This window comes from Phaethon lepturus, unplaced genomic scaffold (genome assembly GCF_000687285.1).
Source record: "Phaethon lepturus isolate BGI_N335 unplaced genomic scaffold, ASM68728v1 scaffold9326, whole genome shotgun sequence".
Lineage (NCBI taxonomy): Eukaryota > Metazoa > Chordata > Aves > Phaethontiformes > Phaethontidae > Phaethon > Phaethon lepturus.
In genome coordinates this window covers 2,367-68,375 of record NW_010544121.1, presented here as the reverse complement: position 1 = coordinate 68,375, position 66,009 = coordinate 2,367, and the positions used below count along the sequence as shown (strand labels likewise).

Sequence of the window (66,009 nt, the reverse complement as noted above, 5' to 3'; positions counted from 1 at the left end):
CTCCAATTCCGGTGAACACCGGACGAGCTGGCACATGCAAGGTTCTATGTTGAAGGAAGGGGCTCTCTGGCCAGCACAAACTAGCCCTCCGCATCAAGCAAACATTTCACAGCTCTAAGAAGCCATCTCCAAAGACAGATGTACCATTCAGTGTGCACACAGGCAGCAGAACTTAAGCTTAAATTTCATATTCACCTGAACATACGACTGAAATTGAAGACAATCCTTACTTTCCACAAGGCAGAAAAACTGCTAAAAACCCAATTGTAAGTACTAACCTCTAAACACTGCCTAAACCAAGTTTCGTTTCAGAATTGCCTGGCGTTCGGGGATCCAGTTAGCGGGGGAGAGCATTGCTTGGTGAAAGGCGAAGCAAGCACCGAAGCAAGCACCGCCTGCAGCCAACGCCAGCCTTTGCGTTTTGAACTTAATGAACCCACTGAACCCCGCGGGCTCTTCAGGTGCCGTATCTCAAAATAAGTAGCTGCAACTACTACACACTTGGATCTCTGCATTTTTTCTCCCTCTAATAAGTTGAGTGGAAAGTTAAATGCAGTAATTGCAATCTCCGAAGCAACAGTATGGAACTTGCTAAATGTTTGAAAGTGAGGATGAGTAGGAATGAAAAGATGAATGCAAAATATAGTTTACCATTTTAACATTTGTCACCTAGTACAATAAAAAAAAGGTGTCCATGACTAAAGGCAGAGACTAAGAAGTTGTAATGCACCACACCTCTAACCACCTTGCACATTGTTTGCATTAGCAGAGTATTTCCTACAACTATATCCTACCAAATTAAATGCAGATTTAGGAGAGCTAGAAAAAGTATTTTGGTTTGGTTTCACACATTCTCTGCTCCCAAATTGAAACTTGACTTTAAAACACACCAGAAAAAAACACATCTGTTTTACCCCCAGGCCTAAATCCTTGCACCATTCATCTTTGATGTGTTTATGAACTCAAGATGATCACTGGATAAAGGATAAAAAAAAAAAGTCTCAGACCGCATTCTCCAGTTTCTCCTAAAAAGAACAAATTAAATACTGTAGATTACTCACCCAGGATTAAGCAGACATTCACTTTTTTGCATGCAAGTAACATGCCAAAACCAAAATAATATTCACAGAATGGATTTGATGGATGGTGTTATGAAGGTTCCTTACAAATGTAACTGGAAATATCTTTTCATTAATGCAATCAGACTTTAACATGTCACAGCTTCCAACTAAGTTCTAAACATAAGGTATTTACTAAACTAAATGTTCACCCCCCCCCCCAACAGTAGTTATAAATACATCAGTGTAAAGAGATGTGTCTCCAGCACAGCTTCTCTTTTAGCACTTTCTTTTACAAGGACAGTTCAGATTTTCCAAGGAGAAATTAATACTCTTGCAAGGAATATAACATTTCCAAACATCTCTGGGTACTCATTTCTAAGTTCTGGGCACTAACTCCTAAAAGTAGTGGTTTATCTCCCAAGACACAGAATGTTCATTCTATGAATTTCTGTCCAATTCCTTTTACTTAAGCTTTACAGCTCTTTCAAAGTGATAAAAGCAAATCCCATTTGTCATTTTCTGACATAACTTTGCATGTAAGTTTCCTAAAAAAAAAAAAAAAACAAACAACCAAAAACTTGTTTGAAAACATCCCGTAACAACCCGACAGAATCAGAAGCCACCTGAAAAAGGAACCCCCCCGAGTATTTACCAACCAGATGAACTTCCAAGATGATCTTAAGAGTTGGACTGTTTCCAGCTTTATAGAGAATCACAGAATGGTTTAGGTTGGAAGGGACCTTAAAGATCATCTAGTTCCAACCCCGTTGCCATGGGAAGAGACATCTTCCACGAGACCAGGTTGCTCAAAGGCCCATCCAACGTGGCCTTCAACACTTCCAGGGATGGGGCATCCACAGCTCCTCTGGGCAGCCTGTTCCAGTGCCTCATCACCCTCACAGTGAAGAGTTTCATCCTTACACCTCATCTAAATCCACCCTCTTTTAGTTCAAAGCTGTATTACCCCTTGCCCTACCTACCACTACATGCCCTTGTGAAAAGTCCCTCTCCAGCTTTCTTGTAGGCTCCCTTGAGGCTGCAACAGTGTCTCCCCAGAGCCTTGTCTTCCCCAGGCTGACCAACCTCAACTCTCTCAGCCTGTCCTCACAGGAGAGGTGTTCCATCCCTCTGGTCATTTTTGTGACCCTCTCCAACATGTCCATGTCTTTCCTGTGCTGAGGGCTCCAGAGCTGGACGCAGGACTCCAGGTAGGGCGTCACCAGAGCAGAGCAGAGGGGCAGAATCACCTCCCTTGACCTGCTGGCCACGCTGCTTTGGGTGCAGCCCAGGATAGGGTTGGCCGCCTGGGCTGCCAGTGCACATTGACAGATCACGTTGAGCTTCTCATCCACCACCACCCCTAAGTCCTTCTCCTCAGGGCTGCTCTCAGTCCTTTCTTGGCCAGCCTGTATTTGTGTTTGGGATTGTCCTAAACCACATGCAGGACCTTGCACTTGACCTTGTTGAACTTAATGAGATTCACACAGGCCCACCTCTCAAGCCCATCAAGGTCAAAGGCGAGGTCCTTACAATACCAAACACTATTCCAACATTGCCTCGACTTCCCAACAACTCACCTTGAATTCCTAAAGTCTAGGAAAGCAGAAAAACAAAGTAACAGTCATTGCCAAAACAGACTTGACACAACAAGTGTGAAAAAATTATTTCCAACACCAGTGTTTCCATTAGTTGCCACAAGTCTTCAGAACGCATCTTCCTACTACACAGTGTTTTTTCCTCCTTTATTACGAAGGGCAACTACTTTCACAGAAAGATTGCCAAACTGATGAAGAATGGCGGGGCGTTTTTTGCTCCCCCCCTTTTTTTTTTCCTCCCTTTATAGAAGCCCATCCCCACGATTTGAATCCTTATCAGTCTTTGGTAAGTTTGAAAAGCAGGTGCTGATGCAATCATTAGTTGATGTTAATTCACAGTTGCTAACCACAGTAACAGCACAGCAAAGCTTTTTTCCTTGTAAATTCCTAGTCAAGCTGCATATGGGCAAATAAGGACAGCCAAGGACAGAATTTGGAAGTACTCATCAATGGTGAAAGAAATTCTCAATCATCCAAATCGGTCTTTAAATCCAGGCGTCACAGCGAAGGAGAGCTTTAAGGTTTCTGAAGCAGGGAAAATAATGTATTTGAGGGAACATGACCTTTCAGATGTAAAAAGAGCAAAGCACAGAAGCACTGATTAAGCATGCAACGAAGTGAATGATGGTAACAAGAGATGACCTCAAGCAGTGAGCTAAACACGAAAAGGAGGTGCAGTCATGCCAAAATGAAAAAGCTACTTGTTTTTTATCGGAGAAGCTGCTAGGTGGGCGATATAAGACTGCACAAGCAAAGCACAGCTAAGTCAGATCCGTACAGTTAACAGTCCAGACAGACACGAGCAGGACGAGATCAGATCGGCACACTAAGAGAAAGGGATTAAAGACATGTGAAACCCCAGGTGGAGTTTCAGCTAAAGAAACTGCACGCTTACCTGGATTATACTGCAAGAGTCCAGTGACTCGAGTACTTTCTTGTGGTTTTGTCAACTTGCCTTCATTCTCAGAGCATCCCATGCAGTTGCTCGCCTGCATCAGGCACCAGTAGAGCTAACTCTCTCTTTTAGAGCTAAAAACTAGCTATAAAGAGCTAAAAGCAACATGCCTTCAACAGACAATTCTGAAATCTAAAATTTGCTTTTTAGCCCAACAAAACCCAAATTAGTTGACAGATTAAAAACTGCTTGGCACTGTAGCTTTTTTACCAAATAGACCTGACACCTAATGTTAGGCAGCACTGTTTTTTGCTTCACCTTCCAGAAGTAAAAATTACCCACCAGAGTGCGGTTCAAGCCTGCAACTAATCTCAAGTTCCTACTGATTTTAATTTCCACTCTGAACCTTTGAAGTGCCAAAGAAAAATGACTAGTTTTCTGAGGCTAATTTTACTTTTTGTTTAAGATTTAAGCCAGTGATTATGGCTGACAGTGTAAGAAGGCTCACAGATGAAGTGGTTGACTTAACTCCACTTCATACATCATGCCAAGAAGCTACCTAGCAGCAAAGAAGCTAGCCTGTGTCAAAAAGAATTGACATCTTAACCTATTTTGACTGTACAGTTGTTTTTTGACCCCTTCACCTAAATAGCAACAGCAGCTCACATAAGGGGCATGAAAAGTAAGGATACTCGGGCCAAGTCCTGCAAAGGTTTGCATGCAGGCTCAAATAAGCACATGAAGATCCATTCTATTAAGAGGAGACTTTCACCATCATTAGCCTCTCACACAAACCTTTTGAGAAGATCAGGAACACACCACTTACATTTGCATCCATTTCTTTATTCCCTATTCCATTTAACATGTTAATGAGGATCAGTTAAAACAATTTTATTTTATTTTATTTTGCTCAAGGTTATCAGAGAGCAGATTTGAGAACTGACACAGAATACTTGGTCTGTTACAGAAAAAGAGTCATAAAAATGAAGAGAGAAGAATCAAGCTAAATTTGACATGTCAGAAAGACCTGAGGTGGAAGCGACACTCCCCACTCGGTGTTCTACAGAAATATCTCTATGTTAGTTATCGGGTGGTAACATAATTAAGAGAACATGATTTTAAAACAAATGTTAAAATTGACAAGTTATGGCATATAGTTAAATACATGAACAAATTTCAGTAGACATCTCAGACTTCCCACACTACAAATACACAGCCAAAAAGCATAGTTTTTTTTTCTCCAGGCTGCTGAAATCTGAACAGTATTTTTACTAAAAACCTGATTAGAATTCAGAAGCCACTGGATGCATGAATGGAAAGTAGCGCTAATTTAGAGGAAGGAGGTCTTGATTTACATTTTGTTGTAGCTGGGCAAGCTACAGTCCTTCTCTTTGAAGAACCTATGTGCACGCTTCACTTCTATACAATAGAAGCATAAACCCTTTTATTTCAGGGAGACTATCCACATGATGTGAAAAAACTACACATGTAAGTGTTCATAGAACTGGAGCCTATGGACTTCTGGAAATTGCAGATCATGAGGAAAGCATGCAGAGGTTATGCTGTACAAGCAGATACAACAAAACAGTTCAAAAACGTACAGACTCAAAGATCTACAGGTTGTTCATAAATACACCAATTCCACAGTAACACTACGTATTCAGACAGGTTATTACCATGCAGTATCAATAACATGGAGTATTTCATTCTCCTTTCCCACCCAGCTAAACAGCTTCATAAATAAGTTAAAAAAAAAAAATCAGTGAAAGTTTTGACATGAGAACATTAATGTTCGAGAAATTTCTATCCAAAACACTGTACTACAGTAAAATTTTATAGGACTAGCCTCAGATCTTTAAGAAACGTCAAGAAATAAGCTGACTAAAAAGTCAAGTTTAATCTGAATTTTTAGACTTTAAATGAATGATCTCCCATAGCCGGAATAAGGCTCATTCCAGCTGAACTTGGGATGGATTTGCCCTAGGAGCCTTAAATGTTGTTTGTATTCTTCTGCCTCACACAGAGAAAGCCACCGGGAGACTTCTGGCTTATTGTGACCAAGAGCCACGTTCACTATGAAACAAACAGAAATCCATCACTAAGAGACACCTCGTAAATCCTATTTGGTTATCTTCTTATACAGAACACTTGCATCTTCTTGATAAATCCTTCTCAAGAAAATATAAAGCATATCACGCTGTTTTAGCAATCCTTTATTGAAGATAACAAGTTGGTTATGTTCACTGTATTGTATGAAACATCACAATATCATACTGGGAAGGTACTATCAGTACAGGGTTGGACCAGAGCGGACAGTCTGAACAATAAACCATTTTGCATTCTTCATTCCCTATTTTTTAACAACCCCCAAAAAAACCAGTAAAGGGACAAATACCTGTTAACATCATCATTTAGAACACTTTAACTTACAAGGCTAAAATCTAATGAATAAATAAAATATACTGTGGCAATAATCCTCTCTAGACCAAAAAAAAAAAAAAAAATCAGATACACAGTGAATCAAAATGATTGGGAAAGTTGGCCTTCGGCACCAGTATGAAAGAGCATGTGGTTTTTACAGACTCACCATGGGGATAAAGTTACAGAAAAATACCATGAATTCCATTTCACACAAAACCAGTTGATGACTGTCATTAGCTTAAAACTACACAAAGGGCAATTACATCCTCGCTGAAACACAGTTTAAACAAATAGGAAAATGTTTACAAGGCATCCACAGCATGTAAATCATGTACAGATGGATACATTCATTGTTTCCCCTCCCCAATAGCTTTTATTTTAGATAAATACTTTACTCTTCCCCATTTTCAGCATTTACTGGACTCATTACATGCACAACTCAAAGTCAGAAAAAAAGTCAAGGTTATTGCAAAAATAGAATTAAACTAAGAATCTTCAAGTACCTTACATGACAGCCACTCTGTACCATGCCCATTGCTTATAAAATGAAAGGTCATCGAACCCATGAAAATATCTCTAATATTTTCTTAATTTAAAATAGATAATTTTAAGTGTATTTATAGTAATCTCAAAGTGATAATTTGAACTTTGAAAATAATGCAAACAATTAAAAATTATACCCATATTACACAAGACTTCTGTCTGTATCTTAAGCTGAAAAAAATCAAAAAACTATAGAAAACCACATATAGAACAAAAAAATAATCACAATTTACATTATAATAAAGGCAAATTTTCAGCATTTTTTAAAAAACCTGCAGCTGTGAGAGATGTCAAAGCAAGTCACTACTAACTATAAATTCATCAGTTTGGTTTTAAAAGATTTTCTCTAGCAAGAGTTTAAGGGTGTGTTGTACACATGCGTAAAATTCTTACTGTTTTTAGATGCCTAGAATCTTCATATATTATTGCCAAATACACTTATCTTCAAGCAAGCAGTAGGCAATGTATCACAATTTGGACACCGCAGGGAAACCTAACGGTCTGGTAATACAGGTAAAACTGGAAAATTAAAAAAAACCCAAACGCATCTGATAGCATATTGCCCAATTGAAATTACTTCCAAGCCACAGAGCTGCAGAGCCTTCCAACTCGGTAAAGTGAAATAAGTAGCGTCTGAAACAATTACTTGTACTCTCTCATGCTCGTGTGTTGCACATTTCATTTAGCCATAGTGTATCTTCAGAGTACACTTACAATCCCATGCACCTCAGGTACATATACCCATCTGCTGAGAGAACCATTCCTTCCTTCCTTTTTAGGGTCAAAGTTCATTACAGATGTAATCAGTATGCCTGAGGCTGGTAAAAATACTGTAGTACAGGCAATGCTAAGAGTGGCAATATCAGAAAACACAAAAATGAACAAATGATGGAAAAATCTAATATCTTTCTGCCCATTTCAAAGAATGTTGGAAATCCACCAGAATTTTTCCCTCGTATTGAAGAAAAGAGATTTAAAAGTTTTTTTTCCCCCTTTCAGAATCAAAAGCATTTTAGTAGATTTGTAAGGCTACCACGGATCTTCTAGATCTCCAGCACCCTACAGGAAAAGAAGAGGAGAAACATTACTACTCACCAATACAAATGAAAACATTTTGTTGCACTTTGGATTTCAGTGGCATAATTAACTAGAATACTAGCATAAGACACATGACATTCTCCTTTTCTTCCATACCTGCTCACTTCAACACACAAACATTCCCTGTTCTTCTACCTTCATGAGGCAATTGACTTTTATAAAACATGAACCCAGTACAGCTCTTATAGCATAAAAACTTACGTATTATCTAAAATTGTACCAAATTATGGATATCAATAGATACTACATCTATGGACTACAAAAAGATTTCTATGAAATACTACGGAACTCAGTTCTTCAGGTATTCCTGATCCACAAGAAATTCCCACAGGTTCTTTGTCATTAATGCAGTGATATTTGTACCTGTTTTGAATGATGACATTTTTGTGCGAATGTTACATTTATGAACTGAGCACTGACACAACAATCCCATATTTAACTTTACACATTGGTTGCCACCACTGTAAATTCCCAGTATTATCACTGATCTAACCCAAATGCATGTATGACACGTGTCATACGCCAAAAGACACACAAAAAGATTTGGTAGAAGGTAAACTTAGGTAGAATAGCCAGTTTATTAATTTATATAGCTGATCTTTAACCTGAACCTGGAAATGTTGGATAAATAGAGGATTAATGATGAACGTGCTAAACTCAAAATTACTCAGTTATAGAGGCTAATGAACATCGTGAGTTAATATCAGAAGCTATGAAAAGTTTCAAGTCATGTCAGAATGACAGCATTTCAAAAGAAGTTTATTACTTGCTTAAAAGAGTCAATATGCATACAGATATTATTCCACAGCATATTCTTTATTTTCACTTAAACACAGATTCTCAGAACTTGACACTAGGTACTAAATCTAAGTACATTTTCACTTCTGAGTATATGTTATGCTACAACCTGGGAAGTAATAATACAGTCATCTAGAAAATAGATATTTACGATGAACAGTGGATACAATCTAAATTGGAAAAATCAAACACATTTCATGAAGATTGACAACCTAAAATGTAATCGCTTTTGTAATTTAATTGTAATAGAAACTATACACAATTCAAATACAAACATGCGGTATATGATGCTGCGGGGAAAAAAAAGACTGAAGAATTCGTAACATTCAATTAGTTTGTGCAAAAGACAATTAAGATGTGAATTACTTTACAATTAGTAAACACATACCATGAAAATTATTATTTAAGAATGTACTTAAAAGAAAAAGGTTTAAAATTTATTTTTGCATTAGCATGTTAGATTCCTATTGTTGGTGTCATAGGATTTTAAAAAAAAAATTCTAAATCTCAAATGGGAAGTTAACCACTTGCTACACAACATAAGATGCAGTTACTGTAATATACCAGAGTAGTTGAACTTCTAAGGAAAAAAAAGCTTTGTATAAACAATCTGTACAAATTACTGAAGTAAAACCAAACAGACTTCTAGGATAGATGTGACAAATGTTGCGATATAAACAAAGGAAAGTACGCCAAGTGAAGCAAAGCGTTAAATCCGCTATGCAAAACATTACGTCTGTTTATCGCTCGTCTCATTCATCCCTGAGTCTTCACTTGAGCTCTGTATTTCAGCAAGGTGGTTCCCAGATTCTGTGTGGGCGTCTGGTGCGGGGTCACTGGGTCCAGCATGAGTATCTGAAGTAGATGCTGCAGCTGATTCAGCAGTGCACTCTTCTCCCTGCATCTTAGCTAGCCTGTAACTAGACAGCATCTCTTCCAGAAGGTGGCGGTAGTTCCCCCTATGATTAATTCTCATTTGCCTGAGCGCTTCCACCAATTTTCCCTGCGTTCCACTTTCCTCGGCTTCGCCAGGGTCCTTTTTTTAAGATTCAAGACCCCAAAAAAATCAGCAGTTAAACTAGGATATTTTCTAATGACATGTAAAAAAAAAAACAAACAATCTTTCCCATTGAGAAAACATCAGCTTTGCTCTATTCGAATATAAAACACCTTATTAGCAACATACAGCTGAGATAAACACGGATGATATTGTTCTATTTTATACAACACAATACTTTAAGAAATGATACCTATTAAAACAGCATTTTTAATAATTTCAATTTATTTTGAGCCAGACAGTGTCAACATGGTACCTCCTCCCAATCAACTCCATCTTGATTCAAACTGACTTTTGAGGAATATACCTGATATTTCCCCACAACTGTTGGCAGTGAAAAATCTGAAAGTTTAAGCTACTTTAGCCATCAGGTCAATATTTTTAATTGTGAATTTCTGCACAGCCAATAGCAACACAGGTCTGTGAAAAACTTAGTGAACAGAACAGATAACTACTGCTAGCAATTTAGTTGAAGCATCACATCAAAATAAATGCTCGAAGTGTTGCAGAAAGCCATCCCTCTACATTAAAGACTGATTTTTGCATGCATGATGCTGCCATGAAAGAAAGAAGCAGCTACCCATCAGCACTGGTGGTGGTTGAATGATGTAAGACATCATTTTTGAGACATGTGTGTCTCAAAATGCCTAGAAAAATTAAAATCTAACAACCTACAGCACAAAACCTGTGATTAAGGAATGGAGGTCTCCTCTGCAAACCACCTATTTGGCTACAAGCTTTCAGCTGAAAAAAAGCTGTGGCTTGTTTGGGGTCGTGTGTGCATGTGTGTGCGTGTTTTTCCTCCATCTGTTACAGTCTCTGATACTAGATACTTGAACTTTCAAGTGCTAAAGCAGTACTGTTGCTTTAAAGGAACAGTACATTTTGAATTATTAATACCTAGCAAGTTACGAAGCTAGACAAATGGAACTATCTCTGAAACCTGGCAGATTTTGCAATACATTAGAGGCAAAATCCAGACTGCCTTTTTCTCACGCTGACCTCATTTCATTGTCATCTAGTCTAAAAGCTTCATAAACTACAAGTATTGCAGTCACTCATTTACAAGCTTAATAGCAGCATTAAGATGATATCATGTGTTCAGTAAGATTTTGGATGCTGTAATGTTGCTGGAATACAAGCCCCAAGACTGATTAGCACAGTCTAAGTTAAAAACGGGACAATTTTACCACAAAAATGAATGTTACTGCATATAATGCTATCCCCTCTAAGCTTAATTTGTTGCATAGAGACATACTTCCACTGTGGTTTGCCGGTCTTAGTTTGAAATGTTTTAACTCCCATGTAACTGCATTTTCATATTTAGATAGCTCTTCAAAAGCCCAGCGAGAAGCAAGGTAAAGGAGGTAGCTTTAATGTATGACATGGAACTGTTTTAATGCCTCATGAGCACAAAGTCAGTGAAAACTCAGGGCATCAAGATGAGGTTACAAGTTTATCCTGTTTCTTAGGTTTTGACAAAAAAATACCATTTATGTATTTATCTAGCTAATATTAAATAAGGCAGCATAGCTGAAGGATTCTAGTTGAAGTTCAGAGAACCTCTAAATTCCATAGTTCCTCCATCCAATCAGTTTTGCTATGAGGTTGACATTAGCAAACATACACCCTGCATCTCCACATTTCACAATATTCAGATCTTTAAAAATTCTTTTGGCAGAGTGAAGTGAATATTTTTGCTCCCATGCAACACTGCAGAGTAAAAGCAATAAGCAATATAATAGCAGCCTTGAGGCTTCTAAACAATTCAAATGCTAGTGGGAATCGAAGTAACGGTGCTGTTAGTGTTTGATATTCACACTTGCATCCTGCTTTGCACCCTGTTTGATGCTGGGCTACTTTGCGCTTCCCTCGTCTCCCTCAGTGCTAGCAGACAAGAAGCCTCACAGACAACAGTAGGACAGAAATTGCCTCTTTTATATACACTGTATATACACACTATAACACAGATTTCTCTCTAACGGTGTGGCTAGAACAGGTCCCTGAAAACTATGATTATTGTGCAAGTTACCATTTGTCTTCCTTCATGTTCTAATTCAACTTAGTGCTTACTGACCATAAAAACAAGAATAAATTTTTGCTAACTAAATTTAACATGAACATTTGAAAACTTTTTTTTTTTTACACAAGTTCTGCTCTGTTAAATTATGTATACAAAAAGGGCTGCTACGTATTAGGGACAGGACTTATAATGCTTAAGGGTGTAAGAATTTTGACCGTCTACATTTTTTAAGTAATATCTAGCAGCCCTTAATGGCATATGATTTGATTTGGCAAAGTGCCAGAATGCAGTATTAGTAAAAGGAAGAGAGAAATATGATCCATTTCAAACAAGATACTCAAACACAGGTTTAAAGAAACGTCACTGAAACTATTAACACAGCCACTGTAATTTTAGCATTGTTCCTTTTGTTTAAAGATACATATACACCCAAGTAGCCTAACTGGATAGTAGCCTCCTAGTCTTGCGAGCATGTAAAAAAAATGGTCACAGTAGAGTCATTAGAGAAAGAATAATACTTTAACATGTTAACCAGAATAACTCCTCAGTGGTATTGTAACATTACAGCGGTAACAATTATTTAGCTATGAAGAAGTTCTTTGAAATTCCCTTCCAAGACCTGAAAGCAATCAATATGTAACAGATTTTTATGATTTCACTTGCACTTGCAAGGGTACAAGCCACCACATTTATAGCAGAAATCCCTCTGCTGAAACACTGGCAAAGTAGCTCTTTGTGAGCCCTGTGCAGGGCTTTCTCTAGCCCTAGATTTATGAAATACTTGTACTTTGCTGAGATGCCTAAAAGAAAAAAAAAAACAGCCTTATGGCTGCTATACCCTACAGCCATACTAGAGATCTCTGAACACTGCTGTAGCAAGGATTCTTTCAGTTTTCAGTCTCTCACTCTACACAGAATTTGCTTATTTAGGCTATATGTTAAAGTGTCTTAGAAAATGCACATGTGAAGAATTGGAGGAAGGTATTCTACAATCACTAGCTTGGACAACAAAAAAAAAATTCTAAGCACAACACTGCCTGAAATCTTTACAGCACTGCCTAAAACCAAAGCTAATCTAGAGAAAGATACCACCTTGGTTTTGATTTCTATACTTTAAGAACCTATTTGCAAAGCTATTATGATCCCGTTCACAGTAACTCAGGGTATCTAGTTTAAACTGTTGAATGCTGAAAAGTATAGTGTTTAGAAGGAAGTCGTATTCTCAATTGCAAAAGTTAATATGGCTGATTTGGGTTGTTGGTTCTGTGGGATTTGTTTTTGTGGGTTTTTAGAAAATTTTGCTCATGTGCATTAGTATTTTAGCAATTAATTACATTATTATTTTGTCAAGGTAAAAAATGGTTCTAGCCTTACATAAAATCACCAGATCAAGATGACTGCCACAGGCAGACTTTCCAGTTAGCAACAAAAGTATTCTGCACTACGCCCATGCTCTGACAGACACATGTACCCTTATCCACACACAAGAAAAGATCCTCACGTGCAAGTCAGTGCACCTTTGTGCTCTGCAGACTCAGCATCTGTGTCTGCAGCTCATATTTTTTAGTATGAGGATGCACTCTTGTTTCATACTAGTTTATAACAGAGGCATTACTAGTTAGATTTCCGTCTCACTTGGATGTCATCATTGGGATGTACTGCATGTTTCCCTCCTACCTTTGCTTCCTGTTTAAATGTGAAATGTGCAGCAACATTATCAGAGTGTGTAGACATTGTCTGATGTTGAGTAACTAAACAGCTTCCTTCCCTTTTACCCCCTGCCATGCACTACAGTATTCAGTTCAAAAGACTAAGATCACCACATATATACCTGGAATCGACTAAGTAGCAAGGAATTCCTGTTTTCATCACCTCAGAGATAAGGCCCACTAAACTCATCCACTTCACGACAGTAAGATAACAATTCCCACTTGCTGGGAAACTGCAAACAGGAATTGCATCCTTCACCCAGTGGCACGTCCTCCCCAATCTGCTCTGGGTCAGAATCACTTAGGATGGAAAGAAGAAAAGATACTGACTGAAATGGCATCTGACCACAAGATCAAACTAAAATTTATTCCAGTGTATTTAACACACACCATCCAAATCATTATCGAGATTTGCACTAAATACCAACAGAAAGCAGAGTTTACAAAGTAGACTGGAGTCTACTGCTGACATGTCATATTAAAGAAGCCAAACTAAAAGGACTCAAAACAACTATCCGTGGATTCTAATGGCAATAAAGGTCAAAGCTAATAAAGGTAATAGGGTTAAAGCTATATTCTTTGATGAGTAACTTGCATATTTAGTTCAGTTACCTCATTTTATTAAATTATTATAGATTATAAACAAAAATTTCCTGGAAGTAGCCCATACACCAAAGGATGCTGTACTGTATGTTAGGACTTTCAGCAAGCTTGCATGGCTATCCGAAAGTCAATCTGGACTTAGAAAGCATGCATCATAAATGCAACTATGGCATATGATATTTCTAGAAAGTTACCATTAGAGAAGCTTTTTTTTTGTAAAAAACCCAGCAATTTGTAAAACCTATGCCATAATCTTGAAACAAACCACTTGCACAAATAACTTTACCCCAAAAGCAGGAACAGAACTATGGCTAAATATGAAAAGTAGTAGCAGGCTGATAGAGCTGCAGAGTTTGCTGAAGGACTAAAGAAGCTGAAAAGAGGAAAAATTTTGTCTAGCTTTTTTGGGGTACTGGTAAACAATTTGTTGTAAGTTAAATGAAAGATACATACTCTATTACTTTCAAACTAAAAAAAAGGAACAAAACCTAAAAAATAAAAAGTTAAGGTACAAATAGGGAAGAAATATCTAACAGAATACTGGCCCCTTCCACCTATACAAGCTTTCTAACTTAAAACAATAAACCAAATATGGGTAGCCAAGAGAAGATGACTGTGAAAAACCCAGAAAAACCCAGTAATAGTTGTGGTGAGACTGCATAGTCACTATCTCAAGGCACACAACTGATCATTTAGAAGTCTTTAAAACAAAAGTTGACATCTTCTCAACACCATTCACGGTAATGACTACCCAACTGAGGACCTTGTAGCCCTCTCAGAAGAAGAAAAAATACAACAAACCATTTAGTAAAAGATGAATGGTACCTTCACAGATTAGTTCACATAAACAGTACAGGAAACGACATGTGTACAAAAAGTGTTGCTTATCAGTTCTTCAGTCTTCCAAAGTTTTTTTAAAACAAATTTAATCGCAACTGGTATGAACACCAGATATTACTCTTTATACTAAGAACCACCTAATAATCAGGTTAAAAGTTACAGTAAATCATATTTCAACATGCTATTTAAAACTCAGCTTACTAGGAACTGGGCAGACCAATGCAAGCCATTTTAGAAGTCAGAACTGAAGTAGACAAAAATCACACCTTCCTTAGACCATTGCATGTAGGATATTTAAAGATAGTGTAAACTCTAAAATTGCAGTCAATATTAGTCTCGTTATCTTTTATATTCAGTGTACCAAGGTCTTCCACACTTGCAGAAGACAGTAAGAAGTGTCTGCCCCCTCTTCTACTAGATTTCTGGACAGTAGACATAGTAGCTAGTTAAGTAACAAATATGCTGACCATAATTTTTGACAACAACAATTTAGAAAAAACCCTGCACTGTTGCCTCACAGGTTTGACTGAAAAAACAGCAGTCAATTAAATGTTTAAAAAGTCTTTCAGAATTGGGTGTCAGCTTGCTGTCTTTCTGAGGATGAAGTTCTATATCAGATCTATCCAAAACAAGGTCAAAATGAACTGTATGCTACAATACATCTTTTGTGTTTATAGTATTTTATTGGTAGTGATGTACACTTTTGCTTAACGTATGACACTACTTTGATGTTCTCATTAACAAAGAGGTGTAACAATCAAAATAGGAACTTACCCCCTCGCTCTCTCTGTGTGGATTCAGCCTACTATACACAGCTTCAATAATATTACGCCTAAAAAGAGAAGTTTTAGAATAATTAAGCACAACAAAGGACTTCAAAACACCTAGAAGTTAAAAAGTTTGAGCACAGTAATAATTTGAAAGTGTTTAAGATATTTTGCCTTTAACCTGCCTCTTAAAGATGAAGCCCACTCTCAAGTGTCTTTACTCACTTTCAAGGTGATGTTTGGGGATTTAGCAGTCTTTACAAATCCTGGATTTACTAAGCAAGGCAAACATTTTCTTACCTTACCCTCCCCATGGTCTACCCCTTTACAACTTTAGAAGTTCCAACTGTATTTTGCCAAGAGTAACATTTAAATCTACATTTTGCTTACTGTAACAAAATGCTTTGAGTTTGCTGGTTTTCTCGCCTTATTTCTGCATATGGAATTTGAAGACAATTGCAGGTTTCCCCATTTTTATTATATATACACACATTACTACTCGCCTACGAACTTTTCAAGCGTGGTGCCCAGAGTATACAACCTCCTAGATGCATTTTCTATGGACTACTCACACTGTAGAAATTAAAGCCAACGCTACTAGACTTTTTTCTGGAAGTGCCATATAAGGCCACACCTTCACAGGCAGGCAAAAATAAGTACAGAAAACTTCTCAAAAAAACCCAAACCCAAAGTATAACCAGACTTCTGAGAGGAAAAAGGTTATGTCCCTACATCTTTGAATCATAGTAAGAACTAGGAAACATTCAGACAAGTATAATAAATATGATCAAAGTTATTGACAGCTTCAACAAAGAAGAACTGCTATATGAACTAAGACTCTCAAGTCTGGAAGCAGCCAAGATGTATAAAAATGACGTCTTACAGAATACACATAACTGACTATTGACTCTTCCAAACAAAGAGCACAAGGGCATCAAATGAAGACAGCAGCAAATGTCTCAAAAAGACACAGTGATGGCTCTTGACGCAACAGAAATTTCTGCCCCAGAAAACTGATGATGCTAAAAGTTTGATGAGGCTCCTTCTGAACTGTTTACCTTGACTTAGAATTTCTCTTCCATCACTAAGTAAATAAACTACCTCAAGATCAGGAAGCACCTCAGCTGTATGAAGCTGAAAGCCAAAATAATAATGATGGGGAAGTATTTTAAATGTTTTCCTGGTTGTATATTCTTCCCTAGGCTTCTACTTTCAGCTATCCTGTGGAGAGGACACAGAGCTAGAATGATCCTTGGTCTGATTCTAGCATGACGAGGTTTTTATGTTCACACCATGGAAGTAAAAGCGCATTCGAAACAGAAGAGTTTGGTTTTTGAATGGAACACTGCAAGTATGTCTACTTCTGAGACAAAGCAATATATCAGATTATCTCAATATATTCTGGTGCTGGACACGAGATGTTTTTCCAGTCATGACCCAGAATTTACAACAGTACTTACTAAATTACTCAGAACTCTGGGAGACAGTTTGCAGACCAGTGAATGCAAGGGTCAGTGCATCAAATCTCAGGATAACCACTAAGCTACAACACTGAAAAAAGTAGTCAATTAAATCTTTTAGTCTTTCACAGAATTGGCTGTCAGTTTGCTGTCTCTTTGAGGATGAAGTTCTGTATCGGATGCATCCAGAACAAGGTCAAAATAAACCATATGCTACAATGTGAACACACCATGCTATCATGTGTTCAGAGGCTATATATGTCAGTAATGAAATCAGCATTTACCTAGACACACCACATCAAGACAAGCAGAAGGCAGGCACAAGAGATACACCTGAGAACTTGAAGCCTCAAGACACTAGTGTATATGCAATTTGTGCTTGTTTATACACAAAGGTTTTGGGCTGTGTCTGCTCCAGGAGAAAAGTTCAGAATGAAATTGATAATGGTACTTTCAAAAATAATGTCTGATATGAAAGAACAACACTGAAGAACACAACTTCTCCAAGGGCACATCCATTAAAGCCAGCGTTTTAAGAATTCTGGAAGGGTTGTATGGCCAAGCTAGCATTGGATGAGCATCAGCACTGATGGAAGACTTGTTTAGAGAAAAGTAACTGAATCTTTACGCAGATGATACAGGAAGGGGTTCTCTCCGTTTAGGTCCATGCGAAATGGCACAATTCTGACCAAATGTCTGTACCACAGAGAGCAATTGTACCTCACAACAATGTAACAGAAAACATGTACAGTCCAAGCAAGGCTGCCATAGAAGCAGCAGATAGCCATTACAGAGGGTATAAATCAAACTTAAAACTCAAGCCTTTAGGAATTTTCCCATCCTTGCAATTCACTTTTCTTTCTTTGAACAGCATATTTCTTTGTACTTGCCTTCGAAGGGAAAATTCAGGAGCAATATTTTGAGTGGAAGTACTAACCTCCAAGTGACAAAGCGGCTCAGAACTTTTGTGTTCTTCAGCAGCAAATGACCATTCTTTTGGCAGCATTTGAAGTTATATGGGAATCCAAGTCAAGCCAGAAGCCCGTCTTTGAAGAGTAAGATTTTAAAGGATACCACATCACCATAAAGCAACCATGGCAGAGTTGACACCTTTAGATCTTCTCAAATAATGAGCTAGTACGAGCTTCTGTACAAGTGAGAAGCTGGAAGGAATGTACAGTGCCAGTAGAAGTGGAGCTACCTCAGATCTTCTTAAGGTTTGCAAACATTTTCTAGTCAAGGTAACATTGCATTGCATTTCTCCAGCTCAGGCATACTAAAAGCCAGGAGCAACTATAACTGGTGCTAAAACCAAGGATGTCAGCCACAAGACAAGCTCTTTCTGCAACCTGTTTGAGCCAGGTCTTTGAGTTCAAACAGAACGACAGAGTGTGAATTCTTCGTTTCCTGATAACATCACAGGATAAGGATCCCAAAACAAAGAATATTCTCTTGTTACGACAAAAGTTTTAAGTTACACAGTATGTGATTTTGGGTTGTGTAGTTGTACTTTTTAAAAACTTCCATTCAGGAGCTCAATCCTGCAAGTAAAGTTAACAAAATACATCACTGCCTGTCTTGGTCCTAAATTTGAAGGCCAAGAAAAAGTTACTCAATACTGTATGACATTCTCTTTAAAGCAGCTGCAGGTGTACCTCCTGAAGTCAGTTTTCTGTAATGCAGGACTTCAAGTCAAAATGGAGAGAAAAGGTGAATTTAAACCCATTAAAAATGTAACCTGGGTCCTAGCAAATTAAAGTAGAATTTATATGCAAAGGTTCCAGAATAATGAAGCAGTACATGATGCAGTTATTCATGAGCAAACCAACAAAACACAGCAACTCATTCAGCAGTTGGGAGGCACTAAGCAGAATAGGCACACTGCAACTTCTCTGAATGCCTGGAATGCACACAAGTGGAGAAAAAGGCCCAGAATGTACAGGTACTTTCAAGGCTATAAAAAATAATCATGGCAAACAGTGCTCATTAATTAGTAAGTACAGTCAGTATAAATAGATGTATATACAAATGCTCAGAGGGCAGGATTCATATTTTGAAAAATATAAAGATTCCAGAAGCAACATGACCTATGCCAGGGAGCAATAATGGGTCCCATCCTTTGGGGAATTCTAGATTAACAATTGTTTATGCAATCCTAAATTCTGTTCATTAAAATCCTTAAATTATAGGTTGTTAGGACATCACCATTACCCTCCCCAGAAAACCTGTGTCATTTCTGAATGTTTACTCCAATTAAGTTTTAACATGCTTATCCTAGTTCGTTATTCTTTCTTATCTAACATGCAGTTTAAAACTAAACAAAGAAAAATGCCTGTCTTCTGAGAATGTCTGCTGAGCAAACAAGCATTGACCCAAACTTATAATGGACACTTGGTGGTGGCGGGAATATGACAACAGGAAAATTGAGCGTGTATTTTGATATTCCAATTACATTATTGATAGTTCTTCAGAGATGTAAAACAGTAAAAAGCCAAGAATATTTTTTTGAAATGGCCATATGGAAATAGTAAACTAATATGTTATGTCCCAGAATATCACCAATCTGTTTCCCCTTACCATTTCTGAAATGGGAACAACCATACAAATGTTTATGTAGTGCAAAAGGTAAACTAGCTTAAAAATGTAAACCACAACTTTTTTCTTTAAATTGACTATAGCTGTTACAATAAGAATAAAAGTAAGTTTCAGTGAACTAAATAGTTCAAGAAATTACAGTACTGTACTCACTTGCCAGCTAAACCACCTCCTGGTGGTAAATTAGGGATATTCTCCGCAGTTAAAATACGAATAACATGAGCAAGATCAGGCATTCCTTCTTCACCCGATTTTTCCATAATTTCTAATTTAAAAACAGAAGAAGTCCTTAGATTACTGAATTAATACCACCCATTCCTTAAGACACTAAAATACAAGACACTATTACTTTTTAATAGAGACATTATGAAAAAGTCACATGTAACCAGGAAAACATTCTTTACATTTTAGGTAACAGTCTTTGCAAGGTGGAACAGAGCTATTCAAATCCATAGCCTGCCTTCCCAGTATGTTTCTAGCTATTCTCTCAGAGAAACTCAGAAGCATACCATGAACTGGATGAAATATCCTGGAAACAGCAGCCTGTTCTCTTTCCAAGAGGACAGCTGGGAGTCTGTTTCAGTTACCTTCTCATTGCTTTGCAACACATACTCAGAAGTTACATGCCATAACACCAATGTTTCCCGGGAATTCAGTCATACTTCATTGTGAGTAATACCTTGAATTCTCCAAGGTCTGAATTGCCAGTGCATAAACATTAAGACCACCATGCAATAGAGGCAAATATAATGGTCCATCATCACTCAAGTGGCCAAACCAGAATATATAGCTGATGACAAATAATTAATAATACGGTATTCCATTTTCAAAGCGGAAGTATCACACAAGTCCACTACTCGTACGTTCTTCTGACTTGCAGAAGAACTGTCTAAACTGAAGTATATATTCTTATGTTCTTATTGATCAAAGCTGCTGTAAGGAGAATGTGTAATAGCTGCATATAGATTCACACGGGCATAACACTACCAGCTTCCAGTCATTCAGCTACTACCATGGCAGAAAGGTTCACCAAGTTACCTACAAACTGTAGTTGTATGCATGTGCCGCATTTTTAAGACAGACTTTTTTCTGAAAAAACAACTGAATTAAAGGAATGGAGTGCCATTTCCTGTAGACATCATTCTAGATAAAAATTCTTTGTTTGAGCCACAAAATAGAATTAAGAATGAATCCCCTCAAATATAATCCAAAAAAAACTTCAGTCAGTCTTTATCTTGGCTACTATCCAAAGATAAATCGAATTTCTTACAATCAATTGATTATATTCTGGATGCCTGATTTGGAACCTTCAACTAAAGCCAGAAGCAGCTACAATTTGAGTTGCTGAAATTAGTAGAAAAGCACATCATTTACCTACTTTAAACACCGCATCCCAAGTTTCCTGGTGTTTAAACATGTCTTGATGTCTATCACCTATCTAGAAAGCAACTGATATGCAGGCATCTTTCAGGACTACTAAAAACAACAAAGTGCCTGCAAGGTATCAGGGATCCGTAGGAAAGCCCTCCAAAAGCAAATCTACTTCTAGAATAGTTTTACTACTCTGTAACAGATAAGGCACTATGCTTCTAAGGCCCAATTTTAAGGCAGCACCATACAATCTCTGCCACAAATAAGCTAGATATACTACTACTAGAAGTGATTAAGCATTCTTCTATGAAACTTTATGTATATTATCATACATCCACCCATTAAGAATGAATCATGGCTAGAAAAGGAAATGACAGCTGAATATGTATGCTTGAATCTCAATCACTTCTTCAATACACATTCACACAAATCAGCCACAAGTCCTCTTACACATTGCATCTTTTTGTGCAGTTCTTCCCAGTTAGAAGTAGCTAGTACCACTGTAATATAATTTTACTAAGTCACATCTGATAGGAAGTGTGTCTTATGCATATACTGCTTTTTATACAAAGAACACATCTGGCTCTGTACATACTAACAGTAGGCAAACAGACAGAATTAGTAGGAAAGTCTACAGAAGTATGCAATTACTAAATATTAATGCAAGCATAAGAGTTTTATATCTTCTTAAGAGGGAAGTAAAGCAAACACAACTAAGGATTGCTGTATATTTCTTGGTACTGGAAACTTTTACTTTATACTGTACAACCACTTCTCAGGGAGTGCTGAACTAAACAACGAGCATCTTCTCTCCATTTCTAGAAGGTGCCAAATCAGGAATTCTGGTGGATCTGACCATTTCTTTTTTTCTTTTCCCGATATTAGAATGAATAATTTCATCCAGAACATGTTCCCTCTCTTCAAAAAAGCTTCCTAATAGAAAATCCGAGAATAAAGCAAATGACCAAGCATGACCTTTTTTCCTTACACATCGCTTAACAGATACACACTGTGGATTTGTTCTGACAAAGGCCACTAGAGAAAGAAACCAAATGTTTTCAGAAACAAATTTATAGACATTTACAAGGTTTTCCCCTTCATGTCGATGATGTTAAGAATAACCCTGCAATTAATTTTTTTCCCTGAATGTGTAACACACTATTGTAGAAACTTTTATATCTGCATTGCTAATGTAACTCAGACACTTAAAGAATCATTTCCTGATATTAACATATATGAAAATCCATGAAAATCCGCTATGAAGTCTACTACTTTACTCCTAAAATTCTTTTCACTAAAGGCCTAACACTTAGAAATAAGCATTTTGAAAATTCAGACAAAATTTTATTCCCATTTTATATAATGCCAGTCCCTAACCAGGCAGCGTTACAAGTTTTCTATGTTCCAGCATCTCCTTTGATTTCCAGCTATTATGATAAGATTATGACAAATCAGTTTTATATACAGTGTATATTCCATATACGTAAAATGTATCAACCAACTCACTGTATTAACTGAGTATTCATCTATTAGTTACGACTCTTTAAGACTACATAGAACACATGCCCGTATTTATGATTTAGGGTGTTAGTGTGTGGGGGTTTTTTTGTTTTGTTTGTTTGGTTGTTTGTTGTTTGTTTTTTTTTTAACTGCATGTCTGATACACCTTTTGAAATAAGCCAAAACCTATCAGAGAATTTACTTCTGTGCCTAGTTTTCTCTTCCTGAGACCGAACTACTTCTAAAAAACAAAGAACAGAAAGTAGCATTTGAAAGCAGTAGTAAGAAAAGACTCACCTAGCATAACTTAACTATTGTCCAACACTTGCATTACTCTGGAAATTAACTAGTTAAGTGACTCAAAACAGAAGCATGGCTGTGCTCACCATCATAAATGACTGAATCACAAGCTACTGACTACAACCTCGTAAGTATTTCAGAATACTCTTGAATGGGCAGCTTTGGAATGCAGCTATACACATTCTGTCAACCTCAAGACCCAAACTAGCAAAAGAGCTTTGGTACACAGTTCTTCCTCTGTAAGTTATCGCTTGCTGAGTTCAGTTTTTTAACAATTCTGTTAAAACAAAAACTCTGTTTTAGTATTAAAACAATAATTCTCTCGTTTTAATAACTCTGGAAAGATCTTATGGAACCACTAACTCAATTCATTGTACAAATACATAGGATCCCAACATTCTACTTAGGAATGTGCAAAGACAGACTACAAATGTTACATGTGTAAGTATTAAACTGCTTTTTGACACAGATTTTTTTTTTTTTTAATAACAAACCATTGCCTCAAACAATGCCTTTCTCTCCAAACCAGAGCTTAAAATGCCCAAGTATAGCAATGAAAAAAAACCCTGTTGTCTGAAAGGTTTGATGGGTTAGTTGAGTCAACTTGAAATTTAAGGTCCACAAGAGAACAGGAAAAAATTCCATATTGAACATTCTACATTCATTGAGAATACCACTGATGAAACTAAAATTGCCTCAGGAAGTCCCAAAGGATTTTATACTAAGTGCCAATGTTGCCTTGATTTAAGTTAGCCACTTACTGAAAGACAAGAGTATCTAAGAGAACTCCTAGATTCTACTTTTGACCTCTCCATCTTTGCAACTTATTAGTTCTAAGAGAAGCTGATTTTTTTCAGGAAGTTTTACTACACATATAAATAACATTGTTATTGGCTATCAACCAACTGCACATAACTTGTGAGCTGTTAATTCCTTAACTTATAAACACAGTTGCACACGATAATTTAACATGAACAAAGTCCATTATTTGCCTTTTGAAAGGAACAGTCATCATGTAGTCTGGTATTTTAAACACTAGCAAATTTGTTACAGATTCTCACTATATACAATCACTTACTGTAACTGAACATAGGTTCTTGGACTTACACATCAGAAACTACAAATAAATTATAACAAATATGCTGCCCTGAAGATGACTATCCTAAGGTGTAAACTATATTTAGAATACATGTAAAGTTAAAGTTTCTTTAGAAATACAACTTCTGTCTCTTGAAAATAACTAGAAGAGATGATCAAACCCAGATTATTAACATTACAACTTATCTACCAGGCTTTAAGTTTTCAGAATTAAAAGCAGTTTAAACCTTTCAAGGCACAGCTCTTCTAGGTACTCTTTTCCAGACTACCCTTAGTCTAAAGATGAATGCAAAACTGATTATGGCAGTTGTCCTTTCCTGATCAAAAAGATGTTTCCACCTTCCAAAACTTTTCCTTACTACTCCAGCACTTGAAATCATACTGTCTGCCCACCTCCGCTTTTTTTCTTGAAAAGTATTTCTGCTCACTACTTAAACCTGTAAAATCGAGACTACTTTTTTAAAAAAAAAAACACCACCTTTCCGAACAATTCTCCCCATGCTGCTTAATGCTTTGAAACATTTTCTTAAAGCTTCTCTGTATCACTTCTGAACTAATAATACTCAAGGCAAAAATTTAAGGTAAGAATTGCAGTCCAACAACTTAAAGTTAAGGAAACTGTGTCAAAATGACAATTTCATGGAATTTATTATGAACGCAAAAATTTGTTAGAAAACAGGTAAATATTTCAAGTTCTTCTGAAGTGTTTGCTTTATTTTCTCCACTTCTTGACAGAATTTCCTCAAATATACTCTCATTCCTTGCTAAATACTTAAAAGCCTTGCACTTGGTCCAATTAGCAGAACACAGAAAGACACAGGGAACTAATGCAAGGAAAAAAAAAAAATCAAGAGCTGAAGCAACAGAAGTCCAAGCTTTGAAGCAACTCATTTCTCAGGAACACTTAAGCTTAACAATCATTTTGAGTTACACTCAAAACAGCTCTGCAACAGTTCAGACTACAAACTCTCCACTTGTTTTTTTGTGTGTGTAGTATTTGTGAAATATGACAATATAGCTGAAATAAATTTCTGTTAAGAAGTTATTTTGATAGTAGAAGTAGTAACTCAATTATGCTGCATTGTTACTAGCAAATAGTGCTTCCTATGTCATTCTCAGTTAATTCAGTCCTTCTGATCAGAGGTTATTTGACAGCTTTTCTGTTAATCTTCTGAACATTCATTTATGAAAGCAATAAATTACATTGCAGACCCATACATTTTTCACCTATTTGCTAATCGAGAGAGGAGCCACCAAGAACCTGGGAATACTAACCAGTCGCCACTTAATGCACATCTGACTGCTGTCAGTAAAGGTAACTGGCTCCCGGCTCTCTCCCAGAGCCTATTAACAACAGGTCTTGTACTCTAGTCTGACATAGGAAGATAATAGGTATTTATCTTAACTAGTGTCATCGAGGAAGCCTGGGATGTAGGCCAAGTTCTGAGAAATGTGCCTAGAGTTAGCTTTTGAAGTGACCATTAGCTCTTTCTAATCTCAACAGAAACTACAAATATGCAAGCCATTTCAATTTAGATGCCATTTAAACAAGAGGGAAAGACACCACACACAATGCCAGAGCACTCAGAGATGTGAACTCGTGTCACGGCCTTCCTATATATATTTAAAAATTAAGGTTTGTTACACACAAATGAAAAATTAAACCATAAAGTATCTACACTATCACTTCTAGCATTAAAGTAAGTTTCAAAATTTTTCATACTGAAGTGGCAAAACTAGAAGTTGTCCACAGCAACCAGGTTACAGTGGCAGCATGTACATCTCCATGTCCCTGTTGCATTTTACACTGAATTAGTGTTAAGAAAAGTTATGAATGGTTAGTTGTGGGATTTTTGTATTCTCAGAAGATTCCTGATCTCCTTGGATGTACAGATTACTTCTCATTTATACGTAATCCATCTTATGGATATAAACTACTTTCTAATAAAAGCACATTCAATCAGTCCTTTCAGTATCCATTACAGGATTTTAAAAAGCCAGTGGGTGTCTCAGATATTCAAATAAACCAAAACCAACAACAAAACACAGAGGTGGCATCTATCTCTCATGTGACAGTGCTGGAGTCCTCTATTAGTAGTTCTCACCAAATAATCACAAGAAAGGAAATTAAGTATTTTACCTCTACAGATTATACACGCCATGCTTGGGTGGCTGGAAAGTTTCTGGATCCATGTGGAGAAAATTTGGTCAGTCACACCTTTCATACAAAATGCTCAAGCTCAGGCAGTCAGTGGCCAGAGCTGTGGTTTACACCTTGGCATCCAGATTTAAAATTACTTTCATGGAACTCTGTAATATTGGCAGTCTACAGGACTGTTTAGCGATTTTTAATATGAACACAGAAAAGTACCATTAGGACAGTAATAACATAGTATAAATACATAGTATAAAGCTAAACCACTGGTCTCAGCACCTGGAACAAATACATCTAAAAACGATACATGACTCACTATCCACCTATGAAGGGACCACCTCTTCATGAGGCACAGTTAAACTTGCACCTAGTAAGTAACTTGCACCCAGGCCTGAAACAAGTCAAGAAGGACTACAAGTGATCTCAACCAGCTTTCTCTTCAGTAAACCTTTTCCTTCCTCGAATACTGTTGCTATAACCGATAGCTCCAACAAATGGGTTAATAAGTTGCATCACCGTAAGTGGGTGACACTGTTTCAGTATTCTTCTGGTGAGATTACAGAAGTTTAAAGAATCGTTAACAACAAGCCTTTCAAAACCTTCACAGTATTATCCTAGCAACATTTTATAACAGCAAGACAAACTGTTCCAAGGACTCAGTTATTTTCATGCCTAGGTTGCTTCTGCAAAAACCTGTGCCAGCATCAGAACAAGGTTATGATGAAAAGCAAACTTTCAGTATCATCCCTGAACTTGAGTCAATTCTACCAAAACTGAGCTGTACCTGGATTACTAGAACAATTGAGAAGATTGAAGAGACTGTGAGGTCACTACATATAGCTGTCGTCAGACCTTAGAACAGCCTTAACCAGTGATAAAAGATCTTAAATTAGAAGCAACAGTTTGAAAGCTTGCTTCAAATGTTAGCTTTTCTGACATTAAGAATGCTGCAGAAATGCAATAAATATACAAGGGCAAGTCTTTCAATCTTAGTCAAGCTAACTTTCACTGTTTCTGCTTAAGGGAAGAAGTTGCATTCAACCTTTGGGGTAGAGTTATAAAATCAGTGACTAAATGAAACTGGTTAGGAATTAAGTTTAGTCCTCCATGAAGGTTCTAGATGATTATATGTTTTTTATTCACACACACACACAGACACTTGGTAAGCATTCGGAATCCAAAGGGATGATTGTATTCATAGTTATTTTGATCATTTATACTCTTATGTTTTCACAAAAGTGCATTTAAAGAAGTTGTTGGTGTCAAAAATACCTCACAGCTGTATTGAACAGAACCAGTTAAAAAAAGCTTAGATAATCAGATTAGTAAGTTGTCCCTTTATGAAAAACCCAATACAGCTTTTTCTTTCTGTCAAAAACTTTCACAGAAAAAGGGAGCAAGTACCACAAATATCCCTTTTAATAATATTTTTAAGGAAGATGTTAACAATATCACAGTTTACTTAGCCAATATAACACTCTACAAGGTCAGTGATTGCACTTTGACCTGTAAAGACAGAAGTAAAAACCTAAAGCTCACAGTTAAGGAAATGCTTGTGGAATACCAGGATAAACAAACTACATGGCTTAAAACATTTTTCCTGACACACAAAAATTCACAGTTGTAACCAGGCCTGAACTTGACTCAACATATAGTGGCATCGTGGCTTTCAGGGTTTTTGTTTTCACACTCAAGGAGCTTATGTCAGCATTTCTAATTAACAAAATCTATTTCTTACCTTCAACCCGTGATTCCAAGTACTTATCCAACTCGGCATCTTTTTTCACCGCCTCATCTGAGACCTTAGGAGCATTTGAAAAACAAACTAGTACAATACTCATGTTATCACGACTCCCCTATATGACAAAGAAAAAAAAGAAGAGTTAGGATCTTCAGCCTTATTTTTCATTTTTCTATTCTAGTCACATTATTACTTGTTCCAAATACAGTACTAAGGATATACCTGTGAAAAAAGAAACCTTGCAATAAAACTGTATTTCAATTAATAAGAACACCTAAGTTTCACAACTAAACTACTAACTAGAAGTAATTTTACTGATTTTTATTGTACATTTTTAGCCTTAAAGTTCAAAACATTTAATGGATTTATTTATATGTCAAGCATTTAAAATTAATGTCAACAAAGTGGGTAAGAAATTAGGCAGTCATTTAATGTTACCTTAAGCCAAGTTAAAACACAACTTATGTTGCAGAATGAAATGCGGAATACTTATCCTAGACTACTAGGATAGCTAGCTCCAGCTACTAATTTATTTCTGTTTCAGAGCATTCACACAAGACATTACATGCACGACAAATCTGTTTATCAGAATATACCCGTGTCATACATAGCAACTTGAAGAAAATAAGTGAAAATATGAATCCATTTAGTATGGCCAAGCTGATCTTATGGACTACCATGTGCTCAGCAACATCGGCCAACAGCTTTTTCAGGTACTAACTTTAATAACACTTCTTCACTAGTATGCTCTGATACCAGTTTCCTGCCTCAATTTTCAAAATTATAATCCACAGCCAAATTTAAAAACACAGTGTCTAAGTCACAAGAAGAACTAGTAGAACCATAATTTAAATTCCTGGTTTGAAATCAAGAAAAATCAAGATCTTAAACTTAAAAAAAAATAAATTTAAGTGCCATTAGTCACCGCATATTGTTTCTGTGTAAACCCAACCTACCGCATAGGAACAATCATCTATCACAACTACTCCTTCTCCTGAAGAAATTAAGTAGGAATCTGACATTAGAATAAACTCCTTCAAAAGTACTCAGGGGTTACTCCACATTCCCTTTTATACCAAGCATACGGGGACACCCATCTTCTACAGCAGTTAACATTATGTGGTACCATTCACATCCTGAAGACAGAAGACAACATGCTAATATCGTTACAAACTGCAGAGATCCAGGATCTGACTTGATAAAATAAACACGAAGTCAGGGCTCAGTTTTACTGAAAGTATACTAGAGTGACCATCCTTTAACAAGGCTGGTCAAGCGCCTGGTCAGAAAAGCCACAGTGTTTAAACCAATCATACAATGTATGGTATATGTTGTAATACAGCCCAAAAGTTACTTACCCTTTAGTGTTAGAATTCTGAATTTCAATATTTTCCTCAAAATTGCATGTTTAGGCTGTGACTTAGCAAAGGAACTCCATTTGCACTAGTAGGAGTTGCACTTTTCAGGGAATGCTGGAAATGGTATACCTATGAAACATTTGTAGACCAACCTGTAGTTGCTCCAAGCAAACTGAATTTGAGGAGTACAAGCAAGCTCAGATGCAGAACTAGTGCTTCTCCATCTAAGCTACAACTATGAGCTGAGGACACCACTTCAGATGACAGACAAACAATACCTTGAAGAGGAGATAGTGCAAGTGCTAGTTTTACGCAAAGGATACAAATACTGCCCAACTTGAAAGAACAAAAAAACCTACAAAACAGCTTGCACTGAATTTATTATTTTTTTTTAAATTGTATTTAGAAACAAAGTTTATGGCTGGAACTATATGCAGGTGTTATCTGAGAAAATTACAGCAATTATTTTTGCAATTGCTATCACCTCTCCAGGCACAAAGGATAAGGCTGTACATTCTTCTTGAAGAATATATAGTCAAATGGGTACAGAAGTTTGAGTGAAGGAAGAGGGAGAAGAGTCGGCCAGGAACTGCTGTTAACACTGTATCCATCTAAACAGAAGATCTTTTTAGAACAGCTGCTTGGAGAAAACAGTTACATACCTTATGTAAACAAGTGTCCACTACCCAATTGCACACTTTTTCCAGGTCATCTGATACTTCAAGTCTAGACTTAACAAATTCACAGAGCTCTTCATTGCTCATTACATCCCAGATTCCATCACAAGCCAAGATGATAAACTCATCTTCTTCTGCCCTTAAAATTTCACAAACCTCAGGCTCTGGAGAAACAAGTTGTTCTGTAGGGCCTTTACCGTCAACGCATTTGTAGTCATAGTCCCCCAGAGCTCGAGAAACTGCCAATGAACCATTAACACGCTGAATCATTACACTGCCTCCTGCATTCTGGATTCGCTCCTTCTCCCTTGGGTTGCAAGGTTTGTGATCCTGTGTTGAAAAACAGACTTGTCCATTCCTATAGAGAACAGCACGTGAATCACCACAATTGATAAAGTACACATGCTCAGGTGAAATCATAACTCCCACTGCTGTTGAGCCACTTCTGTCCATCCCATTTCTGAGGTCTGAGAAATTGCGCATATACTCATCAATTTTCAAAAAGCCAGTTCTGATTCCACTCTTGACATTTTCCACTGAAGGTTCAAGAGCAGATCCAGGTTTTTCTGTTGCCCTAAAATCTTCATTATTAGTGATGTGTTCCAATAAGTGCGTGGAGCAATAATTTGCAACACGAGATCCTGCGTGACCATCATAGACCGCAAAAAAGGACCAGTCCTCTAAGCCATGGGGAATACCTACAACAGCTGTGTGAGCATCTTCCATTTCCACTCTCCATCCCTGCATACTGCTGAGGCCATAACGCAAGCCATTCCCTGCACCATGAGCATTATGTTTCTCAGTTTTTGGTTTATCCAAAAATGCACCCATGTTTATGCAATATCGAATCTGGAAAACAGAGAAGAAAAATCTTATTTATAAAACCACCACTCCACATAAGCTTTTTTCTCCCTTTCCTGTGTTTCTTCTTTATAAAGCAAGTAATAAAGTACGCGTGTGCAGAAGTCAACAGCTATAATGGGGGGAAAAAATAATAAGTGACACAAATGAAGTGCAAACTTACAGACCCCTGTTTGCATTTTTGGCAGGCATTTTTTTGGTAAGGTGTTGGTCTTTTAAAGAGCTACTTAATCAAAATTAAAGGCTCTCCACATGAAGACAGAGTAGTTCACATACCTTTGCAGCCCTGCCAATTTTGTCATTCTCTACAGAAACTAATTCATGTTGTAAAGTAACAACCATATGACTCCTCTTTCCAGTTTTGTTGTGGCATGAAGAAAAGCTAATACTTCATAAATAAGAACAGACTGGTCTCACTAGCTTTGCATGTACTGTGCTACTTCTGTATTCTTGTAAAGCATGGAAAAAGTGAATGTAGACCATCTGCCAAAGGCAACAAGGCAGCAAATACCTCTTCGATCTAAGAAAACTTGCCACAGGATTCTCTTAAAAAAAATTATACTTAGTCCTTTGTAAAACAACACTTTCATTTTTACCATCCCTAAAAGACATTCATGTGTTTACCTGTGATTTTCAGTTCAAAGATGGACTGATCTTTATTTTCCAATGTATGCAGTTATAAGAGCTATCTAAGGAAAGAAAATAATCCACGGAAAGTTAGAAGTTCTTCAATATCTGGAGACTTACATCAAAATATGAGAAAGAACCATCTCCAGCAAGCAAGCCTGCAGGGAAAATGTTGAAACTTTAGAGGACTTCTGACTTCCTCTCCTGTACTAGACTATTTCGCACTTTACAAAGTCAGAGAACACGTTCTTTCATCCATAAATTCCATAGTACTTCTCTAAGAACTTCAGGAACTCGGATACCACAACCTCTGATCATGCTAAAAATGACTGCCCCACAAAACCCCTAGTGGCTAGATGTGGAAATTATAGCAACGTTCATCCAAAAAGAATTTGAGAATTCCGCCATGATTGATCCTAAGCCGCTAGGACTCTGACACAGTATTACCCACCAAGCCTGCAGAGTCATGATAATCTAGTACTGATTTAAAAATTTGTTACCAGGTCAGAAAAAAAGGTTAAGAAATCCTTACTTCTGCCATTCCCCTCATCTAAACACATTTTCAGCATACACAGCTTACTCTGACAGGGGAGAAAAAAAGAATAGCACAATGTAATGAGGAAAAGTTAGATTACATGCTCCACCTCCCTTTTTAGGGTAAACTTTAGGACTTTCCTCCAGATAATATGAACTTCTGCTACAGTGACCTCCATGAAGTGATGAGGATCTTCAACTTTCCACAGGCCCCAACAGTTTGCTCACCTGTTACGCCTCTTGAAATATATCTCGACTCTTACTTTTAATACCAATTTTAGACAAACTTCTCCAAATACTGCAGCAACCCCTTATCTGATTTACTTTTTAGTCTAGTTTTGTCATCTATCTTAATTGAGGTTTAATGACCTTTGATTCAGGTGCTGCTAACATTACGCAAAAGGAGCAATGTGGTCCTCTAAGAAGCTAAACATCATATAACTCAATGTATTTTCTTTAAAAGTAGAGAGAAAGTACCTGGCTAAGTTAAATCAACTGAGAAATGCCAGAATTTAAACAGCTCATGTTTGAGTACTATGCTATGTTCTAATTACAAGTCTTCAAATTATCTGTTCTGACATGGGATAAAACACTAATGAGACTCCAGGTTTAGAAATACTTCCTAGAAAGGATGATTTCTTAAACATTCAGCTAGAAGTTAAGGTTTTGCATGGACAGTATAAATGGCAACACTTGTGCAATTACCCACACTACTTCAGCTATGAGATACTACCATGATTTTTGATCATCTCTCATTTATTAGGGAACTCTACACTTGTGTAACAGTTGTCAATCTTCTGCTATCAAGAAGTCCGATGTTATAATAATATTCTTGTACTTAAGTTGTCTTAAGCAGCCATTAGAAAGAAAAAAGGAATTGTGTGGCACCAAAGAAAGTGTCCTGAGCCTTTTATGCTCTCCAAAATGGGCATTCCATGTACAAGGTACACATCCTCAGCTGCAGAATCTATAATAAACCCAAATTATTACGAAAACATGCACAAAGGTTGTTGCAAATTTGATTTTACTCCATATAAACATTAAAGTAGTCCTCAAACTGTATTTTAAAATGCAAACCCAGAAGTACCAATTTCACAGATAATGGCACATCTAATACAAAAAAAGCAAGTTATAGGATGACTTCAAATCTGCATCTAACATTCTAAAAAAAAAAGTTTCTATCCTTTTAACAAGTTTAAAAGTCATTAAGCCCTTTCAAACACAAACTATCTATCCTAAACTTTGCCCATCTTTCCAATCAGTTCAATTTTACGATACTATCTAAAGAATTTCATGCACAAGAAACCACAAATATTATCTTTGGTCTTTATCTCTGTAGTCACCATCCACTGGCCTCTAACTACATTACCTGGGATAGCAAAGATGAAGATAAAATGAAACAATAATAAAATAAATAATAAAACACAAATAAATGAAACAATAATAAGATAAATAATAAGACACAAATAAAAATAAATATATAATAAAACACAACCTTACATTATAATAGTATATATAATTAGTACAATACTAATATATATAACAGTATATAATTTGCAAGTGAAAGTAGTAAGTTACATTCTGCTCAGTTATTTGCATCATTATTTCTCCTTCTTTATCTGAAAAGAATTATTTGCAACATTGCGAATCAGTGGAAAAAACACAGAGCAACAGACATGAGGTATTCATTACTTAATGAGATACACAACCAAAATGCTTTTCACAACACCTTCTCTTGAGATCAGATTTTGCTTTGGAAAAAAAAAAGAATCAGTGTCAAATGGTGTCATAAAAGCAAAGCATGAGAGTGCTACACACCACCATAAACAAGTACTCTTGTTTAAGAACTGATGTTCTCAGTTAAGAGTTGAATAAGTTCCACATAGTTTAACAGTTAAACTAACATCAGTAAAGGAGATACATGAAAAGATTTTAATAGCTGATGACCACTCATTCACAAGTTACAATATAAAGTTATTTTAAAAGCATACAAAAACATTCTTACTGGTAAAGTGCAATACACAACTGAAATTCTGCCAAAATGACAGAAGTCCTCCAACACTTCAGATCTTGTATGAGATTCCTTTAATTGAGTTAAGTATGTCCTTATGTTCTTAAAAATCAAAATTGTGGAAGAAATCACATGACTGAGTAAGGAAAAGAGATCGAAACCTAACTAATTGCAAAAGCCTGTGAGCTCAGAATTGAGCATTGTGGGTTTTATATAAAATAAAAAAATACTGTTTTAAAAAAACACCCAAAGCACATGTTCCACATCTTAGCTTTACCTATTCTGTAAGTAGCTTCACTTCTTACAGCACACGAGTGAGAAACCTTAAAGAAAAATAATATTCAAGATTATATTCTTGATATTCTAAATATCCTATTTAATATTACCTATCTTTAATCAGGGAAGCACAAATTGACTTGCAATCACTAAGGAAACAGTAAGTTTAGGAGTCAACTTATGGCTAGTCTTATAAAAGACACCAAACACATAGAAGAAGAAATCTTTCTACTGCTGTGTATATTGTGTAGACTATGTAATGCAGCAACTGGTTTGAAGATGAGTTGAAAGAGTCAAGCCATTTCTGCGAGCATGGAAGAAACAGTGATTTCACTGACTCACCGCAACTCAGGTTTTCAGTGATAATGATGCACAAAGAAGACTTAAAATGGATGAACACCTGTTCTCTTAAAAACTTCATTTTTAACAGTAACAACTTTAAGCATTTTAAAAATACTAGGAAGTTACAGAAAATACCAAGCAAATGACATGACATACAGGTGAGTACAGTATATTCCTAGCACATGTTATGCACAAATGTAATCTGAACTTCTCATCTACAATGCCAACACACAGAACTATCTCTAGGAGGAAACTCAGCTGTGTATTTACCTATGTATAAGTTAAGTCAGAGACATTTTAATGAAATCTGTAGTATCATACCAAACTTCACATTATCAAAGCAGCTTTAAAAAAAAAACCAATAAACCCACCAAAAAACCCCAAACAAAACACAACACAACAAAATGCTACTTGTTTTCTCCAAAGTGAAAGGTTACAAAAAGAAAACTGTTCCACTGGAAAAACAGTACACTGGTGTTCACATCTAGTTTTGTCCCCAGGCTAGATCAGTAAGCAGACTTGAGCACCTGAACTGGGACTCAGCCAAACTGACCTGCAAAAATCCTACAGAAGGCCAAGCCTATCATAAGTCTAACCTGGTGTTTCCATATCTTATTTTAAGCACACTAGACTAGATACAAGTCAGTCTTGACATAAGCACCTAGATAACATTTAAGTTAGGTCAGAATTCACAAGTTACAGAATCATTGATTCATGTTGGAAGACACCTCTAGAGCTTATCTAGTTCAAACCCCTATTCAAAGTTCAATCAATATCATGTCAAACACCAAAGACTGCTCAGGCCGTTCTGATCCTCATCAAGTTCTGAACATCTCCAAGGATGGAGATCCTATAGCCTCTGAGCACCCACTTCATGTCTGACAATGTTCATAATGAAAACAGAACTCCCATCAGTGCAACTTGTGTCCTTTGAGTCTTTCATTACGCATCTCGAAGAAGAGCGTAGCTCTACCTTCGCTATACCCTCCCATTACATAGTTGGAAGACAGCAACTGGATCCACCTCTTGGCTTGAGAAAACCATCGAGTTTGCTTCTGGTGAAAATATTTACCCCACATAAGATTATTAGCTGAAACTTTCAAAATCTGCAAGACCATGTCTATTGTAGTTCCCCAAACTTTCTTGGAAATGGAGAAGGCTTTACTTCTCATCCATACACCACAGACTATTCTCTAAAACAGTATATAATCTTCAGATGAAGAATGTAAACCTAGGATTCCTTTCTTCCAGTAGTCTTCCCAACTCTGGGAAAAGAATAAGAATAATTAAAATCACCTGGTAAGTGACAATAATCACCAAGGCTCAAAGGTTTTTGGAAAGCCTTGAAAGAAAGAAAATACTGGCCTTTCCCCCCTCTCTGGCAATCGATGAAACTGAATCTGAGCAATATGCCACCAGAGCAGCAGCTCTAGCTACCGCTCTACTGTACGCTCTCCACCTCTAGTTTTCAATCAATAGCTAAGCAATTTCCAAGAGAGTTCAGGGCTGTGAGTCTCTAATAAAAGCTGACATCCCCTTTCCCAGGGCAAAAACCTAACCCCAAGGCTTACATCTCTCAAGTCCTAACATATATTCTTCTCTATTGTTTCCTACCTGATACAAAACCTATGTGAGGTCCTTATCTCATATGCAGGGAACATAAGCAATAATGCAGGCTCAGGAAACCAAAGACATCCACTCTTTTGAGGTAGGGAAGTATGAAGACAAAAATGACATGCAAGAAAAATTAATGAGAAGTATCCTTTTCCCCACAACTATACAGTGAGGACTTTGGTGGTAGATCAGCCATAGAGTAAAAGGTCTTAATCAGGTCTGTGCTTATGTTTGAATTTCTCCGTTTAAGAGAAAAACAGTCACACCCACTGATTTTCTCCCAAGATCTACTTATAAAATGGAAAATGGTTCTTGCTCAGTTACAGATATCCATGATTTTTTACATCATCATGAAGGGGAAATAGGCAGAAATATTTACTTGCTGGTTGTCATGAAGATGGCCAAAATATAATTAAATTATCAAAAAAGCCGTAATCAAAGTTTTTGTTGATGCTATAAAATAGTTTTCAGATCACATGTCAGTTTCAAAGAGAACATCAGAACTAGACTAGTACCTTGATGGCCAACAGTTCCAAAGGCAGTAACGTATTTTTTCACATAATGAGAATGGTCCAACATCAATCTTTTGGCCTTAGGTCATAAAAGCGTACATGTAAAATGTCTCTTCCTCAGAAGGATTCACTCAACAGGCCAGTCATTTTTAATAAGTCAATGCTGTGGAAAAGAAACAGTGCCAGAGTTTCCTGTTACAAAACACATGTGCTCCTACTATAAAAAGACTGATGTTTCAACAGAGAAAATGCTGCACTAGATATTAAAGATGTGAGTGATGAATAAATAATCAAAATATCTGCAACAATTTCAAAGCCTTTTGAAAGCGCAGGAAGAAATAACTTTTCTGGTTTAAGTAAACAATTCAAAAGTTATCCTTAGTCAAAAGTTCCTCTGTCTCCGCCTCCATTTTACACTCTCTCTAGTGTGTATTATGTGCATACAAACACTCCACACGTGTCTACACACACCATATTTTGACATTCATAAAGACTCCCTGTACCCTTCAATTACATAAGAAATAGAGTGACAGAATATTGTAAGTAATCTTTTACTAATCTTGTGCTTGCTTACAATAAACTATCACTTATAGTATACTATCATTATACTATCACCATAGTTACATTATACTATATGTATACTAAGTACAAGTTCATTTGATGAGTGAAACCAGGTTTAAAGATCTTTATTTTTTGATCCCAGAAAACTTGGGATTACTTTTGACTTACTGACCTTAAAAATGCTGGCACTACGTAAATTGACATTAGACAAATAGTTATTGAATTTTTCAGCAAGAGCTCTGCTTGAAGCTACTTTACATAGCGCCTTGACAAGTACTGGCAGAGTCAAACAGCAATTATTGGAATCTAAGAATGAGATCTGAATATTTTACTTTCACTTAAATATTAACTACGTAAAAGGACAGTGACTATCTATCATGCCCACTCACTATGGGGTTTATCGGTTTTGAGTTTTGGGGTTTTTGGTTTTGTTTTGTTTTTTTGGAGGGGTGGGGTGGTGGTGTTTTTGTTTCCCCCAAATAATCTGCAGCCATGAGAGTCACTATCAGGAAGGATCGCAGCTGACCAAAAGATAGTGACACAAAGAAATTAAGTATAAACAAATCTTTAATATAGAGCCTACCATCAAACACTTCTCCTGCCACTTTTCCTGCCAAGATGACATGAAAGAAGCCCAATAGGCTTTTAAACCAGGAATTTCAAAATTTTTGCAAGTTATTCCCACCACCAGATACAATACATGCCTAGGAGCTACATAGCTATAAACTTGGAAATTAGTTTCTGCCTCTATTGTTACAACAGTTGGGGAAAAAGAAACAATAATAAAAACAAAACACACAGCAGCCCCCCAGCACACTACTTTTAAACCAGCAAGCTAAAAAGGAAATGAATATTTGAGAATGTGCTTCAGCTACTTTGAACTGGTCGGGAAGTACAAAACAATCATAGGCGTAATTTAACACTGTGGATTCACATCCATTTTCAGTGTCAGTAGCAATACCTGAAAACATTATCACTTCTGTTCTGCCTCAGCTACTCACCACTATGTTGTGCCAGCAATTTCTTTTCTTTCTTTCAGAACTGCTGGCTGAGACGTTTTTGCCCTTACTCTTCAAACTGTTTCACTGAAGAGGTGCAAAGTTACCTTTAGTATTTTGAAACTTTGACTTTGCGTGCAGTGGGTTTAGAAGCCAGCAGCTTAGACAGCAGATCCAAGGGGGCAGTAACCTTCAACAGGGAAGACAGTGGGAAAAAATAGAAAGGAGCACCAGGAGCTATAACCTTTTTAGCTATGCTGCTAACACCAGAAAAACATATATGCTCATGGTCTTTTTAGAGGTTCATTTCATATTCTGCTTTCTTGTACCTTATTAAAACATGGATGAAGCTAGGTAACTGCAGATCTTCACCTTATATGGTGTGCTGGTTTTGTGTGGGATAAAGTTAATTTTCTTCACAGCATCTAGTATGGGGCTATGTTTTGGATTTGTGCCGAAAACAGTGTTGATAACATAGGGATGGTTCAGTTATTGCTGAGCAGTGCTTACACAGAGCCAAGGCCTTTTCTCCTTCTCATACCATCCCACCAGCGAGTAGGCTGAGGGTGCACAAGAAGTTCGGACAGGACACAGTTGGGACAGCTGACCCCAACTGACCAAACAGATATTCCACACCACATGACATCATGCTCAGCATAGAAAGCTGAGGGAAGAAGGAGAAAGGGGGGGATGTTCAGAGTTACAGTATTTATCTTTCCAAGTAACTGTTACACGTGATGGAGCCCTGCTCTCCTGGAGATGGCTGAACACCTGCCTACCAGTGGGAAGTAGTGAATGAATTCCTTCATTTGCTTTGTTTGTGTGCGCACTTTTGCTTTACCTATTCAACTGTTTCTATCTCAACCCACGAGTTTCCTCACTTTCATTCTTCCAATTCTCTCCCCATCCCTGCGGGGGGAGTGAGCAAGCGTCTGCGTGGTGCTTAGTTGCCAGCTGGGGTTAAACCATGACATATGGCAACCGTCTGGCTCTCATGGACAAGCTGCACACTTCGTGCTGTGGCTTCTTATTTCTCTGGAATACAGTTTGGTAGGTGCAAAGTTAGAGAGCCTACCTCAGATATTCAAGACAACTTGAAAGTGGACCCTGAATCTAGCTTTGTAATCACAGCATGTAGTCCAAAACCATCAGTGCCCAGGTTGGTGCATTTTTACAGTCACCAAGCCTTCATCATGCAGCTTTACCTGCACATAAGTTGCAGAAGTCAACTTCACAGTTTTGTGGCCAAATGAAAGCTTAAAAAAAAAATAAGGCCTTTTCTTCCTCGTTAGCTAAACATAATTCTGTGCTTGCCAGTGTGACTTTGACAGCAAGCAGCCCTTAGTTCCCTTTGGCACCACAGCTAGGGACATACTGAGGAGGAGGAATGCAGTGTCATTCTCAGTAAGACACACACTACTGTAGTCAATCTCTTCATTAGTTTCACTTGTCTTAGTCTTCCAGGTAACAACGTCAGGTTTTCTTTACCAAGATTTCTTCCAAACACTATGAAGTCTGGAAAATTCAATCCCCTTTGTTATCTGCAAACAGTTTATCCAAGTTACAGATTAACCATATAAAAAGTGGTACGCAAGATACATAAATACCCAGGCTGGTTCACTAAGGACAACAACGTTGAGCTCAGACAGTGCAAAGCAAACAGACTATTGCTTCTAGCACCTCCACAGGAGCAGAATGAAGGCTAAAGTCTGTAAGAGCCAACATCACTCTGCATAAGCCAGTATTCACGCTCTCGTGCCATTTTCTTGAAGTAGGAGTTTGGTACACTGGCACCTGAGTGAAATGGGCCTACTTGGTTAAACCAGGTATTACCTGTTCTGTCTTATTAATCCTGAAGTAACATTTCATCCTTAACTCAAACTCTGCAATGAGGTGTGGCTTTATTATAACACCCAGAAGACAGCACTGTGCTCTTGTTTATCCTTACTGACCATACTATGACAAGATTTATACCCCATGATATTAACTGAAATTCCTTTTGTTTGCCTGTATCCAACAAGGATGTTTGCACTTTTTTAGTGGGATATTCAAAACACATGCACATGTGGCACTTGGATACTACAAAGCAATGATTCTTCCCTAATGAAGTTTATAGTTATTTCTATGCAGAAGCATTATTTTTCTTCTCTAAATTCAACAACAGACCAACTATTTTGAATTAAATTTAGTTTGTTCCTTTTCAGTCAATCTAACCACCAGCACCCAGGTTTTTATTAGAAGAAATAGCACCCAAGATTTTGAAGAAAGGAACCAATGTTTAACTAATACCCAATTGGTATTAAAATGGAATCTTTTTTTTACTCATTAGCATGAAGCAGTATGTCACTAAAAATCAGTTCTCCCTTATTCTAAATTTAGGCATCTAAGACAACTTCTTACCATCTTCAATGTTTGTTTACCAAAAGCTTCAGACACATTTTTGTGAGAATATGGCAGCAATGAATCACCAATTCATATCATCAATAAATTGTTCCTAAACAGGTCTGAAAGACCAGAATGGGTATTCTGAAGCAGGTCTGCAGAACCACAGTAAAACACTAAACCATTAATTTACATAATTGAGGGGTGACTTGTTGATTCACACAGAAATCTGAGTAAGTCAGACACAAGGGTTGGGATAGATGAGTGCTAGAGGTCCATGCCAACATAAATTGATCTATGGCTTGCACAGTATACCAAGAGTTGTGCCTTTTTTCAGCCTGTTACATCACTGCAAATTAAGTAAAAACATTCAATCAAGATGACAGTAACAAAAAAACCCACCACAAAACAAAACATTTGAACCCTTCTTTCATTGTAGCAGCAGAACAATTAATGCCACCTCTTTGGCACAAACGTGACACTGACCTATGCACCATCTAACTTCAGAGTAAGACATTAGACCACTTGATACCAACAGTTCAGACTCCTGTCCTGCCACTATTGACAAGTACAGCCTAAAGGCAAGCAACTCTTCTTGTCAAAGATACCAAAACATGAAAGTCAAGACTGAAAAGTCTTAACTTGATCATAATTCTGCAGATTCAGCATATGCAATAAAGCTATTTCATAGGCAGTCTTCAAAGCATATCCTCTCCATTTAGAAATGGAAGTAAATTATTTGGAAATATACAAACCAAAATACAGAACCTATGACAGGTACTTGTGGTGGTGTGGTTTGTTTTTTAATTAATCTCCATCATTGTCAGATACAATTATGATAGAAAGCCAGCAGCCAAAACACATTCACTGACCTGGAAGAAGACATCAACCTTTGTCCTTGAAAAGGTGATTCAAGAGTTGAAGCTACAGTGGACTTATAATAAAAATTTTGAGATTTTCTGTAACTGATTAAAAAAAGGTAACTTAAGTAGTACTGCTGTTATTAGTGCATTTAAGGGGAAAAAAGCCACACACCGATAGTAAGATGATCTCAACGCACACCAGTGCCAGTGGCATGGCATCACTTCTACTGGCTGACACTGTACAGCCTGCATTTTGTGCGAGAAAACACCTTCCTCAAAATTTAGGTCAGCATACATTTAGGTGTTGAAAAATTACTTTTTTTTCCAATCTATTACCAGTGCTTTGTAGTATAGCAGAGAAAAGCTATACTTTGAGTTATATTTCCTCCCTATTAAAAATGAGATTAAGTAAAATTCAAATGCATTTAAAGAAGAAAAAACACATCCTTTTATCCAATCTGTTTTGAAATTTCTTTTAAATTCTTGGTCAATTATAAACAGCAAATTAAAACACAGTCAGAGTAAAAACAATTATACCATCCCATAAATTTCCAGTGGCAGAATTTGTTCTTACCTGTAATTGCAACCTTGTCAAGGTTGTAGTTCAGTGCTGAAAGAATTAGTTTACATTCCTGCGGCCAAGAAGCATGTAACAGAATGACTTGCAAAACCTTGAGATAACAGTACAGGACACAACATCTGCTTTATTTTGGTATTTCCTAGAAAGAAAGAAAGTAGTAGTTAGCTACTCCAGATGGTTTACAACAGATTTGTACATGAATTTTTTCATGAATACAACTTTTTCCTAAATAGCAGTGCTTGAACTAAAGCTATACCTGGATGTCAAAAGACCTTTCAGTACACTCTCTAAACACCATGTTAAAGATTCATGAACAAATTCATAATTTGTTATGAATTAAAGATTCATAACAAAGAAACAGATTCCCCCCCCCATATTTCCTTCACCAGCACAGACCAGCACTTAAAGTCATCTAGCCTATTACTCAGTATTCAAGTCCCTAAATTCAGTAACAGAAGGAATAGCTTTTGCATGCCTACTAGAGTAACAGTGCTATTTGCTTGATTTTATTCACCTGCTGAAGTGACAGGATACACTCCTTGGGTGTTTGACAAGATTTAAACCCACCAAGTGCAGCATGTATAATTTGTAAACTCTTTATTCTGCTTGCTTAGATGCAATGAGATGCACATGAGTTTAAAAGAAAAGCAATAAGCTTCAGCTGGAAAAGTATAATACTAAGAATAATTACTTCTCTTTAGAAGTAGTTTCTTAAAATTAACCATAAATTCAGCTTGAAATGTAAAAGTAGCAGATAACTAACAATTCAGATGTGTGTATCTACAAAAGCATCCAGGCATCTACCCATTGTTGTTTTTGAACAGGATGCAAATGCCCAAATTCCTTCATGGACCAGGGACTACATATTTAATCTTATAAACCACTGCATCTTACAAAAGTTACCATGACAGAACACTGGTAGAAGGAACTATCACATGAAGAATTCTGGGTAACAGCCAGCTTTCTCTGGGTCATGAGGGAAATAAAAGCCTTATTGTAACACTGATGATTTTAAACTGATTACAGCACTCGGATGAGCTGAATGAGTGATAAGGGGGACATACTGCAGACCTTGACTTTAAGCCCACTAATCAAAGAATGGAGCTATGACAACATTTCATTACAGCCTGCCTCTTCCAAACACTAAATGGTGCTTTTCTACTACCAAAAAGTGTCATAAGCAAGAAATTGCTCAAAAGGAGGAATACTTTGCTACTGTTCAAAAAATTGTAGGGGCTCACCAAGTTCTATGCCTGTAACATTACACTGCTGCAAGCCCTGTATTTTCCCCAACATTCTCTCTTCTCAGGCGCCACAACAGGATGGCTCAAGGAATCAAACTAATCCAGAAAAAGCAAATTATTTTCTGCCACTTGAGCTCTCCAAACCAGCTTACGAAGTGCAGGGTCAGACAAGTGCCAATGCCAGAAATGCAGAACCAGCAGCTGCTGCCAATTCAGATTTAACTCAAGAGTATTGTGAAACTACACCTTAAGCAGCATCCACTAAATCATTAATGAACTCTGAAAGAGTATTTTGAAGGAACTAGACAGCAAGTATCCTAAACCACTGTATTGGACTACATGGCAAAAGCTTTCCCAAAAAAGTTAAAAAGTTTATCAGTAAAAAAATGTTGTTTCCACATCCAAGATCTTCTGGGAAAAAACAAAACACAAATAGCACAGATGCATGAAGTTGGACAAAATAGCTTAATTCCTTCTTAAATACACCAGTGACTACATCGCGAACACAGAATTCATGACCAAACGCAACTCCCTTTGAGCACTGTCTCCCACCTTCAGAAGATCCCCTTAACTATGAGGGTACAGGGTGCTTGCGTGATGAGGTGCTCAACAGCCTCAGTTCCTGAGCACTGGATGCTACTCCAGTAGCATTTATAAGTGGCTGACTCACAAAAGCAGACCGGATGACAAGCATTATGCTTCCCAGAAGCAAGAGGCTTGACCCGTCCCAAATTCTTCTACTCTGCAGAGGATGTGAGAGCATTCATTAGACAAGGGTGACTTTCAGCCCAGAGACAGACAGACTTGCAGTAGAGCAGACTCAGAGGTAGGTACTTTGGGCTAAGAGAATCTTACCCCAGAATATGCTCCTATTCACCCAAATTCTATCTAAACTAATTCTCAGAAGTAAGAAATACAGGTATTTAGTGTCTCAAAACACAAAAGTATCTTAAGATATATATACTCCACCACTGAACAGTACACAAAGAAGGGACATTTACTCCTACTTACTTCTGCACTGTAGTGACTCTTACTTCTCCAAATAAGCTGCACAATTTTTTTTTACATAGGAAAAGACACTTAAATTCATGACACAGCTTTGGGATAACATGCTATTATATCCAGCCCCCAATAATTTGTGTGCAGGAAACGCTCACATACACAAATGAAATGGTTCGATTAAGATTGCTAAGCATAAATTACATTACAAGAATAAAGCTGAATGGTTCCTATGAAAGGCTTAATGAAATTACAAGATGTATTAAGCATTTTATTTGGGGTATGTAAACACTTAATATTTGAGTAGGACTAAGTTCAGTGAAATTGTATAATTTTTGCTACTAAGACACAAGTACTCTATAATAGCATAGTTTTTAATTGAGCACAACTTAAATATTCCTTGGATAATAAAGAATTTGAATTTCACCATGTTTACAGTATTTTCTTCAGAAGGGAAAGACTATGCAGCTAAAGCCATCGTAAAGTAGATCACTGCTAAAGAACTAAACGCAATATTCAATAGCAAGCACATAAAAAAATGCAGTCTAGAGAAATTTGAAGAACCCTACCATGTTATTTTACAGAAGGGTAGGCATCAAATCCTGGTCTTCCTGATTATTAACTCCTATTACCATGATTAACATACTTAATAACCCTGGTGGCAAAGCACTAATGATCCTCAAGCTGAATCCTAACATTTAAAACAAACAAAACCTACTACAACATCCAGTCCTTTCCATGTTTGCAGACTCTGGTCAGAGAAGCACCAGAAAACCACTGATTTTATTCTACTCCACAACCAGCTACAACTCTGACCTTTTATGGATAACCAAATCATTGCTGCTTTAGAATAAGTAAATAAACCAACAAACCCACCCCCTGAACATCAACAGAAAGAACTATAATCTGTCATAATTAACCTTATGACATTACAACACCACCACTGCAGTATCTTCCCCCAGAACTGTAAACTGCTTCACACAGAAGACAGCAAAAGATTTTGCATAAGTAAAAGATACTAGGACAGACAAGGAAAAGAGCCATAGTGTAAGCTTACCCCAGGTTAGGTAGTATACTGCAACCTCCCAACTGCACTCTCCCAACATACAGTAAAGATAAGATAACATGCCTCTCCTAAAAAAGACATTAGATTACCTGATTTTTACAGCAATATAAAAGCACATACCAAGGGAGTGCACTAGTTGTGCTGCAAGTTCACACAGCAGCTTTTCCTTAGTCTACATATATGACAAAGCCCAAACCAAAACAGGAGTCAATTCCTGTGTAATTACTTGAGATACTGTACAACTTTCACCCCAAAGAGAAAGTTGTTCACCCTTTGTAATAAAAGGATAATGAATTCTCTCCCCCCACATTTGCTAAGTGATTCTTGGTTCTATACAAAAACAGTGTGAATCAATCAAGAATGGGCAAAGCCTTGATTTGTGTTTCTGTGGGTGTGGGGTTTTTTTGTTGTTGTTTTTCTCCCCCTCTTCAAATGTGGAAGCCACATTGAAATCTTCATTGTTACAACAGTTCAAGGAAGGAGAATGAACAAAAGTCTGAAACTAAAAAAAACTATGAAGTAATTTAAGTGCTTTATCCTTTCTGAAGCAGCTGATCTAGTATTACTGTTTTGTAAAAAGTGCAATGGTATCTTTCCACTGCATTTTAGAAGTCACACCCAGGGTTTCTTAAGAAGGTAAATGCCTTGAAATAAATTTACTTGGGGCAAAGTTCTTTAGTCCTGCAGTTTGAAGCCTGCAGTTCAAACTTTTATTGCAAGTTAGTAATTGGAACTATTCAAGGCTGATTTTCCAACAGGAACACCCTATTACACAAGTATTTTACACTACTCTAAACGCTTGATAATGCTACGGGCTTATCATTCTAATTAGATCCATACTTTTAAATATAGTCTCACAAATGGTGGACTTAAGCTACAGCATCACAAAGCTGCCTTTTGATACACCTTACAAGTTACCTGTAATTCTCTTTTAGGTAAGCTTTAGTTCAGTAAATTCACATTATGGCTATGTAGATGCCTTGGCAGCAGTGGTAGTTTCAGCAGTATTTGCTCTTAGCAGCTCGTTCCTGTTTCCACACTAATATCTGTTGCTCAGCCACATAGATAGTTATGCTGGTACAAGTGAATGCCTGAAGCAGAGGCTGCTCGTCTAGCTGATGAGTAACTCAAACTCTGTTTAATTATACAAGCAGAAGATGAAGGAATACCAAAAGCCCGCCTTAGAAGAATTCAGAATGCCCAGATGCAATCTATTTTTGCCTACTGGGAAATTGCTGGCAAGCACTTACTCCTCTGTTCTCCTGTAACAGATCAGGGTTACGCTTAGGATAACTCAAGCACAGAAACATGGAATCGTCTCTCAGTCAGTTATGCTGGACAGCTTTTCAACCAACCAGTTTCAGGAATGCTGAAGAAAAAGGCCATCTAGCATGCTTCAGTAAAAACATCCAAGTACAAAACCTTTTCGTTTTCAGTTACCTGGTCTTTAGATGAATTAAGAAAAGAGCATCTTCAAGAGTTAGAATATATTGCATTTATGTGCCAGTGTTCTTTCACAAAAAACTCAACTAAAACCACAAAGAAGGATTGGAAGCAGATGACTTCTACTTTGAACACACACATTTATTGGGGCTGCTAGGACTTTCTGAAGAAGAGCTTACAAAAGTCTCTAACTAGCTTTTATCACGGCCTACATTATGGCTATAGTGTAAATAAAGTTCTAGGTATGCCTTCCACGGCAATCCAGGAGTTGCAGATTGAGGAAGATGTGCTCATATTCTGCACAGGTTTGTGTATCTTTTCTCTTAGGGCAAAGGGCAGAGTTTGCAAACATCCATCTTAAATTCCAGCTCAGACACACCAGAGTGATTTGCATGGGCAACAAGGTCATGTGTACTATTACTGAAGTGCGTACCTTTTGAGCACATTCCTATGGTGTTTCCCCATGAGGTAAATTTATTATCATCCTACTAGCTAGAACACCTACTAGCTAGGTAGCAATAGCTAATGAGTCAGTTTGCAACCATCTGTCCATCTGTTGCCTCTGTGAACATCTGGCCTTCAAATCAATGTTTAAAAAAAATAGTCACTCCAGGTGCATTGCTTAGATTTTGTAAGTATCTGTCTGCTTAAAACAAGCAAAAATCACAGCCCCAGCTCTGGTCAAATATTCTGAGAAAGAATCCACCACACCTGTCATCTGATAACATTACAGGGCACATCTACTCAGATGTCCTCTGGGCCAAAACAGCATGTCCCTAAACTACATCTCACTTCACACAGAAGTGCACTGTCTCATCCACTCTAGCTACTATAGCAGTATTAAAGAGCATCCAGAGTTTGTCATTCCTTTCCCCAGGAAAAAGAGCAAGGTGTTAGTAAACTATGGTGTTACTCAAATTCGGAAGTTATCTTGCAAATAAAAGCTTTCTCTGTTGATTATGCGGTAGAAAGGGCTTAGCACTTTCTTGCTAAGCCTTTCAAGAAAACATCTTAAGGGTAAGACCATAAAGAACTCTTACAGAAGCAGTTGTGAGGAAAATCGGAGAAAGCAACAGATTTCAGATCAGTTAATTCTGTAGCAAGTATGTATTTGGATAATAAACTCCATTGTTACAGACTTCAAAACACTGTAGGATGAAGAGGTTAGAAATCTGACATAATTGTCTACTTTCATTGCTAAGACAGCAAAGGTGACTGAGCTCCAAAACTTCAAGATGCTCGAGCTCTAGGATAGTCAGGAAGTTTGATAGTTTTCAAAGGATTAATATCATTTACGAGTCTCTCGCAGGAAATGCTCACAAAGGGGAAGAATGGATTCTCTGCAAAAGGCTACCTTCACTAACTCTTCTCTGAACAGTGCTCAGTGATTTTTAACTCTGACAGCTAGAGTCCCCAAAAATTAATTTTTATCTGGGTGGAGAGTCTCACCCCAGCATCTAGTGGCTAGCAACACATTTAGAACAAGTCAGCTTTTGAATCGAGTCTTGCTACTACCATTGAAGCCAATTAGAAGTTTTTTATCCTCAATACCACATCTTATATTTCTGCTGCTCCTACAATATGTATTTTTCTGTACAGATCCTTTCTTTAGAGCAAATATCCCACAAAGGATTCTCAAAGGCACAACAGCATCCCATTTTGTCTGTCAGGGGAATTAAGCCATTACAATATATGCATGCCAACTAATGACATTTTTCCCTATCTTACATGTATAATACACACAACCCTAAGTGTGACCACAAATATATCCAAAATTTAGAGGGAATTTAAACTCCACAAAGTAGAGTGAAAAAGGAGAAAAAAAAGATCAAAATTACAGTGTTTTAGTTAGTACCACGTACAGAAAATACAGCAAGAATTCTCTAACATATCTCTTGATATGTTTGACAAGGACAGAAATCAAGTTCTATCAGATTTATAAGGCATACCAAGAGTGGATTTTTATTTCTTTATACATGATACTGGTGATTATGGGAAGGACTTCCCCTCACTCCAAGAAGGTTCTTATTCTTCCCTCATTTTCTAAGGGTAAGTCTTCAGATACAAATGAACTAAAACTGAGCCATCAGAGCAGAAAAAAAAAAACTTGGATATTGCTGATGTTCCTGTGCAGACAATTACAGAAGGCATAAATTCTCTGCCACACTATTTAACCACTCAGATCTATTTGTGGGTTTTTTTAGCCGTGTTACTACTTGCTAGGTTTATACAGAAATTGGTTAAATTAAATGCAAAATAAGGTAGTTCAACACCAAGATAAAATCACCAGCACATTCAAATCAGTAATATAAGAACACCAGTACTACAAGCTCCCAAATATTAACAATCACTACACTATAGGCATTTTAATGTTTACTGCAAAGCACACAGCTCTGAAGAAGATAATTTAAACATCTGTTATGTCAACGAACAGCCTACACAGTCTTCCAAAAGAACTAATTTAAGTAATATAGGAACTGAAGGCTCCAAGTAGGGATTGTTAAAATACATGGTTATTTTTACACCTCAATTACAGTTTTAGAACATTTTTTTTTCTTAGTGTCTTCCATATTAAGAATTTTTTTTCTACCTACTAGCAAAGTTACTTCAGTAACAGTACTTAAGAGAATCAGCACTTAGAAATGCAAAGACATCTTAAAATTAAGAGGGTCTGTTTGCTTAGAAAGTCACTCCCTTATTGCTAACACAGATTTATCACCGTCCTAAATCAACCCAGTTGAACTGATTTGGTTCATTTCAAATAAGATATAATCTCAAAGCATTTTTAAGGCAATTATAAACAAATGCTTAAGAGAAGCAGCTGATCCTCCATAATATGTAATGATACACTCCCATACTGTAACAGGATCAACATACCGGTAATCACATGATACACACTACTCAATCCACTCTATGGTATAGAAAGATAGGTTTCAGATCACAGATGGCTCGTCAGACTATTTCAGACAACACAATAACTTCGCCCTACGCTTTCATAGCATGCTCTATTTTTCCATTAGGCTAGAGAAACTTTTTTGGAAAAAGTATGAAGTCTAATTTAAAAAATTACTATCTCTAGGAACTGCAGAGCGAAGCAAATTTCCATTACCTTTTTTTTTGGCAGCAGGCTCCAGTATCGTTGCCTGGACACATGGAATCTTTTTCAGGTGTCTGCATTGAGGCTATCTGAACTGCTTCACTTGTCATCTAAACAGAGGAGTACTTGGCAAGAAGCAGTCATTTGGCAACTTGAAAGCTTAAATACTCAAAGTTTTGTCTAATTAGTACTGCAACTTCAGTTTCACAGTAAATCACTTTGATTAAAAGTGAGTCAATACAGTTTAAATTCTCTTGATTTGCAATATGTTTCAGTGCTGAAATTTCAGGTATATCTATTGAGTAAAAACTGTTTTAATTTTGCCACCATGCAAGTATCACAATACATGTCGAACTATACCTGCCAAAATTCAAAGGGCAATTATATCAATAAGAATGTTAAAACTATCATGCAAGAAGACTATGCCAGTTTTCAAGAAATCACTATTAGAGAGGGTGCTTAAGGGCATTACAGGCAGTCAATGCAGTAATGATAGGGCTACATAGACTTGACAGCAAAAAGGATTCCAGGAAGCAAGCATATTAATAATTCAACATTCATTTTATGCTACTCATGAGGTCAGACATCAGCTGCAGGCAAATTTGGATAACACAGATTAAGACACCATCTCCAGCTCCACCACAGGTTATCTCTCCTGTACACTGTTGGCTGCAAGACATGCCCTTGCTGGACTGAATGGTGATGGGAACATCTTAGCACAAAGATGCATAAAAAACCCCACATGAATTGTAGCAAGGGGGCAGACACCCTACTCTATCATCCCATTTATAGAGGCAACACATCAAGGTATTTTAAAATTATTTTTTATTATCCAGAGCTTGCATCTCAGTCTTACCAGGTCACTACATGTAAAGCCTAACCTGCATGTCGTCTATACTAGGTTTAACAAACTGCCTGGATTAAACTAGGTATCCATAAAAAAAGTAAATATCAAGGCACACAAAGGAATACTCTTAAGTATTCAGGCTATTGCAGAACAACAACTGAAAGAATGTGATGAATTTAGCAGTTTAAAAAGAAAAGTAGACATTCAGCTTGGGGATTACAGAGATAATTCAGTAAAACCTCCTGTATAAAAACCAGAACCACAGAGTCACAACAAATTAGAAATAAGTACATGAATAGAAGACTGCTGATCTGAGCCTTCAAATAGGTGCTGAATTCAGCACAGTGAGTGCTAATTTCAGCAGGTTTCCACCCCCTCAAAACTGAAGAGCTAGCATTAGACAACCAGCTGCCTACATTAAGTGGTACTTGTACTTTCCAGTCCCCAAAACATCTCCTACATCCTTCTGAATGACTCCATGTGAATGTCTCCACCATCTGTTCTATGGCTGGATATCATGGCTTTGGATTCCCCGTCTTACACAAACTACTGTCTCTGCAAGGGATAGCTATGTGCCTCTCCATTCTTCTTAACCACTTTTTCAGTTCCTCCCTCTGAGTGCCATAAACATGATGCTAGCCCACTCAATAGGACGGTCCATGAACATTCTACCCAAGACTGGTCCCACTGGAGGGAATTCCACTTTTGTCTGCTACAGGTTTTATCCTCCTAGTCCTTATTATACCCTCTACTCTTCCCTGGGGGTAGTGTGGGAACAACACAACAAACATTATTAAACATTTTGTTAAACTGTGCATGGAAGCTGAAGGCAATGGTATCACTCTGCTGAATGATGTTAATGGCTCCTACCACTTCATCAGTACTCTAATTTGCAGCTAGATGACAAATGTAGAGATGCTTGAAGCTATGGCTTTATTAAGAGAGATGCATCTACCATTCCTTCCAAGATGCAGCAAGCCTGCCTCTCTGACTCCCAATTATCTCCTAGTATTTTGAAACTGGCTGGAAATGTCACTCAAGAGCTATAATACTGCATTCACAGAGAAATTACAACAAGCTCAGCACAGGACCTTAAAGTAAATCCAACAGCATTACTAAGACACTGCCAATCTAGTAAGACATTCCATTTTATATCATGCAACTTAGTGTATCAGCTTTAGAAGTAGGAACACCTATGCTACCCAAAAAGACAGCTTTGCATAGTAAACATTAGTCACAAGTAGCAACCTACTTAACTATTTTGAAGAACACAGCCACAGCTAGCTCATATGCCTCTGATCATTAGTGTATTTCCACAGAATTATGCAGAAGCACATAATACTTAATATTCACAATATTCTGCAGGAATAGTATAATATGCAAGGAGGCAAGAACTCAGAAATAGTATCATTTTGCAAGCCTCAACATTCATGCTTTTTGTCACCTGATCATGGACAGTTTTGAAAGTCTTACCTTGCATGTAGTACAAAAATGAAATTTCTTCCACATCTTTGTCCTTCTGATAAAGATTCACCTTAGAGACTCTTCTGTGTATATTAAGGGTGAATAAAAAACAGAAGAGCCTGTGAGTCTGAAAGTAGTAAGATGGAAGAATTGACCAATTTCTCTCCTAGTTCAACACAATATTCAATAAAATTTATAGCTCAAGAACCACTTAATAGCAACTTCTAGACTGGAACTAGTACAATACATGAATCACTGGAAGTGGTCAAGTTATGCAAGAAGCTCGTACTTGTCTAAGGTAATGCAGCAAAAGATCATGTGAATGCCTTCACTTGTTAGAGATGAAATACGAAGTGATTTGAGCTACCCCATTCAACAGCCTCTACTTGCCAAAACACTCCCACTGTCAATATGTACCACCTTCACAGACATCATGGAAGCAAATCCATTTCCAAACCAGGAACATGTATAACCACATGACAGAGAGCAAGCCTGCATACTCATGTGTATGCATCCATGTTTAAGTGTATAGCAAATGGCAAGGTCTGGCACAATAATGCAATCATTTACAAGAAAACATCCAAATCCTGGACTCCAAAGAAAAGAAAGACTAAAAGTTGAGATTCAAACATTGTGAAACACAGAAACCATGACAAAGAAGCCTATTACTAGCCTCTACTGATTTCTTTAAAAGCAAAAGCAGAAACACACCTGACTATTCACCAAAATTATCTTGGTTACAAGAAAGAAACAAAGGTGCTTTTCTCACAAACACACAAGAACTGCAGTCACAGTTAAACCCACCATGCCTAGATGTACCAGTATATAATTTCTGCAGCATGAATCTGATGAAAGCCGTCTCCATTTTGGACATGTCTACATGTAGTACCTAGGATGACAGCTTCTTTTCATAGGCCTGGGCAAAGAGGGAAGTGAACCAATCTCTGAGAAACTGAGATTTTAGTTTAATTTTCTATTGTCTTTCTTCCCCACCCAGTAACTTCTAACAAATGCTCTACAAATTGAATTCTTTCATAACAAGGTTCAGAATAATGGGTGAAGGCAAGTGAGAGAGAAGACACTTATCACTACAAAGTTCTAGAACTTCTTTTTCAACACTGAGAAAGAGTATTTTTCCTTTCTTAAATAAAATGAGCTTACTCAATGAATGTACCTTGCTTATTCCATGCTTACTTAATAGGTAGGTTTCAAGTAACTAATGCTTAACATCAGTAACTAATTATGTTCAACCTATTTTATTTGAGAGCACTAGAAATAAATGCCACTCACACAAGGAATGGAGCTTCCAAATAAAATAAAATGTATTGATTAGTTTGGCTACTTAGGTCCCTGCCATGGGCGATTCTTCATAGAATGATTCAGAGTGGAGAGGACCTAAGAGGACCTAAGAGGTCATCCAATTCAATTTCCTTCTCAAAGCGCAGTCAATGTTGAAGCTTGTCCCAGTTACTTAGGGCTTTGTCCACTCAGGTCTTGAAACAACTCCACAGAGGCTTACAGGTTATCTCCTATAACCCCTTAACAATCACCCTTACAGTAAAAATTTTTCAACATATATGCACCCATTTCAATTTATGGCCACTGTCTCTTGTTTTCCCACTGGGCAGCTCAGTAAAGAGACTGGCTCTATCTTCTTGCTATCCATCCTTGCATATACCAGACAACTGTTATTGGCTCTCTCCTGAGTATCTCTTCTCCAGGGCAAACAAGGCCATGAAAGGCTCTCGGCATCCCCTCACAGGTCACATACTCCAGCTCCCTGACCATCTTGGTAGACTTGCCCTAAGTTTATCAATGTTGTTCTTGTTGGGGGTAGGGAGAACAGGAGCAAAACTGGACACAGTACTACAGATGCAGTCTGGGAACACCTAGAATAAACATTACCTAAAGGGGAATAAAACTGTTTTCATCACTAACCAGGGTAAACTGCTGACTTGTATTTAGCCTACTGTTCACCCAAACCAGGTCCTTCTCAGTAGAGCTACAATCCAACCAGCTTGTAGCACTGCAGAAGTGTTACAGATCCTGGAAGCAGGCCTTGGCTTGTTTAACTTCATAAGATTCTGACAGGCCCACTCCTCTAGCCCAAGTACTTCAGGATGGCTGCCCTGCCTTTGAGCCACCCAGTTCTGTGTCCACCACAAACCTGATGAAGGAGCATTCCACCTCCTCCTCCAGGTCATTGATAAAGACATTAAAAAGAGCAGGTCACAGCAGACCCTTGAGGAGCTCCAGTTCTAAATGCTGTCCAGGCAGAGTACAAACCATCATCCACCCTCTGAGATGACTCTTCAACCTGTTTTCACTTGTCTAGTCATTCTCCCATTCAAACTGTAAACCAGAGTACGCTGTGGGACACTGTAAAAACCCTTGCTAAGGTCAAAGTAGAAAAACATCCACTGCTGTCCCCTCTGAAGACCTAGTCATTTGACAGAAGGCAGTCAGGCTGGTCAAGCATGACTGACCCTTGGGAAAAGCCATGCTGATTATTTCCAGTCACCTTCTTTTAAGGGCCCACAAATGTTTTGCTACAGGTTGATATAAACTACTTATTGATAGTGCTATCCAAGTAAAGCAGTACTTAATGCTTTTATCAAGCAAAATAGAAAGCTTGCTTTATTATATAACATAGCAAGGATGCCTGAAACAGCGATCAGGAACCACCTCTATGCTTCAGCAATTTGCAGAATTCAAATGTTCCAAAGCCTAAATATAAGAACTCTGTGCATAAAATTAATCAGGTCTCAAAGAGAACACAGCCATCAAGCAATTGAGTTTCTGCCTAGTTTTCAAGGTATCTGGCAACAAGACAGTAATAACAGAGGTTGTAAAAGGAAAAACTTTGCATTTATAACTCTACCTAAAATTTACTGTAGAAACTGGTGGCACAGAAAGAGAAGAGAAAGGAGTGGAGAAGAATAGCAAGTGGCCAAGAGAACTTAAAATGTTTCATTATGCACATTAGAAAGAATTTCTGAAATTCAGAGTGCTTACATCTTTTCAGATGGTTTGAATTTCTCCTGGACTGTATTGAAAGAAAATCCACTTTACTAAGACCTCCGAACTTGAACAAATTCAGGAACTTCTGGACACAAAACCAGTCAGTGCCTGACAACTGCAAACTCTAGTCTCTACCAGTGATGAGATTACTCATGTTTCACCCAAAACACTTCAGTCCCCTTGCAATTCCATAAAAAATATGCTTGAAGCAGGGAGTAGGTATGATACCCTAGCTCCACATTAAGCAGCGAACAATGACAACACCACAGCAGATGAGCAGAGGCAGTCCTCTTATCCCCAAAGTAGATTTGCAAACGTGACAAAAAGCACTGAAAAACAGCTTGACTCACTCAGTAACCTTCTGACAAACTCCTTACCATGACCTTTGCTATGTAAAGTTTTCATTTCTGCTGTATTCTCCTGTGCCTAGAGAATAAAGATATTCTTGTCAGCAAGTACTGATATTTAATTAAACTGGAATGACTGCTGTGAAGGGAGTCATATCAACATCTGCAGCAGGCTATGCATTTGGGGAAAATCCAAAAGAAGAGACGTGCATTTTTAATTTAGTTATAATAAAGCTTTTAACGTCAACATTTAGTTGCATGTTCTTTTACTTTAGGATTGCAACATGGCTGGTGACACTGCTAACACTGTCAGTTATGTGACTTCCAATATCGTCTTCTCTTCATCAGCAGTAACATTCCAAGTGAATTTAGGACTTCCACATGCAAGACAGGTCATCAGGTATCCAAATCATTTGTTTTAAGAACCAATGTTAATAACTACACCTTAAAAGAACCTCCTTTGAAACATCTCAGGGTGCAATCTTAGAAGAAGTTAGGCTAAGCTAAACTGATAACTGCTGTAAGCCCACCTCCTGCCATGTGTACCTTCTACTCCAACTTTTGCATCAGTGGTTACTCTCGTATCCTCATGTAGCAAGCTGATTCAAGAAGCTAAACTAGCAGAAAATTAACCTCAGCAATAGATACCCAACGTGCACACATCACATAACTCTCTCACCATGAGATGAGACACAGCCAAGTATCAGCATGAGGAGGAAGAGGAGCACACGGTCAAAGGCAGAAGACTGCAGAAATACAGCACCACTAACATACGTAGGTAATTATACAAGAACCTCTTCCTTAATGAAACAGTCAAGATTATTTCCAGAAGCAAATGCCTTTGTGCACACAGAGGCCTAACAAGAACTCTTTCCTGTACTGAATCAATATTGAAAAGTGGTGAAAAAACAAACAATTCTAAGGACCTTTAACTAAAAAGAGGAATACCAGATGCTCACCAGCTAGACAGCACATAGCAGAAAGCTGTATGGGCAGACCGAACGAATTCCCCATAACGAAGAGACAAAAAAAGCTATATTGTGTACATTAAGTGAGCCAGCTTCCAAGATGTTACATCCATTGTTCTTAAACAGCTGCAAAGAAACAACAACAGTGCCTGGCTGACAAAGGAATCAGATGTATCTAGTGCCCAGCACTCTCACTGAGGTAGCATAAGATTTAATGACTAGAAACCAACACAGAAGAAATTCAGAATTAAAAACTCAGCATCAACTGAATTACATGCCAGCTACTTCTTTAACCATGGTGGGTTTACCTTTGTCCTGTCTCTACGGTTTTGTGGGCACTACCCTTTGGCAGTTGAACCAAACAAGCTTTATTGCCTTTCCCTCTTAATGGAAAAATTGTTCTGAGCTACATCAGCCCATTCTAATTTTCCTTTCCTCCCTGAAAATGGCAGTTTAGTCCAAGAACATCCTTCCAGATGCCCAAAGACCTTCTAGGAATCTTTTGCTTCCTCAGCAACAGTGATGTGTGTCTACCAATTCCATGACACCTTAAATCCATATTAAGAACAGATCATGCCATGCATTAAGTTTTCCTCTATCTGCAGGACTTCTTACCGCTCAGGGTGAAAAAAAAACCCAAACTTTTACACAGTTCAGGAAAAAGCACTATAGACAAAAGCTTCTCCCATTCCCCTGATTCTTCTCAAGAAGGGACCTAACAGGAGAAAATGAGCTCAAAGAAGCGACACATCAACAAAAATAAGGAGAATGAAGACTGAAGCTCCTCTCCATCTCGCCCAGCAACACATATGTCAGTGGTCAACTTAGACTTGTTGGTTTTTACCCATGCCAGTATCAAGGACTCATTATACCCCTGAAAGGCAAATCATTCCAGTAGGCTAGTGGTAATAAAAGGTTGCATATCTGCTGATAAAAATCTTTCACATGATTAACAGACGAATGAACAGAAAACAGAACCCTGTGATAAGAGAATAAAGACTAATACTCCTCGATGAATAGTGTGCTCTGCCTACTCAAATATTCTCTGGATTAGCTTAAATTCTCAGTGAATTTATTACTTCAGTTCTTTAGAAAGCATTGTAGTTTTCTTCCTCACTGAGAACGCTGCTTTTCATTTCCTCTCCTGCCTCATTTCAGCTTCTCTCCTGCAGTAACAGCATCAGACTTTGACCCGAGGAAAGGAGACAATAAACACTAAGTAGAAAGAATCAAACAGTTCTGAAATTGGAACAAAACAAATCGTGCAAAAGAAAGTTTGCTCACAGGTAGTCCAGGTTCACAGATTTTTTTTTTTTTGTACTAGTGATAGCTGAAGGTGATTACTAAAAAGAAGATAAATAGCAGAAAAGGATGATGAAGATTCCAACACAGTGTTCTAGGACCACTACTTCAGAAAGGCTTCAAGCACAAATCTGACAACTCGTGACAGATCTGAGCTGTCATGTTCGCTTTTTATGCAGGAGCTTCTGTTTTAATCAGTGCTTCAAACAAACAAAATCTATGGAGGAAGGGACAATATGGAGAGACATATTAATAAGTTTTCCACATTAGCTTCTTATTCTTTGGGAAACTGGCAACATAAACAGGTTTAAAGTCTGAACAAAACCTAAAGACATCTTTCAAAAAAAAAAAAATTAGTTACTTCAGTTATGGAATTGCTACCCCAAGTTTTTGTTTATACAAAACACATTTGAATGTGTTAGTTTAAGAACCAACAAAACAACAGTGAAAAAAGATCACTTCAAGTAGTAACTGACTATTAATTTTCCTAGATGGAGCCCTACTTTCCCTCTGTACAGATTCAGAAATATGGAAAACTTAGATTGAAAATAGCATGGTCATTAAATAGATCTAAGGACATACAGTATTTTTCAAGGAAATATTTTCCAAATATAAATTCATAAATGGTTTTTAAAAAAATATTTCAAAGTACTTTCTCCAGTGACATTTTTCTAACCATGTTAAATTATATTCCCTGCCACTGGCAACAGCAGCACACAAGCTCATTTCAAGAATTCCGAATTATACTGGAATTTTATTTCTTCCCCTCTGACTAAGTCAAGTCCCATTTCACTTCATGTTAAAAAAACAATCATCAAAAATTATTTTGACAGTCTGTAACCTTACCCCTTCCCTCCAAAAGTTGACAGCATTCTTTCTTTCTTTGAATTAAAACAATACTGCAACAATAGTCAAAACCGCACAGTAAGCTGTTATGGTTAACAACAGCTACTATTTTGAGTTCACTAAAAATTTTAGAGAAGTTCTTCTCTTGCCTAGAATTGCTTGTGTTTGGTGCATTCTAGTTAAGAAAGTGAGAAGTCATCCTATTGGATTTAATGTTACAAACTAGGTATCTTAACCTCCATCACTCTTACACTCAAATATAGTTAAAAAAACATGGAAGCATAGACATGGTTCAGCATAAGCAAACCAAAGGGGAAACTGAAGCGAAATAAATTCTATTGTTTACTATGATATCAAAGTAGGATACGAACCACCAACATCACTATGGCAGAGTCCTAACAATGCTTTCTTCCACATCACACACAAGCCTAATTGTTATTTCAATTTTACAACACAAGAAAACGTTAAACTATAGCTTTTACCATTTATAAACAACAGATGAGCTCTCAAGGCCTACCTGCCGAGGAGTCTGCACAGCTATTTGACTCTAGCGAACACTGTGAAACGTTCTCTTTCCAACATCATCCACAGAAGTGATAGGCTTGTCTTTCCCTTGATCCCACAAGTGACTATTAAAAGAGAGAGTCACCTTAAACTGCTTCCAGTTTCTTTACAACGTAGAAGAGATGCACAGAATCTAAAGGAGGGTGGCTGGAAAACCTCCCAGAAAGCAAGCAATTGATATTATTAAAGCATCTTTTAAATGACTGAATGCCTACGAACTTCTAGGTTATCTTTTACACAGCAGTTCCAGTTGCAGTGTACTTAACAGTGGGTTTACAGAACAGGTTTCACATACCCCCTTTGCTATAGATGTAGCTATTGTTTTCACAAGATTCTTTTCATATTGCTTGTGTATAAAAGTCCTTCGATTTGAAGTTTTATGCACAACCTTCCACTAGTTTAGAAAAAGTGCTCCTCAGAGTGACATAATAAGCTACAAGCTAGACTTTGGATGATTCCAATAAATTCATGAACCAGCCTAAGCAACCAGTAAGGAAAAGTGCAGGAAAAACATCTGAAAGAAAAAGAAAGGAAAACAAAATATAGCTGAAATACATCTCCCGGAAAAGTGGTAAACATGACAAGCTAGCAAACGGATAAATATCACATCTGAGGAGTCAGTTTGATACACCTATAGGTAGCAGTCCCACAATTACTGGATAATACTCACTAAAGATGCCTGTAAACCCTACCTGTAATTAGACATTGTTAATAACCTCCACAGAGGACTCACTTCAGTTTTTACTGATGACATCCAAAGTGAGACACTCATGAGTCTTTGCAGACTGGATTGTGCACTAGGGCTCTATTGAGATAGATGGAGCTTCTTTGCCTTTTAAGAGGTAGGCCTGATCACTACCCTAGGCGAGTCAATGGACTACTTCTGTAGGTCTGGATTCAAGTTGTACAACAGCTGAAATAAGATGTTTGTCTTGAATACCCACACTAAAGAAGAGTACCCTTTTCTTGAAAAATCATCTGTAAATAGTTCTTCTCAAATGCCCCACAGAGAATCAAACTTAATGTTAGACAGGAGAAACTAGTGTCTGCAACTAGTACCACACCTGAAGTGAGGTCTTGTGCACAAACTGGTATGCAGAATACCTTTTAACCTGGATAAGATTTTGCTGTTACAATCTAGAACAAATAAGACAAGTATTTTACTACTACACTAGGGAAATGGATAGCAGGAGCAGAAATGAGACAGAAAGAAACTGAGTAACATCTGTGCTAAATTCACCTTTCATACCTTTACAGAAGCTCTCTGAAGTCAGTGCTCTGAGAATAGGCCCACTGGAAATAGAAGCAAAAGGAACAATTTCTTTAGCTTTATACACTGAAGACAGAACTCTCAGAACTCAGCCTGCAGTACCGCATAGCTTCGATACAGTACTTCTCATCTGAAGAATTTCAAAGCACATAGAGTTTCAGCAGCTTTTCAGTGTCACAAGGGTGATCACAAACACAAGTCCCTGTCCCCTCCAATTCTTAATCCCCCACCCTCAAAATCCAGTCTAGCTGTACTCCAGAGGCTTCAATACATCATTCGTTTTTAAAACCTTCATTCGCTTCTCACCTAGAATCATGGTCCAAAACTACCATTTGTAGTACTGGTGTCTATTACAAAAGGCTACAATATACATCAAAGGTAACTTTAGATCTGCCTATATTTATTTGGATGTGGTTTAGTAAGCATGTTGCATACTCTCAAGAATTTTTTCTATCCCATGGTGAAGAGATTTTTAGCATCCCTTAAGAAGCTGCCATTAAGAACACAGTTTCCTACTTCTAGATATGTTGCCTGAAATTTTAGGGGGGGGAATAGCTTTAACTCTTCTGGAAGAAATTTAAAATAGTGGTAAGTACAACAAGGCAGTAAAACAAGAGATAGCATTAGTGGAAAGTAAATAAAACACAACCTTAGGAAGCCAAGCTACATCAAGTTGTTCCCCCCGCAAGTTTTATTGAAACTGACCACAATTCAGAAGTTAACACAAGAGCAAATACTTCAGAGATAACCAGGTCCTATGAGTTTTGTGGAAATAAACAGATCAAGGAGGGACACCCAAACTAGTGCCCCTTGAAGACAAGGGCAGCAGGAGCTCAGCTATGTTACCAAAAACAGCTTCCCATACAGGGCAGCAGGACAGATAGCGTCCCAAACACATGAAAATACTTTCAGAGCTTACAATACAGTGTATCCAGAAAAATCCAACCACAAGACACAAAGCCACAGGAAGTCAGGCTCATAACCTGTTGCTCACACAGCTAGTTTCATTCTCGATTAACTGAAGTAAAACCATGAAAGAACTACTTTCCAGAATTTTTCGTACTTTGACACCAGTCATTTTCACACACAATTTCAAAATTAGGGACAATAATTTGGGAACAGAGATTCCATTACCAGTCAAGAACAAACAATCCTTACTCAAGAGAGCAGCAGGACAATTTCTGCAGTCCTGACAGCAGCACTTAGGAGGCAGGAGAAGGTGGAATCCAGTCCCCCACACAGCTCAACACCCTCTGAAATGCTCCAAGGCGCCTTTTAAGAGACCCCAGGAAAACGCTTTTGAAGTAAATCTGAGTCACCCCACTTACTATGCTTCGGTTGACATCTCAGTTTCTGAACACATGATTTGGACATCTCTCAGATTAACCTAAACCAAAACTCTGGGAAAACACCTAATACCCAGTAATGTTTGGAGTCTGGTCCATAGAATCAGAGTACAACTAGTCTAAAATAAAGCCCCGTGAAGTACACACACCATGGACACTGGGTCTGCTTAACTTACTGCTTCACTCTACAGTCTTCTTAAATTGCATCATACGGTTTGCTAATTTAAATATAATCAATGTGGCAGATACTGCCCATTCAAGAGCCTCAAGCAGCAGTAACTAAACCCACTGCCAACACACACCTCAGCCCTAAAAAGGAGGGCTGCACTATGAATTTGAGTGTTACTTTCCCTGGAGTAACTATAGCAGCAGTGTCTCACTGCTCATCCACTTTTGCTTCCATCCCTTTACAGTTGGGAGTATCAAAAGCTAAAGCTAGTGGGGTACATCTAGGAAAGTTCTCTGAATAAAGTTTAAGAAAACCCCAAAGATCTACACACTTCATGCATCACCTACATTTACTGTTTTATAAAACTTTTAAAAAAACACTGAAAACACAACCCAATAATCCACATCAATGGCTTCATTGTAGCTGATGATAGGAAAGGAAGAGCAGCATGTGCTCGATAATGCTTTATATTACTTGCACATCAGCTTAACCAAAGCTGCCTGGAAAAGAGGGTTTTTTTGTTTTTGAATAAGCTGACCAACATAGTATTCATTGTTTCGGTTTCCCACTTGAATCAAAATATCAGTTCTTTACAAATGCTCCATCATTTGAGATTTGTTCTCTCCAGTCACCACTTTTCCTTTTGCTATACAAAATTTTAAATACAAGATCATGAGTTTTGAACAAATAATATCTGGTTTTAGCAGGATAGATGACCTGGTAAGAACAGGCCAAAGCAGTATCACATTAATAAATTCCAATAAAGTGTTACCCCCTCTACTCAACACATCATCATCATCTTATTTCATTACCTCCTTGATAAAAACAAGTAATTCATGTACTAACAATGTAGAGCCATGTATGCTCTACATTCACTAAAGGTCAACTTCCTGCACTGGGGTGCAGACACAGAAGTACAATTACTGAAGATAACATTTTCTGTTAACACGCCAATCCCCTGAAAACTGCAAAGACAGATGGATGCTTTCCTTTGTGACTTAACTGGAGGTTTGTGGTCATTGACTTGTCATTACCATACACACTAAAGAGCCACCTTAAGCTTTCCAGTAGCCTAGTCTGAAACATTCTTAAACAATGTTTTTCTGAGCTGAATTCCTGTTAACTCTTGCAAAAATAGGCTTAAGCACCTAGTTGTACTATTTATTTGAAATGAAAAGGTTACTTCCCAAAGATGCAGAGAACCAACACCATGAGATAGTAATGTAACATCATAAAATGACGCACTGAAGTAATGTTAATGAGAAACTAATGGTGCATGAGGGTGAAGAGTTGTGGGTGACATTTTTCCTAGCAGAACAATACCCAGGCCTGAATAATTTCCTCCATAATTATAAGAAAGGCTGTTGTCTGCTGAGATATGGGGTTTTCCCTTCTATCATTTTCCATACTAAAACATCTTTGTGCCTTCTCTCCCTATGTAGGTTTTTCTAAGAGCTAGAAGACCAATTTAACCTACACTCTTTGGCAAGTCTTATGTTTCATCATGCCAATGATGTCTAAGAAGTTGAGATGAGCTGAAGTGCTCATCTCAAGAAACTGAGATGAGCTGCACCAGCTCAGTTGTTTCTTACAATCTCATGCAAAGCTTTTCAGACCAGTTTTCTTTTGGAATGACACTCATTTATTCTTCAGAATTTTTACTTAGCACATGATACAGATATAAATCTGTACAAGACTTATTTGTTTAATTTTAAGCAGCTTGACCAAAGTTTCCCATGCAAGATACCTGCCCAAGACTGAAAGGCATCAGCCAAATAGCTGAGGAGTTTGCAAGGTTGTCTGTTAAGGAAAAGCAGTTTTGGTCATCTTTTTGGAAACTCAGCATCCTTATTTTTGCATCAGGAACACATCTTTCATTGTCCATGCACACAATTCCTCTTTTCTGGGCTTTCATAGTCTAATGTTTTTTGGGTTTTGTTTTTTTTTTAAATTAAGAACCTGCAATGACTTGTCCAGATTTTGCAATCCAATTCCCTGAAGATCACATGCGTACTGTATATGCCGAAGACCAGGGCTAAACCAGACCCTTCTTGAAGTTTCATAGAACATTTATCCTGCACTCAAACTGCTAACAGTGAGAAGGAAGAAACCACAGCTCACACCCTGTACATCTGTAAGCCAGATCCTGAGGATGATCAAGCATGAATGTCCAAAGAAGGGCAACAAAGCTGGGGAGGGGTCTGGAGCACAAGTCTTCTGAGGAGCGGCTGAGGGAACTGGGGTTGTTCAGTCTGGAGAAGAGGAAGCTGAGGGGAGACCTTATCGCTCTCTACAACTACCTGAAAGGGGGTTGTGGCAACACGGGTGTTGGTCTGTCCTCCCAAGTAACCAGCAACAGAACGAGAGGAAACGGCCTCAAGTTGCGCCAGGGAACATTTAGACTGGATCTTAGGAAAAATCTCTTTACTGAGAGAGTGGTCAAGCATTGGAACAGGCTGCCCAGGGAGGTGGTGGAGTCACCATCTCTGGAAGTGTTCAAAAAACGTGTGGATGTGGTGCTTCGGGACATGGTTTAGGGGACATGGTGGTGTTGGGTTAACAGTTGGACTTGATGATCTTGAAGGTCCTTTCCAACCTTAATGATTCTGTGATAAACAACTGAAGCACAGAACACAAGTGACAAAGAGGGAAGGAGCCAGAACAGAAAAAAATTTTTAACAGTTTTCCAAAGAAATCACCATTGCTCTCCTCCAATTTACTGAGGAGACAAATATTTAATGTCCAAAGAAGGGCAACAAAGCTGGGGAGGGGTCTGGAGCACAAGTCTTCTGAGGAGCGGCTGAGGGAACTGGGGTTGTTCAGTCTGGAGAAGAGGAAGCTGAGGGGAGACCTTATCGCTCTCTACAACTACCTGAAAGGGGGTTGTGGCAACACGGGTGTTGGTCTGTCCTCCCAAGTAACCAGCAACAGAACGAGAGGAAACGGCCTCAAGTTGCGCCAGGGAACATTTAGACTGGATCTTAGGAAAAATCTCTTTACTGAGAGAGTGGTCAAGCATTGGAACAGGCTGCCCAGGGAGGTGGTGGAGTCACCATCTCTGGAAGTGTTCAAAAAACGTGTGGATGTGGTGCTTCGGGACATGGTTTAGGGGACATGGTGGTGTTGGGTTAACAGTTGGACTTGATGATCTTGAAGGTCCTTTCCAACCTTAATGATTCTGTGATAAACAACTGAAGCACAGAACACAAGTGACAAAGAGGGAAGGAGCCAGAACAGAAAAAAATTTTTAACAGTTTTCCAAAGAAATCACCATTGCTCTCCTCCAATTTACTGAGGAGACAAATATTTAGATCAAATCACTTGGGTTTCTAAAAGGCCCAGGATCTGAAGGATGCTTCTTCATTTCCACACAGAAGTAAAAAAACCACTAGCGCAGCACTGAATTCAGAGAGATGAGAAAACTTGTTGGACAAGGTGAAAGAACTAAAAAACCAAAACAAAATAGAGCATACTTGATACAATTAGAGTGGTGGACAGAGAGAATTTTAGAGAAAACAACAACTATGGACACAGAAGTATGCGCAACCTATCACAGTAATCGCCCTCCACAATCCACACATGGAGTCTAGACCTTGGATTCTTTCACCAAGGCCTTCCCATTCACCTGGAAGAGACTATGCTTGCAAAAACCAATGGTTAGCTAGCTATTTTCCAGTGCTGACCAGAAAAGAACAGCTATTTACCATTACCTGTAGCAGTAGGCCTGTGTGGCAGATTTAAGCATTCCTACTGGACTGATGATCCAAGACACTACCAAATAATCATTCATTTCCACCCCCCCGCCCTGAAATAACAAACCACAACAAAAACTACACCAGCCAAAACACTACACACAACTAGGAACATTACAGTAGCATTTAGCTAGGTATATGAATGAGCAGTTTGCTTCATTCACGATGGACAGTATTCTCTGAACATCATTCTAGGCACCACCTCGTCCCTTGCTGCAGTCTAAATAAACCCTGCTCCAAAAAGCAGTATTCGTAATACAAATACTTCAGACACAGATTTTTACATCCAGTATTTTTACTGCCTTTACCTTTTTGTAATATGGAGGCAACACATTCATGTAAGAAATACTCTCTACTCTCAGTTGCCCCCTCCAAGAGCGATAGTTCTTGACACTGAGCACCTTAAAAGACTGTGTTTAATACACAGATTTCACAAGC

The 66,009-nt window shown here is 37.7% G+C and overlaps 1 protein-coding gene across 2 annotated transcripts; it reads right to left on the bottom strand.

Moving 5' to 3' along the window:
* Window positions 1-5,743: 5,743 nt before the first annotated feature.
* On the bottom strand, window positions 5,744-41,969 carry PPM1B (protein phosphatase, Mg2+/Mn2+ dependent, 1B). 2 transcript variants are annotated; one of them, XM_010288570.1, is made up of 7 exons: window positions 36,446-36,509; window positions 33,693-33,800; window positions 29,651-30,514; window positions 27,628-27,745; window positions 19,619-19,730; window positions 15,418-15,475; window positions 8,843-9,447 (listed from the first exon to the last, which is right to left on the bottom strand). In XM_010288570.1, the coding sequence occupies exons 3-7, from the start codon at window positions 30,494-30,496 to the stop codon at window positions 9,142-9,144; spliced, it is 1,440 nt and encodes a 479-aa protein (XP_010286872.1). In that variant the 5' UTR covers window positions 30,497-30,514; window positions 33,693-33,800; window positions 36,446-36,509; the 3' UTR covers window positions 8,843-9,141. The 2 variants fall into 2 exon arrangements, with proteins under 2 accessions (XP_010286873.1, XP_010286872.1); XM_010288571.1 differs by lacking the exons at window positions 8,843-9,447; window positions 33,693-33,800; window positions 36,446-36,509 and adding exons at window positions 5,744-7,574; window positions 41,821-41,969.
* Window positions 41,970-66,009: the final 24,040 nt, after the last annotated feature.

Excerpts from the sequence above, each read along its gene's own strand:
- PPM1B (XM_010288570.1), bottom strand. The coding sequence starts at position 30,496 with ATGGGTGCATTTTTGGATAAACCAAAAACTGAGAAACATAATGCTCAT. Across the intron at positions 19,731-27,627 it reads CTTGGAATCACGGGTTGAAG|AAATTATGGAAAAATCGGGT; the intron begins GTAAGAAATAGA and ends TTTTTAAATTAG. Across the intron at positions 9,448-15,417 it reads CACACAGAGAGAGCGAGGGG|GACCCTGGCGAAGCCGAGGA; the intron begins GTAAGTTCCTAT and ends TCTTAAAAAAAG.